This window comes from Gymnogyps californianus, chromosome 2 (assembly GCF_018139145.2).
Source record: "Gymnogyps californianus isolate 813 chromosome 2, ASM1813914v2, whole genome shotgun sequence".
Taxonomy (NCBI): domain Eukaryota; kingdom Metazoa; phylum Chordata; class Aves; order Accipitriformes; family Cathartidae; genus Gymnogyps; species Gymnogyps californianus.
The window spans coordinates 104,892,267-104,963,727 of NC_059472.1; the positions used below are offsets into that span (position 1 = coordinate 104,892,267).

The window sequence follows — 71,461 nt, forward strand, 5'->3', positions numbered from 1 at the left end:
TTTTCAGAAGTATTTTCATAAGTGTGAAAGCTAATTCATCTCTGGCAAAACCAACAGAGATTGCACTGTATTAGAGTGTATTGTTAATTCACAAGTTTCCCATCATTTCCATTCCCTTTTAACACAAGGATCGGCTTCCAAAACATTTATGTTCAGTGGTCTACATGGATGACTCATTACTTACAAGGGCTTGAATAAGGAGGAAAAAACTTGTAAGCACAACTTCATGCAGCCAGTTCAACGTGGTGGAACTGCGTCTATGGCCATTTGAAAAACCTACTAAATGTAGTTTTTCCACAAGTAAAAAAAACAAAGCCAACCAAGCAACGAAACAAAAAACCCATCAAAAAAAAAAAGGGGTAAGAGGAGAAAAAAGGGAGAAAAGTGCTGATATTTTTGCAAAATCCTGCAACTTGAAAACTGTTTGGATATGCTGTGAAGATACCTTGTAAAAACTGAGCACTGCAATAGCCTTGAAATAGACAGAAATAAATCTAGAAAGGAGGGAGTTGAAAGAGAAACAGAGTTTAGGGAGAGGGATGAGATCTCAGCAAACTCTCTGTTAACTGGATACAGTGATTTCAGCTGAGGTACTACTCTTGACATTGGATTAGTATAAAACTTAATACAGACTAAAATGTTACTTTGGATTCTGATCTTAAATATGTCAATCATAGAGGCAGTCCACTAAAATCGTTACTTATCTCCATATGAGAGAGATTTGGTTGCAGTCTCTTAAACTTATATTTGTCTGCCAATTATTTCTTATGTATGTTTCTAGTTAGACAGGATAAAATAGAAACTCATATGGATCTTGAAATTATTGAAAAAGGACACAGGGGAGTCTTGTTCTCTTGATATCATAGCCTAAGTCATAGTCTAAGTCTTTTCCAGTACAAACACTATTGTGAGAAATTTAGCATGTACTATATTATAGTTATTATGTCAGTACGATTTTTTTTTTTCTTTGAGATTAAATTGCTTTCAGTATTCTGATCACTAGTCTAGCAGCTATCCTGGTCTGGGAAGGAAAGCAGTGAAGTCACATTCCTTCTGCCAAACCATTCAACAGAAAAAGAAAGTAAGGTTCTCTGAGTAAATGACAAGAAGAGAAATCTCTATTCCCTAGCTTACAGGATCAGGAAGGAGAGGGGCAGAGGGAAGAATGAATAGTTTGGGCACTTATCCATGAAGGAAATATTCTGGTCCATGCTCCAAAGACTATATATTTATGCAGTAACAGTTTCATATAAAAGACATAAACTAGATCCTTTGCCTAACTGTTTATAAGGATACTTGGAGGGGACAATTGTGATCCTACCTACCTGTGATCAATTCTCGTTATAACTATTGCTAACTGGGGGAGGGAGAAAAGGTGAAAGTTTCTTGAAAGGTGAAAGTTCTCATCTTGTAATTTTGCCTTACAAAAATGGCTGCTGTGTCTCACCATTAGCAGAAAGGCTGCAGCCATCAAGATGGCTTTGCCTAAATGTACCTAAATTCCACCAGCGCATTGACAGAAGTGAAGCTATTCTCAATAAAGTTAGTTGCCACTCACTGATTTTAATGAAACTGAAGGCAAGTTCATGGGAAAACTTTTCCTATTTATGGTTCAAAGAGGTAGATGGGACATAAAGGAAGACCAACAGAGCGCCCAAGAAATTTGAGGTTGAGAGGAATCTTCAATGATGGGAGCTTTTGAGGCATCCAAAGCATCTTCTGATGCTAGGAAATGAAAGTACTCTCCCTGTGGTTTGAAATACTTTTCCCTAAAGCCTTGAAAAATAAAAGGTTCATACACTGATTTAGAACATACTAGAATTTTTAAGCCAACTTCATACTTTTTGGAGGCTTGGCCCCTGATTTTTAAGTTAGTGACAATATCATATATGTGCAATCTGGCAGACAGTCCAACCTTGGGGACAATGGAATAAACATCCAAATTGTAATTGCTTTTGATGGCTTTATCACAGTTTTCTCATCTTGTCAGACAGCAATTTCATAGCTCATGTTTCTAAGAGGCCACAAGATTTCTGTTTGATTTTTGCCAAAGGACATCTTATGTGTCTGGAAAAAATAAAGGGTGACCTTCTCTTTCCCTCAAAAATTGAGATGATGGCTTGTGCTATTTTTAGCTCATAGTATACAGCCTGAGAAATCATAATGTTATGATGAACATAACTTGACTTGTTTCTAAAAACAGGGTAGCTGTAAGGAGGTCTTTTACTACAACTGTAGCTAGTACTCCTTCAGAATAAATCCACTGTTTAAAGGGAAAAAAAAGCCTTCTGTACAAAATCATATACTTCCATCTAATACAGACAGAGCAAAGTGGAGGAGTATAAGGACATGACACAGAATTTCCTTGGGTACTATGTAAGTTCCATTTGGCATCATGTTACATTCAAGGACACAGTGTTAGCAGTGGAAACAAACACGATTTGTAGTCTTCTTGAAAATGATGGATAAATACTATCAATACTGCACTAATTACTATATTCATCATTTAACCTGTTACATACAGGTAGTGGGTTGACATTGGCTGGCTGCCAAGTGCCCATTCAGATGCTCTATCATTCCCCTTCTTCAGCAGGACAGGGGGAGAAAATAAGATTAAAAAGTTCATGGGTCGAGAAAAGAACAGGAAGGTCACCAGCAATTACCATCATGGGCAAAACAGACTCGACTTGGGGAAATTAATTTAATTTATTGCCAATTAAACAGAGTAGGATAATGAGAAATACGAACAAATCAGAAACACCTTCCCCCCACCCCTCTCTTCTTCACAGGTTCAACTTCTCTCCCAAATTCTCTACCTCCTCCCCCCGAGCAGCACAGGGGTTCAGGGAATGGGGGTTGCGTTCAGTTCATAGCGCATTGTCTCTGTTGCTCCTTCCTCCTCACGCTCTTCCCCTACTCCAGCATGGGGTCCCACCCTGAGGAGACAGTCCTTCATGACCTTCTCCAATGTGGGTCCTTCCCAAAGGCTGCAGTTCTTCAAGAACTGCTCCAGCATGGGTCCTTTCCATGGGGTCACCAGTCCTTCAGGAATGGACTGCTCCAGCGTGGGTCCCCCACAGGGTCACAGGTCCTGCCAGAAAACCTCCTCCTGCATGGGCTCCTCTCCATGAGGCCACAGGTCCTGCCAGGAGCCTGCTCCAGTGTGGGCTCTCCATGGGCTGCAGCTTCCTTCAGGGCACATCCACCTGCTGCAGTGTGGGGTCCTTCACAGGCTGCAGGGTGGATATCTGCTCTACTGTGGACCTCCATGGGCTGCAGGGGGACAGCCTGCCTCACCATGGTCTTCACCACGGGCTGCAGGGGAATCTCTGCTCCGGTGCCTGGAGCACCTCCTCTCTCTCCTTCTTCACTGACCTTGGTGTCTGCAGAGTTGTTTCTCTCACATATTCTCACTCCTCTGTCTCACAGCTGCTGTGCAGCATTTTTTCCCCTTCTTAAATATGTTATCATCACAGGGGCATCACCCTGGGCTCAGCTTTGGCCAGCGGTGGGTCCATCTTGGAGCCAGCTGGGAACTGGCTCTGTCAGACATGGGGGCAGCTTCTGGTCTCTTCTCACAAAAGCCATCCCTGCAGCACCCCCTCCCACCAAAACCTTGCCACACAAACCCAAGACACAATGATAGGTATCTGTTGAATGCCAATTGTAAATAATAAGCATTATTATAACTTAGCTATGACAGGACTGAAACAAACCCCAAGTTCTAAGTACAAAACAACTGCAATTCAAAACACTGACTAAATCAATCCACTTTTAATGTTTATTTTCTTGCTATTGCTGAAAAGATTTGTAGCATAGTCAATACATATTCATTGGCATCAGAGCACTGGCTGTGAATACTGAAACAAAACCAAGATTCCAACTATGAAATCAATTATCTTTCAAAACACTTACTAAATAAATAATTTTGCGGCTTACATAACACAGTTTGAATATTTTCTTTTCTATTTTCTTAAAAATATTTATAAAAGAATATGGGCTTCCTTGCCTACTAATGAAAGTATTTAACCCAGGAATAACACGTAACTGAAGCCTTATTGTGGGAAAATTTTCTGTTTGCCAAGAGAATTTGAACTGACTTAGTCTATAAAACCCCGCAATTTGTTGGTTGAAAATATTCTAGTTATTTGAAATGTTCCACTTTTAGAGCTATTCCTCCAGAAAACTACAAAGCAGAAGTGTAACATGCAAGGACCAATACCCACTGAAATAAGCAGGAGTCTTTCATTAACTTCACTTTGATGAAACCCTAAAACTATCTAGGAAGAAGGTATGGGTGACACAGTATATTGAAACAGTTTCTACTTCCTTGCACAGAACCCAAGACAGGAGCAGTCTGGAGTCTGCTGGCCTAATTTAGAATAGAATAATAGAATCATTTAGGTTGGAAAAGACCTTTAAGATCACCGAGTCCAACCATTAACCTAGCAGTGCCAATTCCAACACTAAACCATTTACCTAAGTGCCATGTGTACAGGTCTTTTAAATACCTCCAGGGATGGTGACTCAACCACTTCCCTGGCCAGCCTGTTCCAATGCTTGATAACCCTTTCGGTGAAGAAATTTTTCCTAATATCCAATCTAAACCTCCCCTAGCACAACTTGAGACCATTTCCTCTTGTCCTATTGGTTGTTACTTGGGAAAAGAGACTGACACCCACCTCGCTACAACCTCCTTTCAGGTAGTTGTAGAGAGTGACAAGGTCTCCCCTGAGCCTCCTTTTCTCCAGACTAAACAACCCCAGTTCCCTCAGCCACTCCTCATAGGACTTGTTCTCTAGACCCTTCACCAGCTTCGTTGCCCTTCTTTGGACATGCTCCAGCACCTCAATGTCTTTCTTGTAGGGAGGGGCCCAAAATGGAACACAATATTCGAGGTGCAGTCTCACCAGTGCTGAGTACAAAGGGACGATCACTTCCCTAGTCCTGCTGGCCACACTATTTCTGATACAAGCCAGGATGCTATCAGCCTTCTTGGCCACCTGGGCACACTGCCGGCTCATATTCAGCTGGCTGTTGACCAACACCCCCAGCTCCTTTTCCACCAGGCAGCTTTCCAGCCACTCTTCCCCAAGCCTGTAGCATTGCATGGGGTTGTTGTGACCCAAGTGCAGGACCCGGCACTTAGCCTTATTGAACCTCATACAATTGGCCTCAGCCCATCAATCCAGCCTGTCCAGATCCCTCTGTAGAGCCTTTCTACCCTCAAGCAGATCAACACTCCCACCCAACTTGGTGTCCTCTGCAAACTTACTGAGAGTGCACTCGATCCCCTCATCCAGATCATTGATAAAGATATTAAAAAGAACTGGCCCCAATACTGAGCCCTGGGGAACACCACTCGTGACCGGCCGCCACCTGGATTTAACTCCATTCACCACTACTCTTTGGGCCCAGCCATCCAGTCAGTTTTTTACCCAGCAAAGAGTATGCCTGTCCAAGCCATGAGCAGCCAGTTTCTCCAGGAGAATGCTGTGGGAAACAGTGTCAAAGGCTTTACTAAAGTCCTGGTAAACAACACCCACAGCCTTTCCCTCATCCACTAAGTGGGTCATCTGGTCATAGAAGGAGATCAGGTTAGTCAAGCAGGATCTGCCTTTCATAAACTCGTGCTGACTGGGCCTGATCACCTGGTTGTCCTGTATGTGCCGCCGTGTGATGGCACTCTAGATGATCTGCTCCATAACCTTCCCAGGCTCCTTCCGGCCCTTCTTGTAGATGGGCATCACGTTTGCTAACCTCCAGTCAACTGGGACCTCCCCGGTTAGCCAGGACTGCTGATAAATGATGGAAAGTGGCTTGGTGCACACTTCCACCAGCTCCCTCAGTACCCTTGGGTGGATGTCATCTGGCCCCATAGACTTGTGTGTATCTAAGTGGTGTAGCAGGTCGCTAACCAGTTCCCCTTGGATTATGCGGGCTTCATTCTGCTCCCCATCCCTGTCTTCCAGCTCAGGGGGCTGGGTACTTGGAGAACAATTGGGGTTCCCAAGACTGAAGCAAAGAAGGCATTAAGTACCTCATCCTTCTCCTCATCCTTTGTCACTATGTTTCCCACAAAGGGGAAATGTTATCTATGTTTCCCATAAAGGGAAACATCCAATAAAGGACGGAGATTCTCCTCAGCCTTCCTTTTGTTGCTAATGTATTTATAGAAACATTTTTATTGTCTTTTACCGCAGTAGCCAAATTAAGTTCTAATTTGGCTTTGGCCCTTCTAATTTTCTCCCTGCATAACCTCACGACATCTTTGTAGTCCTCCTGAGTTGCCTGCCCCTTCTTCCAAAGGTTATAAATTCTCTTTTTTTTTCCTGAGTTCCAGCAAAAGCTCTCTGTTCAGCCAGGCCAGTCTTCTTCCCTGCCAGCTTGTCTTTTGGCACATGGGGACGGCCTGCTCCTGTGCCTTTAAGATTTCGTTCTTGAAGAATGTCCAGCCCTCCTGGAGTCCTTTGCCCTTCAGGACTGCCTCCCTCTACAAGGAGCTACCTCCTATCAGTCAAGCACCTTTGAGTCAAAGGTGCTTGAAATCCAACATGCAGATTTTTTGGTTTTGATTTGCTCATAATATGATGTTCTAACCTCTGACTGCTATTTCTGGCTAGCAGCACGTGTTTCTGGCTGCTTCATTCTGCTATTTCATGTCTTGATTTTATGTAAATGGTAGGACTTCTCTACTGCTTTCTTTCAGCACTTACGCATTTTTTTAAATGAAATAGAACTTCATACTCAAGAGTTCTTCACTAATGTAAAAAAAAAAAAAGAAACTGGTATTATTCATGAGTAATGACAGTGACTAATAATTTCTCCAATTAATAAACTAAGGCTGAAAATCAGCCTTAAGTTTGTCCCAACTGGAGACTGCGTTAGGATGCTTCAAACACTAAATCCAATGACATCTCAAACATCATCCAGTCCTTTAAGTCTTTGTTTACGCAAGAGCTCTCTGGGGACTATGTGGAATAAAACTATGGTGTGGATTAATACAAGTTTCTTTCACGCTTACTATAGTTAATAAACTTTTCTGCTATAAAGCTGAGACTGCCAGAGACCATGGTGCTGTCACATTGACAAGCTGTGAAGATAGTTAGGCATCTTCATTTCCTCTGCAGAGCCTCTCTAATTGCACCTATCATCAATATTGCCTTCAGTTACTGGTGGTGAGAGGATGACACTTTTCTGCTATGAATGACCACCTGAGTGTTGTTTGCACAGAGCTTCTTTGGGAACATCAGTGCCTGATTCTTTCTGTTCTTCATTCACGAGAAACAGGAAGGACAGTTTATGTTGTCTCTATGAGCAACAGTAAAGAAATCATGTTTATGTGCTGCTCAGTTCTGCTAAATAAACACAATAACCCTGCAGGCATCGTTTCATTCTTTTTAAATGGCCCCATTCAGCAATGAGGAGATTCACAGCTATCAACAGTAGCCAATTTTCTGTTTTATCCTCAACAAAAGAGACTAAAGTCTCTGTGACTCAGACCTCATGGCACACACATCTTAGCCCTGTATAAGTCTACCGTTGAACTCACAGGGCTTTTTAAATTCCAGATTTGTAACCCTCCCCTTCTAGATTCTGTCTGCCCTTCCTAGTGCCCTCCCATCCCCATGCATCCTCTCTGAACTCTGATGTGCTCATCACTTGAGATATAATGAAGCAGAACTTCGGAACTCCAAGCCCTACTGTCTTTCTTCTTCCTGGCCTAATCAAGTTAAGTGCAACTAAAAAAAAGCATATAGTTTACAGTATTTTTTCATAGTCTTTGTTTTAAATTTTAAAATCTCTTAATTTTTTGCAGGAAATGCTTTTAATAACTAGTTTTTGTAAGCTGTGTTAAAACAGAATTTTAAAATATTTTTTTCTTATCAAGGAATGGGAACTTAACATAAAAAATAAAATGGCAATACTGAATTTTCATAAGTTTACTTGCCTAGTTCTGCATGTATTCAGAGTCTGAAGCATTGAAACTTATGAGCTTTTATAGAAGTATAAACAACTGGAAAATTTGGGCATCTTCAGTGTTAAAACAGAATTTTGAGGATAACATTTTCACTTAAGCATGAATGGTTGCAAGAAACACTGAACTCTTGTGAAAAACATCTTATCTATTCACTTCTTTCTGATAGAGCACGGTTTCTTTATGCAGAACCCTGCCCTTAACTATCTATCTCACGTAATAAAGTGCCTTGTTACCTGACCTAACCATGGCCCCAACCTCTCATATCTAAAATAAGTAGCGCTTAGCTCCATTCCCTAGGAAGGGCACTACACACAGGAAATTTACTCACCCCACGGGGAGTGATTCATTCCAGTGACACCATCGCTTAAACTCTACTCCTACTCTAATGAGTATTTTATTATATTGTTGTAAAGCTCTCAAAGTAGAAAGATTGAGAAAGCCTGAAATATTGTTTGATCAGAGAGCACTTATACAGGAGTTGCAAGTTTCAATGTCTTAATCAAGGTCCAGTTCACCATGCAGCTATATGCACTATTGTTAGGAGAAGGAAGATTTAACATGGCTCTGCAGATCTAGAGATGAATAGTGACTCCCCAGAGGAATGTGTACAAACAACTAGGAAGACAAGAGTGAAAAAGCAATTTGAAATACCTGGATAAACTGTGAGCCAGAGAAAGTTTCAGGTAGACTAAAAGTTGTGTAAGCAGCAGCAACGTTGGAAACAGCATTCAGTAAATAAAGTCCAACAGCATGAACTGAATACAGAAAAACCCACAAAGTGTGGGTTGCACACACTGTGTGCAACCATCTATCCTGTGTACTAGATACTGAATGATTACTACGGAAATAATGCAATGGGACCATACCTCAACAGTAGCACAGTGCGGAACAACACAGTCAGCAGTTACTACCTTCTGTTTCTCTAAGCCATCGAAAGTATGGCCTGCAACGCAGGAAGTCTTCTAGCTCGCTCCCTATATAAGGATGTTGTGTAAGTGGTAGATGCAGGCAGCCATGATAGTAAATGGTGCTAAATACTGCCCTTCAAAATCTCTTTATGTATGCTTGGATGAAATGAAAAGCTTGATCTCTTGCCATGAATAGCAGGCTGCTACAAGACGCTGAGTGAGCTGAACTGGCATGCTGCCATTTTAAGAACTGGTTCTGCATATGGCAGGGAACTGCAACAGCCAAGGATGGCCATGTCTAGGCGGCAGCTCTAGCCCGCCAGCAGCCAGCGGCGCAGCGGAGGGAGGGCAGCAAGGGCGGTTCGGCTCGGCTCACCGGGGACACAGCCCCGGCGATCCCGGCTCCCGCGGAGCTCGGCCCCGCCCCGCCCCGCCCCGCCCCGCTCCGCTCCGCCGCCGCGCTGCCGCTCAGCGGCTACGCCCGCCCCCGCCCCGGACCGCAAGGGGAGAGGGCGGGGCAGCCGAGCGCGCAGGCACCGCCCCCCCGCGCGCCCCGCCCCCTGGACGCCCCGCCCCAGCAGCGGCCCCGTCCAGCCTCTCGCGCCAGGCAAGAAAAGCTACCCTCGCCCGCGCCTGCGCCTGCGCCGGGGCCGCAGCGGCGCCCCTCAGAAGTGCCCGTGCATTAAAAAAAAAAATACTACTCGCACACGCGGGAGCAGTCGTTCCTTTCCGTGGGTCAAGACGGCGTTCAGCGGGCGCTTTCAACGCTCGGCCTCTGCAGAGAGCGCCTTCTGCCGTCTTTTCCGCGGCCGCCAGTCAGGCAGCGGCGGGGTCGCCCTCGAGGAGGCGAAGGCGAGCTGGGTCCTTGCTGAGGCGGTGGCGCGGCGCGTGAGGCAGCTTGGGCCGCGCCCCCGCGCCGCTGTCGGGGCTGGGCGGAGGGGCGCGCGTGGCTGCGCGGGGCGCTGCCGGGCAGCGGGGCCGGCGTGGGGCGCGGCGGTCACCATGATGCCTGGAGAGACACCGCCGCCGCCGGCCGGGACTGCAGCCGCCGCCGCGGCCTGCGCGAACTGCGGTGTTCTCCAGCAGGTAGCAGCGGGCCGCCGTCCCTGTGGGGCTGGAGCGCCTGGGGCGGGGTTTTTGCTTAAGGACGCGACCGTGGGGCTACGCCGGGCGGCTGGCGGGTGGGAAGCGCTGGGTGCCGCAGTCACCGTTCCCGGTGCAGCGGGAGCTCGGGCAGCGAATGTGGCAAGCGGGTTCTGTAGAAGGAGCAGCAGTGGCGAGCCTTAGCCGGGCGAAATGCGGAAAAGTGGCTCGTGTCTCTGCGGCGTGCCTAGCGGGATCTGCTAGTGCGTTTCTAGGCGTATCCTTTTGAGTTCGCTTCGGTGCGGTGGAAGGAGTGTCATCGTTCATCTCCTTTCTTCAGCGCTCTTAAGCGAGCGTGGAGTTCTATAGTATAACGCTTTGGGCAATGTTTGTTTCCCCTTTAAATGAGGGGAAGGCCGTGGTGAGAGTTCAGAGGGCGGAGGAGGTCTTCGGACACGCTTAGAATGAGTAGGGATTGAGAATCTGGGAAATCTGTAGGCTCAAATGAGCTAGATGCCGTTTATTGGTGTTATTCTGCCAAAGCTTAATTTGATTTTGAGAGAAAGCGTTATGGGCATTTTAGTATATAATCTACTGCAAAGGGAAAGTTTGAAGAGCTTTTGTAGTAAAGCCTCATCTAAGTATGCATACTTTCTTATGGAGCCTGCATTCTCTATATGTATTGGTATGAATGTATTTTTGGTGAATTAGTAACTTGTTCACTAAGAGAACTGAAAAAAAGAAGACAGATTATTGTATTGTGTAGAATATTAGCAATCAGTTCAGGGGTTATTTACAGTGTATAGTACTGGTTTTTGGGGTGAAACTTGTTTACCAACTTGAGACTCTTCCTTACAGAATATAAATGAATATGTAGCCGCATTAATTGCACTGAAGCAAAAAATGATTGATGGAGAGTAAGTACAATTGCACAAGTGTTTTTTTTTTTTGGTTTGGTTTTTGTTGTTCTGAAGTTCTTAAAGCAATGCAGCAAATATGTTTTGTGGAATGTAGATATTCGTTAATGCGCAAAACTAAATTCTCCTCAAAATGAAAGTAACTTCTTCACGAACAGATCCTAAATCTAGACTGCATGACTTCTTTAATTTATGCCCTAAAACATCTGTGTGTAACGGTAGTGAAACAGGGCTATTTTGTGTAGCTATAATAGCTTATATATTATTATGAATACTAGCAGAAGGAGGTCTTTGAAGAGATTTATTTCATTTTATCTGTTGTGAAGAACATAGTATGAGAACAAAAGTCGAGCACGGGTGTATACGAACCGTTCCAACAGAATTTAGTCCGAGCATTAAAGTGTGAAATGCTGTTGGGATTAAATATCAGAATATGAAAAGTGAGGCCGAACATACGTCAGAACAGTACGGTTGTAAAATGCTTCTCATAGTTTGCTTTCTCTTCTGTGATTGCTTCCGCTTCTTCTCAATAACCATCAACATATGATTGTATGGAATAATGTATCGAGATAAGTTATGTATACCTCCATACTATGGCCTAATATCCTTGCTATGTCTCCTAATTGTAATGGTTTATTTCTCCTTATTACCCTTTCCCAGATACCTGTCAATCTGGCTTTAGTAAATCTGGATTCCAGTCCTGCATTCAGGTTACCAAAAAGTATTTAAGAGAGCCCTCACTGTCTTAACTGGGACCCGTTTCTTCAAAGTTCCTTTACTTTGTGTCCATAGATTCCTTTTCCTACCTCCAAACTTTGTTTCCCTCTTCTCTCTGCCAGTGCATACAGTTCTTGTGGGAATTACCTCTCCTTTAACTACTTGCAGCTCAGCCCCTTTCTTTTTTGCCTTCCTTGATTACTCTTAACTGTTGCAAGAGAAAGTAATGCGGCCCTCTCTGTATTGGAGTAACTGCCACAGTACTTCTCTTTCTTGTCCTTTCTTCTCTCCATTCTTAAAAACCATAACATTTGAGGAAAGGAGAGAATAGCTTTCCTTGGTGCTGTCCCGTGGCCCACTGTACACCTTGGATCAGAGTAAGTGTTACCCTCTTATGGCTGCTAGGAGAATAGTGTAAAGACTAAAGCCTTTTAGGGCCTTTTGAACTATTTTTCTTACATTTATGTGTTTGGGAACTAGGATATGATTTTGTGACTATACGTATATTTTTTTTATTATATATAGTGTTCTTTACCTAAATAATTTCTTTTTTTTTAAAGCTGCAAATAGTTAATGGCTACAAATTAATGTAATTGCCAGTTGGTGGGTTTTTTTTCTATTTTAAAGCAGCCTGATTTGAGGTTTGAATGGCTTAATGAAACAAAAGGGTTATATTGACTACTATCAGAAAATGTAAACCAATCTTACACTTTCTTTATTTCTATAAAGGAAAGTTATCCTAAGACATGATTGTCAGAATCAGGTGAGAAAATGAGTAATGTCTTTTTTTTTTTCTTGCAGTCGTTTGCTGACAGAGTATCAACAGAAATGCACTGATATCCTTTACTTTTCTATTAGTGTTCTTACAGAATTAGTATATCAACATTTCTTAAAGAGGGCTTGAGGTTTTTTATTTAAGGTTTAAGTTAAGAGATGATGCCTCTAGTAAAGAACAGACTGGATAGGCTTTGTAAAGCAAATAGGGCTTTGGAATTAAAACTATCCATTTAAGATCTGGCTGTGTCTAATATATGGCTTAATATGGACTATTTGAAGTCTGCGTTGCTGAGAATGACTCAAGTTTTTTCAAGTGACAGAAGAAGCTCTGCTTATTCACTTCAAATGTATTGAAATGTTTCAATTAAACACTTAGTTCTGCAAGTCCTATGTTTTTTGGGTGGAAGTCTTTATTGGATGTTTCTTTGCAAGTGGCGATTGGATTGAAATATACTTAAAGATGTTTGATAAACTTTTTAATTTCTACCTTAACAAGAGATTACAGCTTCAATTTGCTGAACGGTAAGTTTGATTTAAACTGTTTACTAAAGATGCTGTGTTCTCTGTGTTTTGGACAGTTTTAGGAGTCTGACACTGTAACAGCAACACCCCTGGGTATAGGCTGAGCTTTTAATATGGTCCTTTCTTTTACCATGCTTCCTAGGCCATAGTTAGCAAAGATACCCTTGATGAGGAGAGAAGTCTGTCCTTCTTCTACAATACCTGTGTGAAATTCTTTCCTGGCCCTGTGTTACATAAGAGTCTAAAGTGACCAAGTGGAGATACAGAGCTCATCTTTTGGTGGTGGTCAAATGTAAGCGTATTTGGGGCGGCCGTATTTGTATGAAGCATTTTTTCTTAGAGTTGTGGCTGTGTGCCCTTGCTTACTTTATTTGATTATAGAGGAAGAGGCAGCATATAATCTTTACGGAGTCCATCCTGCCTGCTGAAAAATCCTGCAGTTGGACTCTGCTCTTATTTCACAGCGCTACCTATGTAGAGACACTTATTCCTGGCAGTTCAGTGTAGGCAGCTGGGCAGTACTCCTGTGTGGCGCATGCCATCTGCTTGCATCTAGCTTTAGGCTCAGTTCAATGTTTTTAAACCAGATCTTGAATTTTCTTTGAATGTAAAATGTTGGATGGAAAAATGAGAACGCTTAGACTCTTAAAAGCCTTTGGGTATCTCTCACAGCATTTTTCCATGGGGGGAAAGCAAAATACTCAGACACTTGCCTGAAGAATCAGAACATTGAGTCTGAAAGCACCCATGGTTTTTGGCAACTTTTTTTTTTTAATTACACTTCCCATTTCAGAGAGATCTCTGCTCTTCGTTGCCAAGTGGAGCAGATGCTACAGAAAATCCTGCCTCTGGAAAAGTGCCAGGAAGAGTTGGGTTCCTTGAAAGCAGAGTTGGAAGAGAAAAAGGTGTGCTTGTAAGGTTTAAATAACTTGCACTTCTTCTGTTGAAGGAAATGTATGTATTTAATGCTCATCTTAAGGAAGCAGGCTTTAATGAGCCCAGTTGTTATTTCCAGCTCATTGGGACAGACAGCTCTGGTTTTAGATGAAATTAATTAAATGGCAGCAGGTTTCAGATAGGCAAAAAGTTCAGGCTTTTGTAGTTCCTATGATTTTTGGTCAGACTATTTGGGTTTTATTTCCTTATTTAGGAAGGAAGGAGATACATTCAAATTCCTTTGGTTTTCTGGTCTGATCTTTTTAGATTACTGAACTCTCTAGAACTTGTACTACTAAAAAAGTGCAAAGAGGATCTGTGCAGAATAGGATTTTGCTTGTGTTACCATTTTGAACATATGCTTTTACATTATTAGCTACTTAAGTTTATTCCTAATTTCTCTCCCATCCCTTAGCTGAGATTTAGTCTACAGAAGAAAAGCTTTTGACTGTTCAAATGGCCTAAATATAATGTATTTTCTAGACATTAACTATTATTTCTGCAAAAAATACCGCATCCTCTTTCTTGTAGTTTTTTCATGCCAGTACAAGGTAGGATATTAACATTTGTCTTGTCACTGTACCTAGTTTTTCTTCTATGTTAGAACTGTTTTTTAAATCCTCTTCCCTCAGCAAGCATTAGTAGCTGATGTTCTGATGGCACTTTTTCAGAAAAAGCAGGATTATGTGTATGGTGTACAATAGTTGTGCTCTTGACTTCAGCTTTGAGTTCCTATCCAGGTAGGTGTTGGAGGCACATACTCAAAAGATAGACAGATATAGATTTATTTGTTTGTGTGTTTGTTACAACTTTTGCCTTTAAAGAAGAATAACAACCTGACTTTTCAACTTGCTTGTTCTCTCATTGAATATATTTTTTTGGCAATGCACTGTTTTCATTAGAATAGGTAAAGTGTCTGCCATCTATTTTTTTTTTTTGCCCTCAGTAAGGACATATTTTAACTGTGCTTTCCTTCTCCACAGAGTTCTCTCAAGATTTATCGGGAGAGTCAACTGGAATATGTTAAAATTAAAGAAGAAATAGTAAACAGTGATGCTGTGTGAGTGATGCTTCTTTTTTTCACAACCTTTCTTTCCACTTCTTACCTCTTCCAGAACTTGGTCTTGTGCCTTACCTTTCCATTTTGCTAAAATTTTTATGCTTATGGGTTCTTAGAACAGCGAGTTGGTGGGAGAATGGTATTAAATTTTGTAGCAAACACTCTGGAAGGTAGTATTAGTTTATTATCCTGTCTTGAAGTGGCTTTTGGTGGTTGTTTAGCGAAGGTTTTTAAGAACAGGATGAGACTGGAGAAGCAGCTGTAGTTTCTCCAGTTTTAAGTGGTTCTTAGTCTTGGCTTTTTGTTATTGCTGTCCATTTCCACTGTGCTGATAAGTCTCTGAGGCCAATATATAAATGATATTGCCAAAGTGATCTGCACTTAAAATCAGTCCTTAAAATAATTCTTTTTAAAGAAACAGCTCAGCAAGCCCTGAACTGTCCACCATGTTTGGAAGAGATGGGCAGGAGGGATTTGGCACCAAAAATGCAGAAGCCATTTTTGCTGGCATAGTACCGAATATTGTGAAGCTGTGCCTTGATAATTCCCAAAGTTTGTTCTTCCAGTAACCAGTCACTCAAAGGCTTCCTTGCCTGGAGCATCATGTCTTACAGTTCTTGATGGACTCTCTCATGAATTTGTCTAATTGTTTTTTAATGCTGTTATCCTCCTAGCCCCTAAATCACCTGTATCAGGGAACTGTGACTTCTCAGTATTGTATGGAAAGGTACTTATGCTCTTAAAAGAGAACCAGCTAATATACAGCTGGGTGTTGTGAATTTGTAGTTGTGGTTATTTTTCTCCATGTGCATCACTTTGCATTTATCAACACCAGTGATTGCTCTCTAGTCACTTGGAATTCTAAGACCCTTCTGCTGTTTTTTGTAGTCAGCTTTTATTTCTGATGTGTTCCAGCACACATCCCAATGGGACTCCCACTGGTGACTCCTTACTTCTTCCTTGTAAACTGGCTATCATTTTTAACTTTGGTGTTCCTAAGCTATTCTGGTGTTACCAGCAGGTTGAGGGAGGTGATCCTTCCCCTCTGCTCAGCACTGGTGAGGCCACCCCTGGAGTACTGTGTCCAGTTCTGGGCTCCTCTGTAGAAGAGAAATATGGGCATACTGGAGAGAGTCCAATGAAGGGCCACAGAGATGATTAAGGGACTGAAGCATCTCTCAAATGAGATATCCTAGTATCTTTACATGGCTTGTGAAACATATGGTACTCAAAGCACAGCAGCAAGCCACTATTATCCAAAAGATTCTACAAACAGACTAGCATTGTTGTCACTTGCTGTTGTCACTTCTTCTGCCAGACTGCACTTATTTCATATATAGGTACTCTATGTCCTGTGAGCTTAAAGGAATCTTTAGCACATCATCCTATCTAAGAGCAGCAGAGAGCAGCTACCCTATTGCTAACTGCATCTTAAGAGGGAACTGACCACCCTAATGTGCTGGCAATATACTGTGTCAATATAGATAGATCGCTTATCTCCTATCTGTCACTGATATCTTCAAGAAGGAGGACACATGGAGCTACAGGCCAGTCAGCCTCACCTTGATCCCTGAGGAAGGTGATGGAGCAGCTCATCCTGGAAACCATTTCCAGGCACATGAAGGACAAGAAACTCCTCAGGAGTAGTCAGCATGGCTTCACCAAGGGGAAGGCATGCTTGACCGACTTGATAAACTTCTACGATGAACTGACGTGTCTGGTAGATGAGGGGAGAGCACTAGCTACTGTCTACCCAGCCTTCAGTAAGGCCTCTGACACTGTCTCCCATAAGAGCCTCATAGCCCCTCAAGCTGTTGCTGTAGGGGCTGGATGAGCAGGCAGTGAGGTGGACTGACAACGGGCTGAATGGCCGGGCCCTGAGGGCAGTGATGAGCAGTGCAAAGTCTAGTTGGAGGCCAGTAACTAGCAGTGTACCCTGGGGGGAGAGGAGGGCCGCATACTCGGCCCAGTCCTGTTTAATGTCTTCATTAGAGATCTGCAAGATGGGGCAGAGCGTACCCTCAGCAAGTCTGCCAATGACACAAAGTTGGGAGGAGTGGCTGATAGGCCAGAGGGGCGTGCTGCCATCCAGCGTGAGCTTGACAGGCTGGAGAAATGGGCTGACAGGAGCCTCAGGGAGTTCAGCCAGGAGAAGTGCAAAGTCCTGCACCTGGCGAGGAGCAACCCCCCACACCAGTATATGCTGGGGGCCACCCAGCTGGAAAGCAGCTCGGCAGAAAAGGACCTGGGCGTCCTGGTGGACACCAAGTTGAACATGAGCCAGTGATGTGCCCTTGTGGCAAAGGCGGCTACTGGTATCCTGGGCTGCATTAGAGAAAGTATTGCCAGCAGGCGGAGGGAGGTGATCCTTCCCCTCTGCTCAGCACTGGTGAGGCCACCCCTGGAGTACTGTGTCCAGTTCTGGGCTCCCCAGTAAAAGAGAGACATGGACATACTGGAGTGAGTCCAGTGAAGGACCACGAAGATGATTAAGGGACTGGAGCATCTCTCCTATGAGGAAAGGCTGAGAGAGCTGGGACTGTTCAGTCTGGAGAAGAGGAGGCTCGGAGGTGATATTATCAATGTCTATAAATACCTGAAGGGAGGGTACAAAGAAGAGGGAGCCAGGCTCTTTTCCATGGTGCCCAGTGACAGGACCAGAGGCAGTGGGCACCAACTGAAACACAGGAGGTTCCCTGTGACCATCAGGAAGCACTCTTTTTGCTGTGAGGATGACTGAGTACTGCCACAGGTTGCCCAGAGAGGTGGTGGAGTCTCCATCCTTGGAGATACTCAGAAGCCATGTGGACATGGTCCTGGGCAGTGAGCTCTAGGTGGCCCTGCTTGAGCAGGGTGGGTTGGACAAGATGACTTCCAGAGGTCCCTTCCAACCTCAACTATTCTGTGATGCTATAGCTATTTTATACCTTCAATGTTGAGGCCATTTTAAGCAGTAGGTCACACGAGCTCAGTAATTTGAGAGCTGAGTTTCTTCAGAAGCAGAATTCTGGTGAATTGTTCATAAAATGAATGTTAATCTACAGTTACTGTAAAATAATTTACATCAAAAATTATCTTTCAAGTCCTTTGGTCCAATCTGCCATTCAGAGCCAGTGTCAAAGTTAGGTTGCTCAGGACCTTGTCTGGTTGAGTTCTGAATATTTACAAGGATGGCAATTCCCCAATTCTGAGCTTATAACAAGCGTGATGACTTGAGACAAATACACATGTCCACTGCGAAGAAGGTTTTAGGTATGAAATCACTCCTACAGACAAGCTTTGAAAGAAGTACTCAAAACATTAGACTGTTCCAGAAGTAAGGTTGCTCACTTAAATTAAAAGATCACATTCTCTCTAAGGATGGATGAAATAAATATGACAGACACAGTTGTTGTTTGTATTTCTATTTTTCAGCTTTTGAGTATTACAAATATAACCACATTATGTTTTTTGTAGTTTGGGTAGGTTATAATACTGTATGTATTCTGTTTCTGAATGCAACTTCTGTTAGCATAGCTTTTTGTCAGCTGCAGTTGTGCATGCATCTTAAAGATCAGATAGGAGCTTGAGTTGCGTAGCATAAGAGGAGTTCTGTCCAAATGCATCATGTACAAACCTTGCTTTTTGTGAATTACCAGATTTTACATCTGCCTATTTTCTTTCTTAATGTAATTCTGTGTTGATGAAATTAGTCAGCATACTACTGCACCTGTAAAAGTAACTGTTTTGTCTGTAAATATCATTGCAATGTTAAATGTTGGCATTTAGTGGCTGTCTGGTTATTCAGATTCATAGTTGTTTGTATCATAGAATTTCTATCTCGAGTTGAAAGGAACCTATAAGGATCATAAAGTCTAACTCCTTGCTCCTGAAAGGACTACCTAAAACTAAACCATATGACTAAGAGCATCATTCAGATGCTCCTTGAACTCTGACAGGCTTGATGCCCCGCTTCCCTGGGGAACCTGTTCCAGGGACCAACCACCCTCTCAGTGAAAAACCTTTTCCTGATGTCCAATCTGAACTTCTGCTGATGCAGCTTGATTTCATTTCCTCGTGTCCTATCACTGGTCACCAGAGAGAGGAGATCAGCACCTCCCCCTCTGCTGCCCCCCTTGAGGAAGTTGTAGACTGCGATGAGGTCACCCCTCAGCCTTTTCTTCTCTAAGCTGAACAAACCAAGTGACCTCAGCTGCTCGTCACAGGTCTTGCCCTCAAGACCTTTCACCATCTTGGTCATCCTCCTCTGGACACACTCTAATAGTTTGGTGTCCTTCTTACATTGAGGCACCCAAAACTGCACACAGTACTTGAGGTGGGGCCACCTCACCAGTGCAGTGTAGAGTGGGACAGTCACCTCCCTCAACCAGCTAGCTATGCTGTGCTTGATGCACTCCAGGACACAGTTGACCCTTTTGGCTGCCAAGTAACACTGTTGACTCATATTCAACTTGCCATTAACCCAAACCCCCAGATCTCTTTCTGCAGGGCTGCTCTCCAGCCTCTCGTCCCCCAATTTGTATGTATAACCAGGATTACGCCATCCCAGGCGGAGAATCCGGCACTTGCTCTTGTTAAATTTCATATGGTTGGTGATTGCCCAGCTCTCTAGTCTATCTGGATCTCTCTGTAAGGCCTCTCTACTCTCAAGGGAGTCTATAGCTCCTCCAAATTTCATATCATCGGCAAACTTACTTAACGTACGCATTCAACTCCTGCATTCAGATCATTTATAAAAGCATTAAAGAGCACTGGCCCTAAAATTGAGCCCTGGGGAACCCCACTGGTGACTGGCCGCCAGCCTGATGTAACCCCATTTACTATAACTCTTTGAGCCTGACCCCTCAGCCAGTTGCTTGCCCAATGTATTCTGGACTTGTCTAGCTGTATGCTGGACATTTTTTCCAGAAGGATACTGTGAGATACAGTATCAAAATTTGCTAAAATCCAAAAAATCCCACATCTACTGGCTTCCCTTAGTCAACTAGATGGGTGACCTTATCATAAAAGGAAATTAAGTTAGTTAAACAGGACTTTCCTGTCGTGAACCCGTGCTGGCCATGACCAATGACCGTGTTGTGTCTGTTTTCAATAACTCCCAGAATAACCTTCTCCATAATTTTACCTGGTACTGGAGTGAGACTGACAGGCCTGTAATACCAAGGTCTTCCTTCTTACCCTTCTTGAAAATTTGAACACCATTAGCCAGCTTCCAGTCTACTGGGACCTCTCCCGACTCCCAAGCCCGTTGAAGAAATTATGGAGAGAGGTCCCATGATAACATTGGCCAGCTCTTTTAGTACCCTGGGATGAATCCCATTCAGGCCCGCTACGCTTATGTGCATCCAGCTAGAGCAGCAAGTCTTGAACAAGATCAGAGTTGGCTGGGAGTTTATCATCCCGCCAGTTACGGTCTTCCAACACAGGGCTCTGGGGGTCCCAGGGCCCACCATCGGTGACAAAGACAAAGAAGGCATTAATTGTCTCTGTGTTGTCTACATCCCTATTTGTTAGGTGACCAACCTGTCCTGGTTTAACCCCAGTCAGCAACTCAGCACCATGCAGCCGTTTCCCCCTCCTCCTCCCCCTCCCAGTGGGGTGAGGAGGAGGAAAGCAAAGGAAAAAAAGTAAAACTCGTGGGTTGAGATAAGAACAGTTTAATAACTAAAGTAAAATATAATACTAACAATAGTAATAATGAAATATAATAATAATAGTAATGAAAAAGGAATGCAACAAAAAAAAAGGAGGGGGGGCAGGAAGGAAAAAAACCCCAGTGATGCACAATGCAATTGCTCACCACCCGCTGACCGATGCTCAGTTAGTTCCCGAACCGCGATCCGCGCCGCCCGGCCAGCTCCCCCCTGTTTATATACTGGGCATGACGTTCAATGGTATGGAATACCCCTTTGGCTAGTTCAGGTCAGGTGCCCCGGCTCTGCTCCCTCCCAGCTTCTTGCACACCTGCTTGCTGGCAGAGCATGGGAAACTGGAAAGTCCTTGGCTTAAGATAAGCGCTACTTAGCAACAACTAAAACCTCAGAGTGTTATCAACATCATTCTCACACTAAATCCAAAACGCAGCACTGTACCAGCTACTAAAAAGAAAGTTAACTCTGTCCCAGCCGAAACCAGGACACCGACCTCATCCAGTAATGGACCAATGTTGTCTCTGATCCTCCTTTTGCTGTTAACATATTTTAAAAAGCCCTTTTTGTTGTCCTTCAGAGTACTGGCCGGCTTGAACTCTAATTGAGCTTTGGCTGCAAAACTCTTCTCCCTACAGTGGCGAACAGCATCTCTGTAGTCCTCTCATGTCTCCTATCCTTGCTTCCAATGCACATACGTTGTAGATGCAGTACTTCTGTGCATTGGTCAGAAGATAATCTACAGAGAAAGAGAAGTTCGGTACCTGCTATTTTTTAAAGGGCACCCCCCCCCCCCCTTTTTTTTTGCTGCAAAGATGTTTTATGCGGATTTTTTTCTGAAATACTCACCTATGGCTTGACTGTCAAAGCCATCATCTGAGTATAGAGAGAGTTAAGTATGAACCTGTTCAGGCTGAGAAGGCCCAAGAGCATCAGTCTACTACTTTTTATATCAGTCTATAAATGCTTTGACTACTGAACATGCCAAAAGTGGTCAGTCATCCTGTTTCTGAGTGGGTTTTCAAATGTATTCCAGTTAATGTCTGAAATGATGATTAAAGCTTGCACATCCAGAAAGGCTTAGGCTGTAAATCTCAATCCATTATACAAGTTTTAATATGGGGAATGGATGAACTGTATTCTTCTTCATGAAAGTGATCAGTGAGCATTGGTAGCTTGTGTTTGTCAGAACAGTGTCCTCTACTTATCACAAGAGTTTAAAAACCATTTCTGGGATACTGGGATTTAACAGAAGGAAATAATAGAAGTGTTTACTTTTTAAAATTTATTTTCCAGTTCTGTGTGTGTTTTACATATAAGGTAGGGTTGGAAATGCTGAAGTCAAAATTGTTCAGGATGCATAATTTTTTTTGTTTTGTTTTGGCTTTAGTAAACACCTGGATATTCTGAACAAAAAGCTATGGGACATAAGTGATCCTGAAGGCTATTCCTGATTATCTCATTGCTTAGGTCTTATTGATTGTAAGCAAGGCTTAATTGTTTTTAAGCAGTAAAACTAACCTGTCTGCATTACGTCATATAATTGCAAAAACCAGAAGCCAGTTTTCTCAGGTTGCATTTGTAACTCCAAGTTGTAGCTGAAGGTATATTTATGTACCTGGATTAGTGGACAGACTCTCTTAAGAGCAAACTCTTATCTCTGTAACAGATACAGCTGTTTGTGTGAGAATATCAGCAATATGCCACTGATTTAAGTTTTCAACTTCAGGGACACATTGGTCTCACAGGTCCTGGGTCTAGGAAGTGTGTTTTCTCTGAAATGGCTAGATTTATTTTTTTTTCCTGGCTTTTCATGCAACATAATTCTATACCAAAATGATGTATTAATGCCTTCTTTTTAACAGGAGAAAGAAACTGGAAACAAAAGTGAAGAAACTTGAAGGTAACTGTCTACATTGTGTTACTGTGCTGTTGTCCTACTCCATCTCTTGATTCCTTTTTATCCAAAGAAGTAATTGGAACTTTCTAACTCTGAGGCCCCAAGGAGCAAGGCAGGGCAGTACTGTGTGTGGTGCTTAGTCTCTGAATTACATCAGCCCTCCTGCAAAATGTTTTCTGTTGAGTATCTTAGGCCCATGGTGTAAATGAAGTTGGAAGGGAACTTTCTGGTCATGAAAACCTCAAAGAATGGAGCCTGCCCAGCCTGTCCAGGCAACTTGATTCACTGCATGACTGTCTTCATGGTGAAAAAGCTTTTCCTTATAGCCAGTTGGAAACTCTCTTGTTTCAACTTATGCCTGATGTCTCTTGTCCTCCCACCATGCACCACTGAACAGTCTTGTTCCATCTTCTTGATACCTCCTTGTAGGTACAGGAAAGCTGCTCTTGGATCCCTTCGAAGTTTTTTTTTGTTGGTTTTTTTCCTCTCAAGCTAATTAAGTCTAGTTCAACGAGCCTGTTTTCATAGGGCATGTGTTCCAGCGTTCTTATAATCTTGGCAGGATTCTTCTAGTCATGTTTATAATCATATTTAAAGATATAGTGATCCTGACATGTTTTCTGATTTTTAAATATTCTGGCAATTGGGTTTTGGTTTGTTTTTTGGTTTTTTGTTTTCTTTTAAACTAGAGATAAAGCACTTGCCTTGTAGCACTGTGTTTTTCTTGTTTTGCTAGTAGAGGGTAGATACACATAAAGCATTCTGATACTTAACTTGCTGTATGTTAGTTGGCAAGGCAAATATTTTCATTTGTGGCACACTTACAGCTGTGCTTACCACAGTTTAAAGTACAATGAACTGAGTGATTTCTATCTTAGTGTTAGAAAGCCCCCAGATCCTACTGTAAAGTACAGGTACGGGGTGTTTATTTTGATGATCATTTTGGAGTCCCATTACGTGGCAGCAAGGTTTTTATACCCTCTTGCCCCCAAAAACTCAAATTCTGGCAGAGCTAGAACAAAATACTGTGAGATAGTTTGCGTTAGGTCCAATTTGAGTGACTGGTTTATCTGTTTTGTTCTTTTCTGTGTTCATGAAATATCCCAGACCCCGTCTTTTAGCCTGGTATCTTTTGTCAATCTGAAATTTTCCCATGATTGTTTTTTGTCAACCTACCACCTGAGCTGCCTTTTTAATGCTCTTTCTTTCTATATGCTGTCTTCTGTGACCTGATCTGATCAGCAGGCAAGTTCCATCTGTCTTTGCTGTCCGTGTATAAGTCACCAAGCTGATCTCTCAGGATCTCAAGTATCTCTCTCGCTTGAGAATTTCCCTGGGAACCTCACATTCAGTCCTCACTTACTTGCCCTGTACTCTTTATTCCCACCCATCTGCACTCTTCCCAGGTGTCTGTTAGACATTAAGAGATAAGGTACTCTTTTCTGTTTATTAGTCTTGAGTGCTATCTACATCTTTCTAATGCAGTTGGCTATGGTGTTTTCATCTTTGAACCAGAGCCCTCTTTTAAATAAGAGAATAAAACCCATGAAAAAAACATTGCATCTCATTCTTAATTTTATTCCCTTTTTTCACTTGGTGTATATTGTTGTATAGTACAGTATCATTACAATATGACTCACTCTTCATTCTTGCATGTGAGAAAAGTAATAAATGTATTTCAGTAGTTCAGAACAGTAATTATGCAGTGGAAGACGACATACTTGTATGCATGAGTTGTTTTCTTAATGAGCCAAAATATAACTTCAATAGATTTGTATTTCACACTATCTATTTTTTTTCCTGGTAATTTGATTTGCAAACTGGTGACCAATATTACTTAAATTAGTTGTCTCATATTGTAGTTTCTAACTTGAATTTTGGTTCTCTTTCTTGAAGAGGCTGCAACAAAGCATACACAGGACTTCAGACAACTGAAAACTGAAAAGAAAAGGCTTGAAAAGGAGCTAAAGAAGGCACAAGTAAGACTTTCCTGGTCTTTTGGATGAAGTTTCTTTTAGTATTTCTGGGAGAAAAAAAGGAAGCTATTAGTAATAGAGATACTGAAATAGTAAAATTACGTTTGTTGGGGATATTGAGTAACTAAACATAGCAATTCACCTTAAGAGATAGAAATTTTCCAACTGAAGCGTGACCTTTCAAATGTTGATTTAGATTTCATGCTAATTAGGAGTAGATGCTCTACAAACTATGTATGGCATGAAAAATAAGTATTATTTAATTTTAACAGGGAAAACTTGATGGTGTACTTAAAGAGAAGTGCAGAAAAGGTAAGTGTTCACCTTTGATTGCCTTCAGATTTGTGTGTGGTATTGTTCCATTTGAACATTTCCTTTCCCCCCCTCTCCTCTTTTTAATAGTTAAGCACGCAGAGACCCAGAGTTCGAGTGAAGATCTTGCAACAGATATAGACAAAGGTAAGATTTTTTGCAAGACCATTCTCTGTGCGGAACCAACCATTATGAATTTATTGCAGCTCTTCCAGAGTTGCATTTTTGGAAACAGAGGATACTGACAGAAGTGCCATAAGAGCAGATGTGGTTGATACAAATATGTTACACTGATGAAGGACTAATGTAATAGATAACTTTTCAGTTTTGCAGTAAGGAAAATACTCGATTCATTAAAATGATTAGTCTACCCCATGCGTGTGTGAAGTCAATTGATGTGCAATTATAAAACAGAATGCAAACACTGAGAAAACTACAAACAATCCCATTGTCTTTGAAGCTCATTGAAATCATAAAGGAAGCATGCAAAGCAAAAGACACAAGATAGGAATGTAATCTGCCACAGTTTCTATGTGAGGCTCTGTAAATCAAGTGGAAATCCAGGATGTATAGTTGTTTCTTATCCTATTGACTTTTTTTTCCCTAATGATCTAAAATATCTGCTACAAATTATCTGAATCTAACTGTGTAATGGAGCAAACTCCTAAACTTCCTCTAAAGTACTGAGGCCAAACTTTAAGCAAATCTAATTTTTGCATTTTTGCAGTCTTTTAAAATACTGGTATTGCTTTTGAATTGTTTAGAAATTCTGAAGGCAATTTTCAGGCAAAAGAACAACTTCCCTGTTCTGTTTCTTGCTTTGCAATATTTGTGTATAAAGTTTGTTGCCAAAATTAAACTTTGCTGAAAAAGGTAGACCTTGTCAGTTCTTCTGTGTCTTGGCATATTTTTACTGCCTTTTGGATTGTACTAAATTGGTACCCAATTTTGTCCTTTAATTTTTGATTAGTGGCAAAATGGGAGAATTAAGATCTAATTTGAACTTCAGATAGCAGCAAGGCTTTATTACTAATGAGAAATTGTTAGTGTTGTTAATAGCTGTCATGCAAAATTTGGCAGATTTTTCTCTTATGTGCTGAGGTTTTCTTAATACGTCTCTTCATAAAATAGTAGCAGTTTGCTGTGGTCTTTGACTTATGGAATTGGCACAAAACCAATAGTCTCAGTTCCTAATTGTTGGATCTGATGATAGTTCTGGTGTAAGTAGGTGAGGTGCTTGTGTATGTAGTTGGGTTTTTGGTCTATTTCTCCCTCTCCACCTGCCCTTCTGGTTCTGGAACTAGGTTGTTTGGCATCACCTAGTAATGGTGCTGTTAGTAGACATTGTCTGGAGTCCTAATGTTGTGGCCTGATAATTAACTCAGATACATTTAATGTGCTGTTACTCCATGGTAAGACTAAGATGAGTTACTACTGAGTGGGCATAAAGAAAGAATGTGATATAAATACTTTCTTCGTAAAAGTTTTCCTCCCCTATTTATGTTCATGTCACCTGAGTTGTTTTAGAAAGCTGTTTAATTTCAGTAGTGCTACATTCAAATCTGCTTTTACGTTTTACTCTGGGGGCTGCTATGACTTTTTGCCACCCTCACTATAGAAAGGAAAAGCTAAAGCATTCTGCAACTGTTCCTTCAGTCTGCTCTGTGGCTATGGCCAATACAGGATCCATTCCCTCAATAGCATCTAGCATTTCTCTTTCTCTGAAGCTAAAATGCCCCTATGTCCCTTGTCTTAATTTTTGTTCTGAGTATTTTATATTTTGTTGTAGGCATGTCTGTGTTCTGAGTAAAAATAAAGAAACATAAATTCTTAGCTGTCTGAGCAATTGAGGTTTTCCTCAATTTATAAAAATATTTATTTTAACAGAAAAAATAAAGCTTTTGTTAGAAGAACTCTGGATGTGCATTGACAGTGCGACAGGAAAAAGAGAGAATCAGGAAAATGATCCTGTCTTGGGTGAGATGGCATGCAAAGTCTTGAAATTTTCTTGAAGCTGTCTCTTTTTCTGACCGAAAATAAATATTGGTACATTTTTTCAGCTTCTATTCAGGATAAGGCATGGCCTGAAAAAAGAAGACTGACTGTTACAGAAGGTAGGTTCCAGTAAATGTGAATTTATTAATATGCAAGTGCATTAATTTAGTCTTACTGGAATATCATCACGTTGGGTACTGTTCGCATAACACTTTTTTGACAGACTTAAATACTTTCCTTGGTGATTGGCTGGTCAACTACATGTGTGATTAGAATATTTGAAAATAATTGCAAATATTAATTTGAACAGCCAAGTAAACTGGAATGCACTTCTAAATAAAAGCTGTTGTAATCTGCTCTTGCAATTGAGAAATCGAATTCTTTTACTATCAGCTGCTTTGACTATTTCTAAGTCAAAACTCACCTCTCATGTTTATCCCTTAATTATTATATCATTATAAACTCTTCAGTATATAATGTGAACTATGGGGTGCAAGTGCTCTTTTTAGTCTGAAACAAACATGGTAACATAGTTGGATTGTAAAATTTAAGAAGCTGTTACCACCATTTTCTTCATTCATACCTGCCTGAATAATAATAGATAACGGTGCATTAATTTTCGTATTCGTGATACAGAGAAACAAAACTTATGATTTGGTGATAGCTTTAATTTTGTAACATGATATTCAGTATAATAATAAAAAATAATCTGAGTAGTTACCCACGTCCACATTCACAGCAAACTTGAACTGCTTTAACTTCACATAACAGATGTCATTTTTCTTCTGCCCTCAAGAGTAATAGGTGCCTTGAATCTGCATTAGTATTTCTGTAGGTTGTCGCTCCAGAGTATGCTTATTAATCTTTCATTTTTCTTTTATTTTCTCTACTACTTTGGATTTCTGTAACTCAGGCTGTAGAGATACTATCTGGGATAAGTACCCTGCCTTATTAAGAGCTTTGAAGGTGAACTGTTATCCTGTCTCCCCGCCCTGTTAAGTCTGAAAATTTGGTACCAGTGTAGATCCCAATGAATCTAGTTTCAGATTGTGTTCCAGTGGAATCCACTTAATAGGTGTGAAAATATAAGGACCAGCTCATAAGCCAGTTTATCAGCCTCACTCCCACCGGTTTAATGCAGCAGATCTGTGACTTCAGCTCCAAAACTGAGCTAGACAGTTGTCCCCTGAGATTCTGAATTTGATTTCTTGATCAAGGGTCAATCAAATGACAAGAACAAGCACAAGAAACTGAAGAGTTTGAAATATGGGTGATTTCAGGGGTATCGGGTTCTAGTGTCATCCCCTTCCCATCCACCACAAGGGAAGCTTTAGATTCCAAGAGTCCTGTCCCATCTTTCCTATTCACATCTTCTCAAGGAAACTACAGTACTTTCACAAAACGAAGCAATGTCCATAACAGCCTCTTCTAGTTAATCCCTCTTTTGCTTTTGTTGGAGTGTCTAGATATCATAGAAATACATCTTACTTTCTGTTGCTTTGGGTTTGGTTTTTTCCCTCTTTAAGCTTAGGACAGCCATCTTGTTGTTCTGCCTCTCATGAAAGTGGCCATTACCTTGGATTCATAATTCAGATTCAAAATGCTTATGTTTACAGATGCAATCTTCTAGCAAAAAAAAGAATCTTAATGAGTTTGCCCTAATTTCTTGTCCCATATTATAATGGTTTCATCTTAGAGATCAAATCAGCTTGATGGTAGTATTGCTGAAGCATCTTTTCCAGAGAATGTCAGTTCATCTGTCTGCCTGGATCTAGCCTTTCAGGAATATACCTCTTTGGCTGATTTCTTAGTACACTCAAGTGTGCTGTAAAATATCCAAAGCTTTGCATTACAGTCAGTGCCTTCTCTGTTCCACCAAGGTTGATACCACTTTGAATGGCTTTCTTGAAGAACATGTTCATGTATGAAAACTGGAGGACTCATCAGGTTTTCCATTCTTTTTCCATGCTTTTTCCAAGAAATGTGCCATTGTGAAAGCCTCATAGGACAATGAGGTTTTGCCATACTTAATTTAAGAGCATTTTTGCTTGATCTTGGTAGTATTGTTACAAGTCTGCCACTAATAAAGTTGACTGTACCTGCAGTTGACCATCAGACCGATAACCTTAGACAATAATCTAAGGTTAATAAGACATTGCTGGTTTTTTAGACTTTGGAAAACTGTTTCCCATGTAATTTGAGCATAAAGTCACCTACATTGTGAATGGGCATGTGAAGAAACATTTGAAGAATCTTGCAGCCCAGTGCTGAAGATTTTGGTAATTTGGATTCTCCAACGTGCACTGTTCATATGCAGGCTTATGGTGAGAGGAGACGAGGGAAGATGGGAAGACCACGTCTGGGAGGAGCTGAGCCTCTTCAAGTAGTATGTATAACGGGGTTCTGAGCTAAATCTGGCCTACTACAGAGCTATACCCATCTTATCTGATCTTTCTTTTCATTTGGGGATCCAGGATAGGCGCGAAGCTGCATGTAGATGTTAAGAGCAGGGATGGAAAGGACCACACTGGAGGTACCTTGGTGTCTGCTTTAATACCAGATAAAAGGAGATACAAGGCAGTGGTATTACATGTAAAATACAGAGAAGACCGAATCCCTAAGGACCTGTGTATGTTTTATGGTCCTGAGATTAACGTCCATAGGATGTGAGTGATCTAAGAAGCAGACCTCTTTTCTGTCTTTAAGACCATATGAAAATCTCTCAAGATAACATCTTTCTAGATAGTGTAGCATTGCACATTTAGTTTCAGGTATGCAATGTTCACCCTAATTATTTGTCTCGTATGATGGGATGTGTGGATTTGCTGTCTTGAAAAACAGAATACTGTCTGAAGCTCTAAAGAATAGCTAGTGTATAAAACATCCTGAAATTCACATAATTGGAAACAGGTTGAAAAATCGAGGGTTGTCGGCCGGGCATTAGAAACTTTCTATGGAGGGATTTTTCCTCAGAGAAATATTGCTGTTTGTCCTTGAGAAGTGTGCAGTTGCTACTGCCAGGCATTTGCAGTCACTGTGCTGATAGTGATGAGTTTTTGCTGTAAACCGGAAGAGATTCTATGGCTAGACGAATTATTTTGATAAAATATCCAGCATCTTAATCTGGTCCTTCTTTTTGATAGAAAAAACCAAGACTTGTTTCAGAAAGTTGCTTTGTTGTTTAGGGTGGGGAGAGAAGAGGACATTGTTTTGCAACAGTGAATTGCCCTGCAATGTGGACAATCAGGAGCAAAGATTTGAGTTGTAAAATTCACTTTGTTTAGTACCAATGCAACCGCTGTTAGCATTGGATTGCTTATTTCATCTCTGCTCTCCTTTCTCCATTCTTCATCAAGGAAGTATTTCACAGTATGTGGTAGATTTTGATGGTGTTTTCAGATCAGAGTAATCTTAACCTTCTCTCAGAAGAGGGAGAAGGCAGCAATGTAAGGGTTTGAAGCTATGTGGACTAGATTCCAGGTTGTAGATTTGAGGACAAAACTTAATCATTTCAGTAAGTGACATAATGAAAAAGAGTGTAATTCCCCGTATAAAGTAAAATTTGTCTGTGAAATACGATCTTTGAGGGGATCCTTCTGATGAGAAGGGCTCGATATCAGTCGGGCTTTTCCTGGACCTGAAGTTCAGGCCAAGGTGCCAAAGAGTTGCTTGTTTCCTGTAGAGAAGTTTACCATATCCTGAACCTTTGAAAATTGCTACGACAACTCTTCCTACAGATAAAGGGGTAACCATGAGAAAAGCATCTCATTCCTAAAGAAATTCAAACGAAGTTATCAGGGACTGGCTTGGAAAGGGATGAGGAGAGAAGGATGGAGAATCTCTTAGTTATTCAGAAATTATTATCACGTCCAGTTCTCAGAGGGAACTTTTCGGTGGATGATGTGTATCAATATTGTTGGGCTCCATATGGGCATATGGGCATGACTGATCTTGAGAGTATAGATAGGATGTAAAGTTCCTGATAACTTAATACTATTTTGTAGTTCACTGTGCAAAGTAAACTTCCCAATTGTCTAATTGAAGTTCTTCTAGGGGCAAAATACGGAACTGTGTGTTTCTACCCACTTCAGTGTAGAGAAATTTCTGAGCTTAGAACTGGTTGGCACAAAGGAGCATGAAAGAAATCTAAGATATAATCTAGGATTATGTCTTAGAGAGATATAATAGAGAGATATTATATCTTAGCGAGAACCACCTTCTGAATTTTCCTTCTTTTCTTTGTTCCTGTTTGTGAAGGATCTCCTTTTCCCTTGGATGGTCTAATGGGACTCGAATTGTAAAAGGTATCTCAGTTTTTCATGACAAGATGTAGAACATCCTGGAAGCTCTATGTGACTGTAGCTTGTAAATAGCTTTATAAACAGTGTGTGATCTTAAAACTTGTAAGATGCTGCTTTGACCAAAGGAGATATCAGAGCTTGCTTACCTTTGGGGAAAATGAGGTGGTAAGGCCCTTTAGGCTGAGCAGTTTCTCCCTCCTCCTACTGTCTGGTGCAGCAATTGAGATTTTAACATGGAGCTGCTATGTGAAGTGACCGAGATGGATCTTGGAAATAGGGTTTTTGATCAGTTTTCCTACTAGCTCTTTTAGTGGCGCCAACATATCAGAATGTGCTTAAAGGTTATTGGGAGACAGATCTCTGGGAGGTCATTTTCACCTATCAAATTAAATTAGTATTTTCGAATCTGATACTACTGTTCATGCTGCTTCAGGAGTATCTCTGCAAGTTCTAGTAGTGGATAAACACCAACAGCAATAGCGAAGCACACTATTCTTTTTTTATTTTTTCCAACGGAATGCAAGTTGTGCCAATTAAATCAATACATCCTCTGTTCAAAACCATTTTGTGCATGTGCTGTTCTTTATACTGTGGGATAGTACTTGGACGTACACAGAATAGGCTTCATCTCTTGCTTGAATACTGCTGATTCTGTCTCCAATAGTGTTTGTGAGCACTGTAAACAAGATCACGCATACAAATGTCATGTAAGAATTGCAAATACTACAGAGTAGGTTCTAGTTCCATGTGGCACGCTGGGGTTTTGGGATTGTTGATTTCTACTGTTTTATTGGAGGTAATCTTTTCTTTTAATAAAATCACAGAATTTAAATTTCAGAAAACTGGCCCATATTTTCACTGTTAAAAGTATCTAAGCACAATTATAATCAATATTTAAATTCTTTGTCTGTACTGTTCAGATTTTCCTGGGGCAATGTGTTTTGTCTGCACGCATAAGAAATGGGTTACTCTGTAATAACAAAAAGTGTGATTTGAAGAGGAACAAAACAAAAGTACAATGCAAAGAATCACACAGAGCCTTTGGACATGCTTTCTTGCTGCTAGAATAACTGTGTAAAACTGGTATAGTTGACATTATCTTGAAAGGGTTGTCAACTGCTCAGTATCTTTCATTGTCTTAGTGGTTCAGACTCCTTTGTGCATAGGTACGTTGCGGGGGGAACCCCACTTCTAAGAAAGTTTTTTTTTAAGGGTTCAGCTTTAACTAAGTCACATCATTCAAAATCTTGTATGATTAGACTCAATATTGAAATTTAAAGAACAAACACTTTAAAAGCATATGCATATTAAATCATAAAACTAGGAATACAGCTAAGAACTCCCTTACTGTGTTTATGGCAGGGTATAATTCTAACTGGCCTGCAAGTGCAGCTGCTGGCTCAGAGCTGCAGGTTGCTTTAAGCTCAGAATTACAGCCTGAGTGGAGAATGTCACTGCATGCTTGTCCTGCTTTTCCTGAACATCAGCTACTGGGCTAAAACTGAAATAAATCATTGAGCTGTATGGACTTTCAGTCCTACCCCGTATGGCCCTTCCTGATAAGAAAAATTGGTAAGAATAGTCTTAATGATCCAAGTTAGAAAGTGGTTTGGGGGGAGCTCTTTGCACATACATATACCTTTTTCATGAAAAAATAATTGTTTGTCAATAACAACATCTGATCTCTGTAAGGAAAATATTTCTGAAAGTGACATTAAGTGCTTTTTATTACTAGTCTATGGGAACATCACTTGAAAAGATGGTAATGCATTCTTATTACTATGATGTATTATCTCTATAAAGAAAAATGGGAGGGGAAAAAATTCTTAACAATATTTTTGTGTCTTAGAAACCGTACAAATCCACCAAAAGATCAGGAAGTGTGATGGCAAAACGCTACCTTGGTATTCGTCACTGGAAGGTGCTGGAAAGCAAAATTCTGTGACAGCCATGCAACTTCAAGCAAGTACTGAGCCTTTTGGAGGTGACTGTGTTGAGAACAGGACTACTGAAGAATGTCTGCACGGTGGTGAGGATAAAAGTGTAGATGTGATAATACAGACAGATGAGGCACACAGCAGTTCGGACTTCTCTGATCAGGAGCAAAAGGGCCCAGGTGGAAATGTGATGGATATATTGAATTGGGCCAGGCCTCTCCCTGCTCTACTTTCTCCAGTACAGCTTTCACCACTAACTACACAGGTGAGTTTCAGGATGTATCTGACTTGGCACTAACTTGGTTTTATAATTACTGCAAAAATAATGATTTGATATTCCTGGTCTCTTTTATTTTTTTGAGTATCAGTATTAGTTACTCATGCACTGAAAGGGTGTCTGTGTGAGTGTTTAGATCCATATGGATACTTTTTTACCTTCTAGCATACTGCCTATGGAAGGGGGCAAAACATAATTTTCAGAAGTATATTTAAAACAAAGTCACCCATGTCTCAACTGCTGTCATAATTTCTTTTCCCAATGTTGCAGACTTACAGTCCCAACTCTTGTTGGGTCTAAGTGTGGCTTTCATAGCAAAATTCCACAGCTTGAAAGTCAATAGGAACCTACTCAAATGTTGTTTTCCAGTAATCTTAGAATGCAGGTAGGTAGGTAAAGAAGTCTCTGACTTTTCACAGAGGCACTTTCCATTTGCTATGAAGAACAATGATGGAGAAGGACGTAACTCTGTTGATCAGCCTTAATCTCTCAAAACCACTGCATGTCAGGGCCACCAGTGTATTTGTTTAGAGAAATAGATCTTAAAACTGATACCAAGCTTTGGAATATTAACTTTGTATTTTTCATTAAAGGATACATTGTTTGGAGAAGTCACAGGTTCCAGCGACGAAGAAGTTGATTGCAGTGCTTCTGCAGTGGAGGATATTTTACAAGACCAAGTTCAGCCTCAGAGTTGCAACGTGTTCAGCCTCAATGAGGAGTGCAACAGACAGAGCAAACCATGTGAGCGTGGTCTTGATGCAGAAATCTCACATAACCTGAGTTGGAATGAAAAGAATGTTCATATCGGTCCAAAGATGTCAAGCAAGGAGGAGAGAGATGCTGAAACAAAGCAAACTGAAGCTGCTACTTTAATTACAAACATGGAAATTAACAAAGATTGTTTGGAGGAGAACTCTGAGAATATGGAAACTGAGAAGAGAGAACTAACTGAAGCAACAGCACATGAATTGGAAGCCATCGAAGAACAGAAAGGAGATAGTGAGGACATGCACAGTGAAGAGGGAGGTTCTTCAGCTGATTTTATGTTACACAGTTTCAAGCCTCAGAATCAGATGGAAAAATGTACTGAGGTAGAGCAAACAGACAAGAATGTAATCTTAATCAGAGCTGTTGATTATGAGGATACACACGAGAAGTATGGTGAATTAATGAAAGCAGAAAGAGATGGATTATCAGAAGAGAGAGAAACTCCCAGGGCAGTATCTGTTCCCCAGAATGTTACTCATTTGCCACCTGAGCAATGCATTGTGCTTCAAAGTGAAGATTCTGAGGAGAAATCTGATGTGTTGATACAGAATGAAGTGGTTGAAAATGAATCAAAAAATGTAATCAAAGTAACTAATATCACAAGTGATGTAGAGGAAGACGTAAAACAAGTGATAAGTGGAGAGAAAATAACAGCTGCAATACAGATGAAAGGACTCTGTGCAGAGGCAAATAATGAGAGAGCACTCTCTGAAAATGTATTGTCTGATTTCAGTAGTTCGAAATCCTTCTGTGAAGCGGAGTGTCCTAAAGACCTAATGATACAGCGTGATGGGGAGGGAATAGTTACGGAGACTGAGGCAGACACTGGAGCTATTGAGATCTCTGCATACTCTCAGTGCTCTGAAATAAAACATGACAGTGAAGAGATACTGGAGAAACAATATGTGCAAACAATAAAAGATGAAGTGGACAGAGAATGCGAACCAGAGACTGTTAAAGTCTCTAGACATTACTTACCTGTATCTGCTATTGAAGGAATCGGAAATTTATTGTCTATGGATGACGTAGACAAAAATGTAGGTATGGAGAGGACTGCTTTGTCAGCCTTTCCAAAAGATGATGAACAGCTCAAAATTGAAGACATGAATATAACCAGACCTGAGACTACTGAACTAGCCATGAAATTTAACAGAGAAAGTGTTCTAGAAATAGCTGAATCGTCAGAGCTACTCCGTAGTACAGAAAATAGAAAATTAGTAGATATAAAGGAGGAGGGATATTTAAAAGGTAAACCACACCAGGAAGAAAATGGTAGTGATTTATTGCAAGGGAAGTCAGACTTGGAAAGTGTACTTGCACTACCAAAGATGGCATGCATTATTGATGCAGAAAGCAGTGTAGCTAAGTGTGAATCCTCTGTGTTAGATTTTACAGAAATAAAAGGTGAAATAAAACAACCTGAAAACCTGTGTAGTACATTAGAATGTGGGTTGTCCAAAAATCAAAACTTTAGAGTGTTTGAATCTCAAGAGACTGAATTCAAAGTTAATCCAGATGATTTTGGAGAGGAAAGCAGTGAGCTGTTAGAAAGAGTGGATACCATTGAATCTGTCATAGTAGAAAGTAATCTTACTTCTCAGGCACAGTTTGCAAAACCTCTGAATCAGTTTTTGGTAACTGAAAATGTTAAATGTGATGAAATAAAAGGGGAATTAAATAAACAAAGCAAGGAATTGGCAACTGAGAGTTGTTCCAGTTCATTTAACTGGGAAGAGAATGTTGTGAAGAAAAATAATATTTCAGAGATCATCTGCCAGCCTACTTCAGAAATGGATTTTAATAGTGGCTTGGCTTTTTCTACTCAAGGGGACTTGGAGATGGGCTGTATAAATACTGAAGAAACAGATTCCCCTGTGCAAGTGGGAATTGGCTTGGAATCCACAATGCTTCCTGATCCAAATTTCCGTCTTCAGAAAGTTGTCAGTTTTGTTGAAACTAATTTCACAGAAAAGGCTGCTTTTTCCTGTACATGGGAAAACAAAGGAGATAAAAATTGTGTTACGGGCAGTGCATTTAGCTGTTCTTCAGAAAGCTTGGAAGAGGGTGCTGAGATCCTGTCTGCTGAAAAAGACAACATGTGCAAAGAATTGGACTGCCCTGAGAGGGAAAACGTACACAAAAATGAAGTGAAGATTCCAGATGAGAAGGAGCAGCCAGTAGATAAAGAACCTCAGGCATCTGTTAAATCACAGGTGCTGGATGCAAACTCTTATAATAAGAATACTTTTCTTCTCCAAAAGTTTGATTGTCAAGAATCGGGATGCAAGACTTCTGTGTGGGAGGTTAGACCAGATCCTTCTAGAACTGGTTCACTGACAGCTGGGGGAGAAAGCAAAGAATTGAATAGTTTTGAGGCATCTGGGAAAAATGCCATAAAAAGGTCTAAAAATGATGGTGATATGCCAGAGCAGAGCAATGAATCTGAAGAGAAAGACTGTTCTATACAAAAAGTTAGATATGTGAAATGTTCTGAATGTGTTCCCATGTTCAGAAAGGAACTGAGAGCTTCCAGGAGAATTGTAGTGGGTCCTCTGGAAACTGGTGCAATTGTTGATGCTGATTACCAAATATGTGAACTTCATTCAACAATGCACCCAGGAAATACTTTGACAGTTAGTCATCCAAAAACAGACACTATGGTGGATATGGATACACACTGTGAAACAAACAGCTCTGCAGATACTGCAAATGAGTTGTCAGGTGTGGTTGGGGACAGTTATCGTAAAGACTTAGCCTCTTGGAAAAGAGAGTGTATATTAGTAACCTCTGAAAATACTGAGGGTGCTAATGAATGCATGGTAGATTCTAACAGAGTTGGATGCATCAATGACAGTGAGGAAAGTCTGTTAAAAACTGGGACATCAAAAGAAAGCCCTGTGATGCCAAATGCTTCAAAAAATAGATTACCACTATGCCACATGTTAACCAGATTCTCAGAAACTTGCAGACTGGCTGAAAAAGACAGCAAATTAAATACAAGAAAGTTAGCACTTGGCAATTTCTTAGAAGAAAACGATTCTGAAAAACTTCAGTCAAATGTGGAGCAAAGTCTGCTACATGGTGTTGATATAGGGGTCTCAGTGTTTGAAGAATATAATCATAATCAAACTTGCACTGCTTGCAACATAGGAGAAAACAACACCGATGTTAGCCTAGATGATAGCAGTAGAAAAAAAATTTTTGTCAAGTGTCTTCCAAATCCAGCCCTATCTGATGTCGAGTGCAATTGTCAGACAGTTAGGCAGCCTTCTGAGCCACAAAAACCAGTATTTGAGAAGCTATGTATGTTGGAGTCAGAGTCTTGTGTGGATGTTGCTCTCAAAAAGAGCAATAAATTAAAGTGCAAAGAGCAAAAACCATCTGAAATGTTGACTGTTTCAACCAAGACAGCTGCCCAAGTAATGCATGCCAAGCTATCAAAGAGGCTGTTTCAAGGTAAAAGAAAAACAAAGACTCTCAAAGTTAAACCAGCTCAGCCAGTTCTTGCAAATGCTGATACATCTGTGCCAACAAAATGCTCATCTGAGACTATAAATAAAATTAGGCAAGAGATGGGTCCTCCTCTGCCCCCCTTGCTACTGCCTTTGATTGCTACTCCTCCAAAAGCTGCAAGTACCATGTCCCCAGTAATGTCTTCTACTGGTCGATCCTCTTTGCTTTCCCCTCTTGATGACCTGATATCCCCACTACGTGAAACTCCTGTTCCTCCTCTCATGTCTCCATTAACAGACACTCCAACAGTAAAATCTGCTCTTTTATTTTCTCCTCCCTCGCCCTCAGAAATGGCAGTAGGTAGAAGGATTCGCTCCTCACCTTTGAAATTTTGTACTTCCATTCCAAAGCATGCACTTCCTGTCCCAGGAAGATTTCCTCTGTTTGCAGCTGACAGTGCTGCTCCAGGTGCTCCTCAGGAGAACTCTGTGAAAATATTGGACACTATGTATCCAGAGCTGTCTGCAAGGGCAAGGACACTAAACATTCTGAAAGGCAATATTCAGCTTAATAGATGTGCTTTTTCAGACAGCCAAAGTTTGCCAGGACCTGTGGCTCAAATAGGTGGGTTCAAAGCAATTGCATCTACATCAACTGCTTTTGTTAAAACTGGGAGCAATTTGAAATCTGATAGCAGCAAAGATCAAGACAAAGATGTGCAAAATCAGCAATTGTTTTCAAGCTCATCAAATCATCTTGAAAAACAGACACTATTGCCAGTATCTATGCCAAGAAGTGCAAAGAGACTGAGGTTGGACAGTGAGCCACCAAAGCTGGAGCCCAATGATATTGGTGCTATCAGAAACACTAAAAATACAATCTCTGAAATGCAGGAGGCTTTCCATGACAAAAGCTGTGAAATCAGTGATTCAGCACACAGTTCCAGTTTAGAAGCGTCATTACCAGTAAAGAAGGTTATTGATCCTGACTGCCAGAAAGTTTCTTTGGCATTGAAGAAAATTGCTGAATCCTGTTTTGACTTGTTACCAGTTATTAAAGGTCACGTGTATGTCGGCAATATCTCAAAGATTCCAATAATGAGAGATGAAGAGAAAGAAATTGTCTATGAATTTGGTATAAAAAACAAGGTAAGTAGCATAATTTTGGATTTTGTGTTTTAATAATGACTTCTGTGCAGACGAAAAGAGTATAAGTACGTAGTATTTGAATTCTCATTGTTCAGGCAATCTGCAGTGCCAAAGTGTAGTCTTGAAAGGTTATCAGACATCTAAACTCGTATAACTTAAGAACATATAGAACTTCTCAAGAAATTACTGTTCAGTGGTGTCCAAGATGCAAAACTGCATTTGTAAATTTGTTTGCTTTCCTGATGTATGCATAAACCACTTTATTTTTGCAGCATTTTTTTGTAGTGGATAGCATTAACAATTGTAGAAGGAGTTCCTCTATAAGTGTAAGGTTCAATTACCTTTTTTTATTTTTTCAATTAAATAAGATAAACTGCATTGTATATACAATAGTGACATACCCTTTCATTCCATGTTTACCTTCATTATTCTACATCAGGTTGTTCAAATGAAGTTTATTGGAAAAATCTTTCATTAGTTTGTTTCTCAGAACTTGCTTAGCATCAGTGTTGAAAAAATTCACTTTAGTTGCCATCTTTCTCATAGATAATTTGTAGTCTGCAGCAGACTGATGCAATTCACCAACTGATGCATGGCAGCATTTTGCCCTGTTTCAATTCTTGAATGTAATTAAGTTCTCCACAGAAGTCGCTACCAAGTTCTCGGGTCATCTTTGTTAGGAGTTGCCAAATCTGGTTACTTCATAGAAGCAAGGCTGCGGCAGCTTCATGTTTCCAGGTCCAGCCAGTAGCAAGGCCCAGTACGTACTCCTAATATGCACGCATGCACACAATATGCGCCTCATCTTGTTCCCTTCTCTGGCTGATCAGGGTGAAAACCTGGTAGTGGAAAATACATACATATATATACAGACAGTATGCATCCCTCCAGTAGCTAACATTAGACACTCAGTATATCCAGTAGGTGACTCCTGTTCTCCCCACTTGTCTCATGCACTGACAGACTTACAGACACAGAAGCGCACACACATCCCTCCAGTAGCTGGTCCAGACCTATGGCCTTACCCGCATCTGACTCTCAGACCCCCGGTCTTTTAGGTACCTGGCTTGGACCTTCTGGTTCCTCACGAAGCCAACACAGACTCCCTGGTGTCTGCAGGTACCCAGTCTAAACCTGTGGCCTCTCCAGCACCTGGCTCCTAAGCCTCTCATTCTACTCCCCACTTTTAGCCCTCCCTCTAAACATCCTATAGTAAGTCTTGCACAATCCCAATATTCTCCTTCCTTGCACCTCATATTGAGTCTCTCAGATTACTGTAGACAGTAACACCTCCTCCCCTCCTCCTGCAGTGTGTAAGGTGATCTGGGGAGAGACTCTGCTGTTGACTAATCTAGTAAGTCTCATACCTGGACAATGGGCTGTTTGTCCTCCTGTGACAGCTCTGGGAGTAGCCAAGTCAGGGTGTTCCATTTGCTCTGATTAGGTTATTGGGGTTCCTCTACCTGTCATTATTCCTCTCCTCACTTTTTGTTTAAGGAAGATGGTTTTTAATCACGTAACTAAACAATTTATGTTTTAAGAATAGTAGTCCTAGTCTGCATCTGTTTAAGGCATGTTTATTCTGGGAAGTTGCTCCTCACTCTTTTTTCTTTCGCTGGTTGCCTCTGATTTACTTTTCTGCATTTTTATATGTATGCAAACAGTATTCTTGCAAATAAGATAGTAGTTCTTTTTACTTGTCATGCTACTATAATGTTATCAAATATTCTCAAGTATATAATAGTCTAACAGTATTTTTTGTGCCTTATAGCATTTAGCAGAGTCCTTGCTGCATGCTATTCTCAATAAACTCAAGGCTCAGAAGAATGCCACAAATTACAATTTCAATCAGGCTCTATGTCGAGTCTATACAGGAATTTGTCGACAGTTGGGAGATTTGGAAAGAGCCCGCCTTTTCTGCTATAGCCTACTTAAAGAAGGTATAGTATGGCTTAGTGGTCTTGTATCTTAAATATGTTGTGTGTCTTGGCTGTAGTGTTCCAGAATGATTATGTTTGTAAAAACAAACAAACAAACAAAAATCCTGTGAAAGGGACATTTTCCTTAGAACTTTTTTCTATAGTGCAGAAGTGTAGACTGTTCTAGAAGAAATTTCCCTTCTCACAGTTCCTCCATATCTGTGTCTCAGTTTGGTGATGACCTGGGCTCTTAGCAGTCTACTCATTTTTCCAAAGAAATATTTTATTTAGGATCCTCTGTGCTTTCATTTTTGCCCCACCATCTCCAAAATGATAATGCAATTCCAGGGAATTCTGTACTTTTTGCTTATTAGTATTTTCTTATTTTAACTGAGTAAGCACTGATTCATAAAGCAAGTGTGATTTTAAAAACGTGTATTGGCTTAAAATAGTGTCAGGAGTTGGACAATACCTTGATCAAAACCAGTGCATTTGTACAACATGTCCTCCTTAAAGTTTTATTACTTCCCGTTATCCAAAGTCTTGGTTGAAAGGTTTTTTCATTTTGGTTCCCTTCCTCTTTTGTTCCTGGTAACAAAGGTAATACATACATACTAAATTAAGAGTCTGTCTTAGTTCTGGAAGGACTTCACTTAGTTTGAAAATACCAAGCCATCCAGGGCTCAAAACAGTATACTGGTATCTGTGTTTCAAATTAAAATAAAATAAAATTTGAGAGCACTGAGGAGCAAAATGCTACAACTTTTGATTGCTTCAGTTAATGGTTATCTTCCATCCCTGTCTTTTTTCTTTTTTTTATCTTATTAAGGATTGTGATTTTATTTTGTTCTTAATTATCTTTTTTTTGTTGGGTTGGGATATTTTTGTTTGGGATTTTTTGCTTGGGTTCTTTTGGGAATTCCTGTTTTCTTATCTGGTTTTCTGTCCTTCATGCAGTCCATCATAACTCTCCTTTCACTTTTTTCATGGTAATAGTTTTAATACTGCACCATGTCAGAAACTGTTACTTGTCAGATGTCTTTTCTTAGTCTAAATTAACAATTGAACCTTTTGTTTTGCAGTACCTTGGTACTTTGTCTTTTTGTGGGCTCTTGCAAATATTAAACATTCTCCTTTTTTTCCTTTCTTTTTCTGTGTAAGATCCAAACTTCAGTAGCTAAATGCAGATTTTTGTTGAATGATTTTCTATTCTATACTTTGAATTGCATAAATTCCTGTTGTGGTTGTTCTGTGGTTTTGTTGTTATCTTTTGAGCGTGAACAGCTGTAAACACATCTTAAGGGTTGTTTGATTTTTTTAAAATTTGTTTATTTTGATTTGATTACAATGCATTCATTTTAGAGTTTTCTCTTTCAGGTAGTTTCACATATTAATTCCCATCAGAATTACAGCAACACAAGTGTGAGCTATGTGCCAGCTACACAATTGCCAAATTGACTATAAACTGTCAGTACTACCTCATTAGACTTGCATTATCTGTTTTCTTGACTTCTTGTCCATCCTTTTTTGCTCTGTTCTCCTTTCAGGTATTCTGCCTTAAATGACTATAAATTAAATGTTACCTTTCTTTGGTTATTTTTCCTTTTACCTCTCCTCTGTTCCCCTCCTCTGTTCCCCTCCTTTTTTCTTTTTTTCTTTTCTTCTTTTGATGCCCCTTTAACTCTTACTCATCACTGAGTGAGTCTTTTAAGTGTTCCAGATTCATGGGCAGGCAATTCAAGTTGCAGCATGTAGATAATTCTAGTTTAGCAACAGTCCTTGTTCTGACAAAAAAAAGTTCATTCTTATGTGATGAAGGGTTTCAGAGTAGAGAAGGTCCATCCAAGACACTGGCTGGAACTGTAAATTCTTTATGCACAGTGAATCCATTAAAGCTTCTTGATTTGATGTATTTTCATATGCTCTCTAGTTCTTAAGAACTTTCTAAAAATGTAGAAGTTCTGCTGAAGTGAAGAGGGAAGACACATTCAGCTTTTCAGTTTTCATTGTTTTTTGTAGCTTTTTATAGTGACAATAGTGTTTCAGGCATATGTATTGCAGTATTGCATTTCATGCATGAAAGTAATATCTACTTTTTGCTTATTCCAGTGTACTTTTTATTGCTTGCAGTCTACACACTCATGTTTTATCTTAATATTTTGCCTTGAAGATCTCTGCTTTGGTGTTCAGAAGGGTCTATTAGCTTCCCATTGATGGCCTGGAACTCCGTCCTCTCTTACTTACATAGTTCTGGATATATAGTTGTCAGATACTTGCTCTGAATTAATTTAATGAATGAGGTTTCTTCAATTATGTCAGTAGCACACTTTTTTATGTCTATGGAAATACAAATTTTGACATGCATCATTCATATACGCTCACTTACAACTTGTATAATTTCCCTGACGGAGTCTGGGAAAACTGCTGAGCAATATCAGATTTCATATTTGACGTATATGAAAGTTCTTTGCAAAGTTGTTTTTTTTTTTTTTTATGTGGATTTCATAGGTGTATAGGTGCAAGGTGTTAGCAAGTACTGTGGATTTGTACTGAAGACCTGATTTTCACTTTATTACACATCTCAGGTTTATTTTTTTCTTTTGGACTAGCTCTAGTTTGATCCAGTGATCAGAGTGCTCATTTGTGACTGGAGTGTATTAGGTAGGCTTCTGGAGTGCATCTTCCAGTTTAATTTCATCCTAAAAGAATCCAGTTTCAATACTCCAAGACCACTCTCCTTAGTGAACTAAAGTGCAGTAAGAAGGAGGAAGGCAGACTAACTTCAAAATGCAAAAGGAAACGTTCTTTTGCACTGTCGTTACACAGCGAAGTCCAGTGAAGCCTTCCCCCCCCCCCTTAAAAAAAGAGTGAAATTACAATGGGGGAGGTGGCTTAAGGGAGGATGGGTTTTTTTCTTGGGTCTTTTCTTCTTATTTAATCTCAGGACTGAGACGTGCTAGTATGGCCCCCCTTCCCTGGGCTGCTGTTGTTACGTGACTTCTATGCCTTCTTTCCTAGTTACCTTGCTGAAGAGTGTACTAGCTTTTAATGCCTGAGTATATGGTTTTTTGTTTTTAAATGTTAAAAACTTACTTTTTTCTCTCTTTTTTTCCTTAGACTTTCCAGACTCAGAAAAATTGATTTTATTTATCACAAATGTATGGTCTGACATATTTGTCTTCCAAGGTGCAATTAACAAAGCTATGCAATTAGTTGTCAGGCAGAGTGCAAGCAGTGAGATGCTGGCCTGTTTGAGTGCTTATCTCAACTGGGAACAGGTAACGTCTGCTTTCATTGTCAGTATCAGCTTTTGTCCGCTTTGCTGGCTGAATCAAATCAAGCAGCGTACTTCTGATGAAGGGTGTGAATCTCCCAGGGAGTCTGTACTATTGCACAACTAATGCCACTTCAGGCCTTTTTCCTGTGGTTGTCTAGACCCGACTAGAACACAACACTTTTCTTGTTTTCCCTATTAAATACTAATCCCTCTATTAAACATTAAAAGTAAACATTGTTTATAAACTTTGACTGCAGTGTTCTTGGACTAGAGAATTCTGTCCCTCTATGGAGCTGTGACTTTGATGTTCTTTGAGCTGTTTGTTTTGTTTTGTTTTGTTGGGGTTTTTTAATATGTATTGGGCTTGTCCGTCTTTCATAGTTCTCTGTGTAATAGGTAATTATTTATCACTGTTAATTTCAAGATAAGCCTGTCTCTTTTTACTCATGGTCTTTCTGTGAGGTAGACCGTAAATACCCATTTATCATCAAAAAAATATCAGCCAATTAATTTCACAAGCAGTTGGCATGATCAGTACACAACTGCAGTGATGGCAGAAGAAGGATGACCATAAGGACCTAAGGACTTCTGAGATTTGACTTCAAGTCTTTGAGCCCTTGGGCGAGTCATTTAATTTCTGTCAGTTTTCAGCAGGCACATATTACCATCCTGAAAGGGATGTTGCAAAGAGGAAAAATTGGGACACGCCAATTGGAGCAAATTTATATCATGCAGGTGGAAAGCTGGAGGTACTTTGCTTCTGGAGGATTTTGTGTAACAGGCTTGTGTGTTTGCTTGAAGGCTAGGGCCCCGGCAGTTTTGAAAACCCCATATTAATGCCAGGCTTGCTTGGTGGAAGTGCTATAGTTCTGTAAATATCACATGAACAAAATCATCTTGATTTATCCTGTCTGTAAGATGTTTTTTACTTAGGTGGAAATACAGGGAAAAATTTCAAGTGGATTGTGGTTGACAGTCTGTTATATGTATAATTTTATGAGAAGATTATTCTACTTATGAAAGTAAAGCTCATGTAGAATGGGTATTTAGTTCTTGGTCAAAGTATGCCATTTTAGTGACTTGCACTGTTGCAGAACTTGCATGAGCTTTTGTACCAAGAAGGTATGCTGAACACCCACTGCGTTTATGTGATAAGCCTAGACTTTTTTCTTAATACTTCGGATATTCAAAGGATGTTTGTTTTTTAATTTCCTTGCTTGCCCTAGCTATTTAATGAGCAGAATTGTTTCACATGACATGCTTTCAGTTATTACTACCTCAACTATTGAAAGTACTTGGTTGGAAATTAGCCCCTAATGAACAATAAACAGTAACAAATTTCGGCATCAGAAAATAATTAAAAAAAAAACCAACTTAGCGAGCAAGATTAGTCTAATCTTCTTGCATTGGAAAACACTCTTCTGACCTTAAAGCTTCATTGAGAGAAACAAAAATCCCCAAACTGTAGGAGGAGAGAAGAGAGTGGGTGTAGGGTTTGTGGGGTTTGTTGGTCCCCCCCCCCCCCCCCCCCCAACTCTCCTTTTAGTAAAAGCATCAAGAAAAATACCGAGTACTTGAAGATTTTAGCTTATGTACTAATGTACTACTTATGTACTTATGTACTACTTTTTGTTTGTGTTAAGTCAAATCTAAAGTTGAATTATGGTGTAAGATGCTGTGGACAGTCAGAATCAAATATATGTAAAGAGTTTGTTTCTGGGTTGGTAACTTTTCATGCATTAAGATAATCACCTTCTAAAATTCCAGAGTTCCTCTTTAGATGCTGGTATTATGGTCTCAAACCTGCTTTTAGAAATGCAGTCATGTCCAAAAGTAGAATTTCAGCTGAGTGAGCAATATGGAGAAGATCTGAGTGAAGATGCTTGGCAATACATATTTGCTGTTGATCTACTCTGCTCTTACCTGAAGTGGGATTGGACACATGACAATGTTATAAGGTATTGTGGCAAGCAGTTTTCAAATGTTTTCCTGTGTGGTTTTTTTGTGGTTTGTTTTGGTGTTGGGGTTTTTGTTATATAAATGTTTATGTTTAAAATATTTATAAATATTTATGTTGTATAAGTATTGTACCACCCCTTCATGCAGTATCAGATTTTCAAATTCATTTGTCTTTCACAGCAAAGTGCTTTGGCCTTCTATGGATAAATGGGTAAAGAAGAGAAAGGGGCATGAAACTGCTCAATTCATTCCTGATAGTGTTATAGCATTGACACTCAGGCTAATTGGTAAGTAATCAAAATTCTTCATTGAACTTCTGCTTTGTGTAAGTATGTCCTTTGAAAGTGTCAGCCTGCCTGGTAAGTGAATTGAAGTATTTTTGCCTTTTTTTGGATCTTGTTTTTTTTCCCCCACTTTCTTCAAAAATTTCCACCTTAAAAGCCAAACTTTTACAATCCTATGCAGATATTTTCTGTTTGTCAGCCTGTGGAAAGCATGTACTTAAGTTTTGAGAGACGTTACTCTGATTTCACAATAACAAATACCAACATGTTTTATGTATTTAAAATGAAATAATCTGTGGCTACATATGCTTTATAGCAAAGTGTATAAAATAAGGTTTTATATACAACATAATACCTCTTCCTGCAATTTTAAGTTAGATTCATTTATTTGGGATCTAGATGGCATTCAAGGTAAACAGATAAACTTCGGGTTTCAATAGATATTTTCAGTATGTAGGCTATATAATATTGTTTGTTAAACAGAAATTGCATTCTTTGAGAGTTTTACACTTACCAATTGTAAATCTGCGGGAGGTTGGATCAATCTGATGAAAAATGCCTTGGGGTCTTTTGTCACAAAAGGAATAGGACAACTGTTGTTCCCAAGACAACGTGGTAACAAGAATGACTAATTTTTGTAATTGAAATTTGCATTTTTTGTTGATACTTCAGCAGACAATCATTAAGTCTAAAAATTAGGAAGTTGACTGTCTAAATGTCAGACACATAGTAACCTTTTTTCCTTTCAGGTCGATTGGGCCAAATAGGTTTGAAGGAAGGGTATCTTGCTGCAGTGAAGAATATTAGTTCTGTAATTGGACTGTTTGTACAGCATGCAAAAGAGGAAGGTAATGTTTATTTAGAGGAACGTTAGTGTAACATCTGCAATGTGAAGTTTTGCCAGTGTAAACAGAACACACACAAATTGAGACACATGCCAAAACAGCCTGCTTGTGCAGTTTTATGTTAGTGCATAACAGTACAAACAGTTTTCAGTTTCAGTACCTTTCTCTTCTGAAGTTAATGAAGCATGTGTATTACCTTCTGTTTGAGACAGAGAACAATTCTGAGATAGTGTCAGCCACCTTGGAATTACACTGCTTCATGTAACTGCATATCAGCTGCCTTAGAGAACTTAAAGGGTGATCTTGAGCAGTAATAGCTAATTTGTTACTTAAGCAGCTCATGCTGAAGCTTGCTACTAGCAAGATTATTGTATTGGGAGAGGGTTGCAAGACAGTCCAAATTCCTAACCCAGACAAAGCAGGTTGCAAGACAGTCCAAATTCCTAACTGAGACAAAGCAAGGCAGTTAGGGCAGCAGAGATATGTGTTGCTAAGTTATTCTGGATGTTACGTACATTTTGCAGTGAAACATTGGTTGATGTTAGGGAGCTGTTTTGAACCACTTGTATAGCTTCTCTTCCTTGCAGTCTCAAGTTCTTCCAAGTAAGTGGTATATGTCTGTGTCTGTTTCAGACACTGTGTAAACCTGACTGTTTTCATAAAAGTCTGATCACCCTTAACTAGAGTAAAATCACTAGATGCTCAGATCTTTTATGCCCTTTGAATACTGAAAACCTGCTGAATTCAGAAAACTGGAAAGTGCTAGTATAAAATGAGATGTTATGGAATCTGTGTGCAGGTTGTCATCTTGCTACTTTCTGGTTTTAGGCATCCCAATTGTTGATGTGTTTTAATTCCAATTCTTGAACTAGTAGTTTCTTTAGATTCAGGTTTCCCAAAAACATTATTGCATATCAAAGTTTCTATAAGCTGATTTGTGTTAACTTTTTGCAGGTGTTCCCTGGGGTGTGCAGCTGGCAGCCGTATATTCACTGTGTGACTTGGGTTCAAGCAATCCAGAAGGTATTCTTGAGGCCATCCATGCTTGGAGAGCAACAGTTCTTAACAACATCCCTTTTGCTGTCACAAGTGGCATAGCTGAAATCACTTCTCTGTGTAAAATGGAGCTAAACTAAAATCTAGGGAAGTGGACTGATCTAAAGGAAGAAGTGCCTTATTTTACTAAGCAGTAGTTGGTTCCAGTTAAAAACAATACAAAGCGGCATGTCCTCTTTTATTATTTTTTTTTAACAGAATGTCTGATCACACAAAGCAAGCTCAAGTATTCTATTTGGCTTTTCTGTTTGAGGGAAGAGTTTTAAAAAAATAAATAAAAATACTTGCTTTTCCTAATAACTGATCAGTGATCTGAAGACCAGTGTGTCTTTGACTCCTGAGGTATTTCTGGTTTGATGTCAATAAAAATCAGTAATAGTTTCCATTATTTTACTTCCATCAATTTGGAGCATGGGCTGTTTGACACAACAGAAGATTGAGCCTGGCTGAAAACCTGGCTCTATTATTTTGTACTATATTTATAAAGTAACCATTCGGATAGCAGAACTTTGCCCAGATTCTGCTTTATTTTGCTTGAGTAGTCTCATAAGCTTAATTTAAAATACTTGTGTAAGACAGGTAGGAATTGACTTTTTGTGTAACAATCATGTATAGAGTAACAGAGATATTAAATCTCTGAACTTGTATATATGGTATATTCTGATAATGTGTCTCACATTTGATATTGTTCCACTTGGGGAATTTTGTGTATGTAAATAGAAAGTTGGTTCCAAAAAAGTTCACATTTCTAATGATAGCTTCACTACACTCTGTGTTTTTGTATCTTTCATAATAAAAGAAGCAAACACCATTGTGTTCTTGTTGGTCTTTTTAAATAACACAGAATGAACTGTTGTTTCTAGCTTATATAAATACTACTTTTGGGGGCAGGAGAAAATTACCTGTGAGGTCATTTCACTGAATGAACTGCCCCTAACACTGCAGTTCTGGCCACTGGAAAGAGGGTATATTGCATCTCTCCAGAATTTTCTGGTATGCCTTGGGGGCTGGGGATGTAGTTTTAAAAATCCATTGAAAACTTCTATTTTCACTCCCTGATTATAACCATATGAAGGGGTGAGCTTTGCTAATGCTGATTCTCATTGTAGTGGGACCTAGACTCTGCCAGAGCTTTGATGTCGTGTCTTTTTTCCTTTTTCTTTTGATCATAAGAAGGTCAAAAGGCTTTTAGTCCGCTGAAGCCAGCTGTGAACTTGGATAACAAAATCTTTAACTCAGAGTGAGTCGGACAACATACAGTTTACGCCTAATTCTTTCTCCTACACATTGTGTCCTTGCAGGCACATCTATGCTTTCAGGCTTGTCTTCAGTCAGTTCAGTATCTTTCAGTTGCAGCAAGCACTTGACAATTTCTTCTGGTTCTTCTAAACTTTTTTGGCACCGGAGGACAAAGTTGTGTTTCTTGGTCCTCTCAACAGTTTCTGAGTTGCTGCATGAGCTGCAGGCTCTCAGCTCTTGTTGACAGATCTTGTGTTTCCTGGAGGTTCTGCTCTGCAGCATGCTGAGTTGCTCATTAAAGAATGGAAAGTCATCCCCTTCCTGCAGTTCTGCTTGATGAGGCGCTGCTGTCTTCAACAGACAGGATGCACACTGCTTTTGGTATTGCCTGTTGTATTGATGCCTGTAGCATCATACTTTAAATTTAATTTAGACACAAGCTTTAGCTTGTGTTATTCTGCCTTGCCAGTTTGTTTTTACATCTACTTCAGATTAATGTCTTAAAACCTACTGGCTGTTTTTGGTCTGAATGCAATTTTATAAGAACCTCCCTTATGTCTCCTATTCTAGACTCCCTGATAAAGACACTTAAGAAGTAAAATCAATTCACTAGTGTTTCTAAATATTCACTGGAAATGTAAAATTCTGGGTTGGAATAGCTGGTACTGACAGTTCAAAATTTATAGCAAAATCATGTATTTTATAAAATATAAATTGTGTATTTTGTGTATTTATAAAATTTATACAAAATATTGTATGAATATTTTGTTTCTGATAAAATTACTTTACACTCTATTGCTTACCTATAGAAACAAGTTCTTAGTTCACATATCCATTCTTCAGTTCTGCCACCAGAGTTAGTCTGTCTGCGCTATCTGTAGTTGGCATGTTCTTTATGCTGTGTGTGTGACATAAGGGGTAACACATATGCTGAACCTTCAGTTCTCATTTCCTCACTGAACCGCAATACTTTGTGTCTGACTCCTTTTGATTATATTTTGATTTCAAAAGCATCTTTCTGTACCATTTGTGATAGTCATGTTTCATGCTATGACTTTCATTCCAGACATATTTGTGTTGTCACAGCTTAGAACAACATGCCTGAAAAATTCCTCTGCTCTTCTATATCACAGATGAAGCATAGTAGCTTCCAAGTTGTGGGGCTTCATGCCAGAAGAATTAAGTCTTCAGATCCAGGAGGCTGGGTCATTTTATCTGTGCTGGATCATTCTGCCTTGTCCTTGGTATCTATGAAAGCTACTAGCTTAAGAAAGACCAAATGAGAAGTGCCTTACAAGCCATCTAGCCTTCTTACCTGCTTTTTCTGGATTCCAGCACACTGCATCTCTGGAGGCCTTGGTGATTGCTACAGACTAATGCCTAGCTATTCAGGCCATCCTTCAGCACCAAGAAAATCATTGCTGACAACTGTTCCTTCCAGCCACACGTGAGGCAAAACCTGATGCGACTGATTTCTGCCAGCACCAGTGATGTGATGCCTTTGGTTGCATTAGTGTTGATTTTTCTTTGGTGCTGCCTTGGCCCTTAGCCATTTTCCAGCTTTGTGCTAGTACTGTAGCCTGGGGCATTCAACTCTGCCTGCGTTTCTGCTGCCAGTGCTGCTGGCATGGTCAGCTCTGGTGCAAAGAGCTGGTGTTGATATGCATTGTGAGTTTTGTGCCTCTTCAGAGCCTGACTACCAATGCAGTCTCCTAGCCCTCTTGAGAGGTTCTTTCCTCTGAAGTGAAACCACGCAGAGCAAAGTGTCCATTGATTTCAGTTGCAGATAGAGCTGCTAGCATTCTGGACATCAAATTGACCTAAGTGAGTTTAACGCAGCCAACTAGGTCAATGAAAAATCTCTAGTAGTATTGGTAATACCTGTGCACAACAGGCACTGCTATGAGATGTCTGTCATGAAGGCTTCCAATAAGGATCCGTAGAAATTGATTTGCCTCAGGTTGAAGCTGTGTGATGTCTGGGACACTGGGCATTTTGGTGATTGTGAGGGCTGTGGGGATTTTATGTATAGACTTTACTTATCTTTCTTGCATTAAAATGAGCACAGAATATCTGGAGTGGAAGAAGGACAAAAGTAAGCACAAGTTGACAATAAAAGTATTGATAATAAATCTGGTAAAGAAAATGAATGGGAAATAGATCAAATAAAAGAAAACAAAGAAAGGAACAATGTGAGAAAAGGATCCTAGATGTTTCAATGCAAAAACATTCCAACCCAAAAATCTTCACAGCAAACAGAAAATCCCGTTGCCTTTAGAATTTTTATAAAACTCTGACATTTGAAGTATATGAAATTCACAGGGGAAATGTCAGAGCTTTCCAAGACCAGAAATTACCAAAAAAATTAAAAGCCACAAAGCCATTTACATGAAACATCTTCTGTTCTGCTAATATGACTGTAAGAATAATTTTTTCATGTGCCAGAATGTGAGCCTGATTTTAATTCTGTTGTTACTCTCTACTGTCCAATCAAACTGCATTTGAATAAGCAAAATCAGAATCATTAATACCTGAAGGTGATTGCTTCTGTTAAATACTAATCACTTGTATAAAAATAATACTTGTACCTCCCACACACAGTGTCAAATTTACAGTATTTAAAAAGCTGTAAAATGTCAATGTCCATAAATAGGTGAAGAAAGTATAGCGATTTTCATCATATGGAAAACTTTATCTGTATAATTCTCATTAATCAGAAATCGTGTAAGTAAATTTCTCATCCAGATATGTGTTCCAAATACTAAAATCCTATTTTGTGTAAAATACTTAGTCCATTAAAACAGGGATTTTCAGGTTTCTATCATCATTTGCAGATTTTTGCTTTCTTGTGTTCTCACATGAACATTGACCTGTCCCAAACTATGTGTATCAGAGAACGTTGAAGTTTTCACTTCCTCCATGCCTTCTCATATTCCTAAACTAAGACATGAAAAGCCGGTTCAGCTGCTAAGAAATAAATGTCAGCAATCTGGGGCCCTTTGAGACAAAATGCTAGCCATCAAAACTGATTTCGGGTTAAAATACTCAGCTCTAGCACTTCTCCCTGCCCAAATATAGGAGACAGTAAACATGTGCAGTTGTTTATTTATTAGGACAATTCTGTACTACAGGCTTCTGACCTCATAGCTCTGTTATCAGGTATGTGAAAAATCCCTGACAGACATGTATTTACTCCAGGAAAAGAAACCTGTCATAAATACTGGGGGGCAGTTTAACTTTACATCTGTTTGTGTGTAGATGAACAGGATGCTGGAATAAGTTATTCTAGCAAAAATTATATTTATTTATTTTACTTGTATAGCTGCCTGTATACTAAAAGTTCTTTTCTGAGTGTCTCTATCCTAGCATGCTGTATTGGCAAAAGTATTCCGCTGTACGCTCAGTCATACAGTCATCCCTTGCTGGAATATTAATTTTGGACATAAGTACCTTTTTTTAAACTATCTTTCTACAAAAAGCAGCATCTTTGAGCTATGCTACCATTTTTTGTTGGCCTGTTATACCATTAGGGTATTTTCCAGGATGATTCTGCCTATCTAGGTATAGTAGCAAATGTTTTCCGTTGTGAATTAGTTCTTGGTTTGTCTTCATAAAAGAGAAAGGTCTGGACTCTAGATTGCTTAAAATTAAGCTCTAGGTTTTTTATCAAACCCTCTAAAAATGATGTATTGTCTTTCCTAGCTTCTGCTTTCACCTGCCTGTTTTGAACAAAAAGGATTGCTGAAACAGACACTTTAAAAAGGCCAAAGCAGTTACAAGTTTTCCAGTTTGAAATGACTAATGAAATTACATGCTCTACCCTCAGTTTTAACTGATGAAATTGAACATATGAATGGAAACCAATCAGAGAACCTGAAGATTTGTTTCCAAGGAGCTGAAATTAGGTGGTTAAATCAGTTTGGAATATCACCATACAGCTTCACATTCTTCCCATCCTACGCAACTTTTCAAGAAAAGTCAGAGACTACTATCAAAAGACTGTCAAATTAGAGAGAAAGGATTTCTTCAGAGACAGGCTTTGTAATGACACTGTTATTGGACCAAGTAGTCTCAGGTCTTCAGCTGCAAAAATCTGAGCCTTGTTTAAGTGTTCAAGGTTTTATAGATCCATGAAATGTTAATGCTTTTGCGTGTTCTGAGCCCATCTATTGCACTCAACTTAATGCAACTCACTTTATGAAATTACTTTTTGCACTTTATTTAAATTTAATTTTTTTAAAAACCATTCTGGAGCTTAATGCAGCAAATAGGTACTTAATGGGAGTTAGAAAGAAAATAAGGGAGATATTTACGCAAATGGACTGGTTTTTGATTATTCTGAATTCTAGTCTTAGATGGTTCAAATTCCTTGAGCTGCCACATCACCCTGGAGATGTCTAAATGTTTGCTGCTGAAAATGGCCTGGGCTTTCTCAATAAAACCTGCATTTTGTTGGCATGCTTTGGCTAGGACAGAATGAATTCTGTCATGGTTTAAGCATCAAGTAGGAGACAGCTCAGTACTTGGTGCAACCCGTCTCCTTGTGCTTCACGTACAGCCATGAGCCTGGCTCCAGAGAGCTGTTGATGATGGTGGATTCCTTATTGATTGCACAGGCAACGCCCTATTTGTTTTGGTTTTGTTTTTTAAATCTCAGCATGCTAGTGACAAACGTATAGTGTTCATTTAGGGCTCTTCTGAGATTTTTTTAATTGCTCACTGCTTCAACAGTAGTGTGATATTAGTAGGCAGCTTCATAACACTGCTGGAATATTGGCCCAACAGCAGATGTCTGCCTGAAGACAAGATCCCTACATATGTTAATAAAGTTCTGAGTCTCTTTGGACCTCCATATACCCCTTCTTTATAACAAATGTGAGCACAAATATGGAGAGAGATGCCTCTTAGGCTATCAGCCTGTCTGTAGATCTGGCATATTATTTTCTGATTTGGTAGGTTTTCTCTGCAAGCTGGTAGGATTTCCTACCAGAGGTTTTATGTGATTCACTTGATCTTAAAGCCCAAAAGTAAAACAGCATGTAGGCAGCATATAGACAAGGTCCATGAATTGAAAATGAACGGGAATGGCTTAGTCATGAAGGTACAAAGAGGAGCAAGCACTGCCTCCCTGAGGATTCTGAAGGTAATGTTATTTTAATAAAATACAACTTGTTTTAGGTAAAATTATTTCATTTAACTCAAAACAGTTTCTTGTGATTGTCCATATATTCAAAACTACTTCAATTTCAGTTTTGTGTAGAAGATGACAGAAAATAAAGCTTGAAGTTCTCTTACTTCATCAATAAGAAACTTCAGGTTGTGTTTTATTCTTCATTTCTTTTTCACTTTTTATGTTTTTCCATATTTAAATTACTATCCTTTTTTTATTTGCGATGCATCACAATGGATCCATTAACTGTATAATAAAAAATGTGTTAAAGACTGTATTGGGAATCAGCATTGGTTTGTGGCCTGTGAAGGCTTATGTTGTACTTATTAATTTCTTGCTCAAAGCACCACTTAACATAGGGATTTTCACTAATAACTTTGAAACAAAGTGTATGAGAAAGGTGTGTTTCATTCAGTGTCCGATTTCAAATTTGAAACACTGGTTAACCTTAACATCTAGATAAAAACAGTGGTCAGTTTCAACTCATTTATGTAAAAAATACTGAAGTTTTCCATAACAGCCAAAAAAAGCTTAAAGCTATCTTACCGCCTCCTCAGTCCAGTGATATAGACATGTTCAGAGCTGAGCTTCAGCAGACTGGCATCAGATCTCACAGACTTTTAAAGCCAATCGATTGCCTGTTTATGAGAGCTGCAAAGGGAATGCCTGGTAAATTAAAGCTCTCTGTTCTCTTTTCTGTTACACTCAAACTCTTGTTGGGACAAAGGGGAGGTATATGCAACTACCTGTATGGGCATGTATACGGAACCAAGAATGTGCTGTTAGTTTAGTCTAGTTAGTGTTTTAGATCAGTTACAATAATACCCACTCATAGTTCAAATTAATGTGGAAAGGCCTCAACAGTACAGTTCAAATTGTTACACAGAGAAAGAGCCCTTCCTAGTATCTATCCCTTTTCCGTGGTGTTACGCTCATCCTTCCAGTGTCCCTCTGGTTCTCAGGGTTGACATTCTCAGATTTTTCTTTCACTTTCTTTGTCTCTCCATCAAGCAACCTAAGTCAGATTCCCACAGTTAAGCAGTGTGAATGCCTTCTTCCCTGAATGAGTACACTTTAAGTTATTTAGATGGGCAGAAAAACATAGAACTCATGACTTCATGTGCATGTATAATTCATTTATTATGTCAATAAATAATAGAAAAATTGGAAAAAATACATTAACGAAGTAAACACTGCGGGAGAAGTTGTTTTCAATCACAACAGGTAACTGTGTGGCAGCAGGACTCACTAGGCCTAAAAGCTGGCCAAGGACACAGCAGTGTCACAAGTGAGAGGGGGACGGGCTGAGGAGATGCACGGACGGCGCTGCAGGTTGAGTTATCAGGAGCAGAGGGGTACATGCGCTGTGACAAAGCTTCCTGCTGCGCAGACGCTGCTCTGCCATATCAGGCTCCTTCACAAAGCTGTTTATATCTGCTGTAAATGTGTATATGCCCTACTACTTTTGTTTTAAGCCAGTATGGATGGAGAGCTGAACCTCTGTTGCTCTGCCTTCTCTCCTACAGCTATAGCAATAAACTGCTCCTGCCTGGCCTTAACCCCCGAAACAGAGCATGTGTTTATTCTGCAACACCTGTTAGTCAGTTCTGATGAGAGCACAGAGCAATACAAAGCCATTTTTTGCAGGCTTTTAGGTGTATATATAGCATATAATAATTTATTTCTGATACCTAAGTTGGGTATTAATTGTCTGTTCTTTATTATTTAGGGCAAATGATGGAAATTGCCTCAATATGTAAAGTTTGTCCTCTCATTGTGGCTTAACCTTCAGAGGTAGTAAAGCATTATTAACAAACAGTCCATGTCTAGAAAACAAGCTAGAGAACAAATTTGTGTTCAGTTTTCTCAGGAGACCATATGATAAATAGTCAAAGGCAGAAAAGGCAAGCAGTGTGGTTCTGTTAAGCCTTTTGCGATCCACACATATCAGGATGTCACAAATTTAAAGGGATTAGATCAACCTTCCTTCCACAAATCCCACTTAACCTTCATATAGCAAGCATTTCACTAAAAGCAGTCTGCAACTATGCGTGTGAAAGACGGAAAGTGTGTTGAACTGCACAGTGTGATCAAAGTATGAAAGATGGAGTGAATCTACCTGGATGTGTGGGATTTCAGACCCTCAGGGTTGTATATTCTGCAGCCACATTTGTTTTACAAAACAAAAGGCTAATGGAGCAGTATTTAATGAAAAAAATAGAGGTCTGTCTTTCAAAGAACCACACATACAGGCTTTATTCTATTCACACTCAGTATTTTTGCCACATCTAATACATTTGAAAAAAATCTCAAGCCATTTTGTGATACAGATAGAAACATGGCATTGACAGACTAGGTGCCATCTCTGCATAAGTCAGAGTTGTACCACTAGAGCTGCAGGAAAAAATATAAATTTCTAAGAGTATTATCAAATATTTGTAATCACACTGATCAAGTGTTGTGGTTTAACCCCAGCCAGCAACTAAGCACCACACAGCTGCTCACTCACTCCCCCCGGTGGGATGGGGGGAGACTCGGAAGGGTAAAAGTGAGAAAACTCATGGGTTGAGATAAAGACAGTTTAATAGGTAGAGCAAAAGCCATGCACGCAAGCAAAGCAACACAAGGAATTCATTCACCACTTCCCATCGGCAGGCAGGTGTTCAGCCATCTCCAGGAAAGCAGGGTGCCATCACGTGTAATGGTTACTTGGGAAAACAAAAGCCATCCCTCTGAACATCCCCCCACCTCCTCCTTCTTCCCCCAGCTTTATATGCTGAGCATGGTGTCATATGGTCTGGGATATCCCTTTGGTCAGTTCGGGTCAGCTGTCCCAGCTGTGTCACCTCCCAACTTCTTGTGCACCCCCAGCCTACTCACTGGTGGGGTGGTGTGAGAAGCAGAAAAGGCTTTGGCTCTGTGTAAGCACTGCTCAGCAGTAACGAAAACATCCCTGTGTTATCAACACTGTTTTCAGCACAAATCCAAAACATAGCCCCATAGTAGCTACTATGAAGAAAATTAACTCTATCCCAGCCCAAACCAGCACACCAAGTTATATCAGTACATTTTCCAGACAAGTCATCTAATGTTCATCCTACCTACCCTTGGCCTTTATGCCCATTTCTTTCATTACAAAGCCAATCAAAACAAGGCTGTTGACTTGTTGACTTGTCTGTGGTGGGCTCAATAACTTGAGTGGCAGGTGAGTGTCATGAATACCATCTTGAGATGATACAGGATCTGAATATCTAACAAAAATCAAGCAACCTATGTCTACATTTTTTATATCCTGAAGGGTAATCAAAGTAATAAAAATTAAATAGCCTGTGATTTTAAAGAAAGAAATCTTTCAGCATTTGTAAACAGTTTAATTTCTTTAGGTCTTATGACAGATTTTTCCTCTATCATATTATGTAGCAGCTAGCATGAGTTAAGCCTAGTTAGCAAACCTGTTAGCATAAGCTTATGAACTTTAATGACTCTCTGTTTTACTTTAATGACTCTCTGTTTTAGAAGAAGTAGGTAAAATGTAACCAATCTCTTGTCCCGGACAACAAGAAATGTGTTCAAGAAAATAGACAGCCAAACTATGCAAACAACCATTTAGTCATCAACAGCTGTGAACATGTCCAGAAGAGTTTGGAACAAGCAGATTGTGACTGCCAAAAACAGTCACAGAAAATAACAGCACAATTTGAGCAGACTAATCACCAATGAAGCATTCTCGGTACCGAGTCCTAAAACTAAGGACACTTAGGGCACATTGTGCGTAATGCAGTATACTTGAAACACTCATTCAGGAAGAAACTCCACTACTATGCATCTGGACCCAAGACCACCTCTCCAACCCCAACGGAGAGAGTTGGTAGAGTATTTTCTAAGATGAACTTAAATCTTTCCAGGAAAAACAGATGTTTTTATTTTCTTTAGATGTAGAAAGAAAGTCTGATTCACCAATTCTCTTCAAACACTTAATAAATTTTGCAGATAAACTGTAAGTATTTTAGTATTCAACAGAATATTCTGAGATTCATGACCTTAAGTTTTTCCCAGGTCATTTTGAACTCTGTAGCAGAAGAGCGTGCTCCTCTGACATGGCCCTTTGGCACAGTCCTCCAGCACTGTCCTGATGCCTCACATCAGGCGTCCTCAGCCAGAGAACTTGGTGCCACTCTTAGAAGAATTCTAACCTTCCTGGACAGGCACACAGCAACCAGCTACATCACAAGTGTCTCTCCAGCCACTTAGAGTTGGGGTAATGAGATTTCAGAGGGAATCAGCCATTTGAATACATTTGTAGAAAAGGTGGAGTCCTGGCAGTACGGCTCCTTGCACAGTGCCCTAGTGGTGGCCTTCTACAGACAGAGAAGTTCTGCACCCTCTGCCAATCATCCCCTTTTTTTCCATCCGTACGAAGTGGTCTTCCAAATCTTCTCCATGATGAGGGGTGTGGGAAGGCCAAGGACCAGATCTCAGCCCTAACCACTTCCATCAGCCTGGAGTGAGAACTTTCCTCTCTGCCTAAGCTGCTGAGTCCCAAATCAGGTACCTGACCCATTCACTGTGGAGCTTTCAGGAAGCACAGCTCTGCTTGCCCCCTAGGAAGAAAGCAGCCACCACTTAGGCCTTAGGTAGCTTCAAAGGCTGCTAGGGCATGATCAAAACCAGCAAAAGTAAGAGTAGCAGGAGCAGCAAGGTAAGCTTCTTGTTAGGCACCAGCAGCATAGACAAGAGTCCTGAGACATCAAGTTCTCAGAAGAGGCTGCCCATCTAAGAGTACAGGGCACAGGGCAGTCAAGAGAGGAGCAGAGTGCCTACATGGTGCTAGCGAGGTAATGTAGTCCATTAGGTGCAAAGGTGTTACAGGTGAGACAGAGTAAATGACAACTTATTGTGGATCAGGACATTGGTGTTCATTTAAGAAAAAACAAGATCAGAGCTCTTACCCTACTTCATTGCTTCACACACTCTCTCTCATGTCCCTCTCCCCTTTCCCCCCAAGTTATATTCACTACGTCCTGACTTCCGTTTGTAGTAGGGAGACTGCTGCTGGTCTGGGAAAGTCAGGCAGGAAGCTATGCTGGTTTCATGCTGTGCAACTGCTTGTAGTCACTGGCATTACCAGCCCAGGACCCTGGGCATCCTCCAGCATTTGCCTATGTGAATCTCCCCCATTTCCAGGAACTTCCCCTCATTTCCAGGATCTTCCTCTCTCTTCCAGGATCTTTCCTCCAGCCAGGATCTTCACCTTCTTCTTTGCAAGCCCCCAGCCCCTGGTTTCCTAATCTAAATCTACGTGCAGAAACAATCCGTGATGAGTTTCCTAGTAGGTGGTTCTGCTTCTCATTTCTTTATTAATCAGATGATTCAGAACTTGCCACTTTCGTTTAGTTCAGGTTTCATCAAAATTTACAACCAGCCTGTACTGGCTGTAGCTAGCAAAGAGTGGGCTTGTGCCCAGTTCAGAAGTTCAATTTCAGAAATTCACACACAAACATACATACACCCAATTATCTGCCACCTGTCAGCATCCACAATTTTAACTACTTTTCACATACCACAGAAAAGCAATAGGATATTTTTTTGTGCAAGGATTTATTTCATTCTGCTTCAGGGACAGTAAGTTTACTAGAGATGCTGTAGTCCCAGCTTGTGTAGCCTAGTAAATATGATTTTTGCCATGACTAATTAAAGGCCACAGATTTTGTACTGACCTAACAGTGCATGGTCTCAGGACTGGCCTGGCCTGTGCTGGTTTTAGTTTGTCAATTTGTCAAGTGATTACAGTCTCATCTGTTTTAGCTTTAGGTCTGGGAATATCCCATATGGTAAAACTCTGACACATCTAGATAGTCAGTGCGTAACAAAGCCCTTTGTGTTAAGTAGGTTGGGAGAGGTCAAATTGCAACTTTCAAACTTTAGCTGGAAATGAACGAGAAGGGAGCAGGTTGAGGTGAGAAAACATACAAATATAGCCCATTTCAGGTGGCCTAGAAATACGTGGGGGGGGTTTCTCAGCTTTTAAGCACAAGAGCCAGACAAGAATGAAAGTACTGCATTAAATTGAGTGTGTTGAGGATAATTTCTTAATCCAGGTGATACACAGCCCAATCAGAGAAGCGTTACTAGACCTGTTGCTCACAGAAGAACTCACACAGAAGAACTAATTACAGATGTCAAAATTGGTGGCAGCCTGGGCTGCAGTGATCACGCCCTGGTGGAATTCACAATCTTGAGGGATATGGGCCAGGTGAAGAGTAGAGTCACAACCCTGAATTTTAGGAGAGCAAACTTTCAGTTGTTTAAGGAATGAGTGGATGGGACCCCCAGGAAACTGCCTTCAGGGACAAAGGAGCTGAACAGAGCTGGCACTTTTTAAGGACGTTTTTCTTAAGAGCTCTCGATTCCCACATGTAAGAAATTGGGCAAGGAAAGCAGGAGACCAGCATGGCTGAGTAAGGACCCCCTGGTCAAACAAAAGTGTAAGAAGGAAATGCACAGGCAGTGGAACAGGGACGTGTATCCTGGGGAGAATACAGGGATGCTGCCTGGATGTGTAGGGATAGGATCAGGAAAGCTAAGGCACAGTTGGAGCTGAATTTGGCAAGGGATGTGAAGAATAATAAGGGCTTTTACAGGTATGTTGGCCAGAAAAGGAAGATTAAAGAAAATGTACCCATCCTGGTAAATAAGACAGGAGAGCCGGTGACAACCAACATGGAGAAGGCTTAGGTACTCAACAATTTTTTTGCCTCAGTTTTCAGTGGTAATCTCTCTTCCTACATCTCTCAAGCCCCTGAACTTCAAGACAGGGACTGGGGTAATGAAGTCCTTACCATCATAGGAGAAGGTCAGGTTCGAGACTACCTGAGGAACCTGAACATAAATAAGTCCGTGGGACCTGATGAGATACATCCCATGGTCCTGAGGGAATCGGCTGATGTAGTTGCCAAGCCACTCTCCATCATATTTGAGAAGTTATGGCAGTCAGGCCAGTCCCCAGTGACTGGAAACAGGGAAACATCACACCCATTACTAAAAAGGGTGAAAAGGACTACCCTGGGAACTACTGACCAGTCAGCCTCACTTCTGTGCCTGGTAAAATCATGGAGCAGATCCTCCTGGAAGACATGTTGAAACATATGGAAGACAGGGAGGTGATTAGAGACAGCCAACATGGCTTCACCAAGGGCAAATTGTGCATCAGTGGAGAAGGGAAGAACTACAGATGTCATCTACCTTGACTTCTGTAAAGCCTTTGATACAGCCCCCCCCAACATTCTTGCCGCTAAATTGGAGAGATATGGGTTTGACAGATGGACTGTTAGATGAATAAGGAACTGGCTGGATGACCACGTCCAAAGAGTTATAGTAAAAGGCTCAATGTCCAAGTGGTAACGAGTAACGAGTGGTGTCCCACAAGGGTCTGTACTGGGATCAATACTATTTAGTATCTTCATCAATGACATAGACAGTGGCATTGAGTGCACACTCAGCAAATTTGCAGACAACATCAAGCTGAGTGGTGCAATTGATTCACTAGAGGGAAGGGATGCCATTCAGAGGGACCTTGATAGGCTTGAGGAGTGGGCCCGTGTGAACCTTATGAAGTTCAACAAGGCCAAGTGCAAGGGCCTGCACCTGGGTGTGGGCAATCCCCAACATCAATACAGACTGGAGGATGAATGGATTGAGAGCAGCCCTGTGGAAAAGGACGCAGGGATACTGGTGGGTGACAAACTGGATACGAGCTGGCAATGTGCGCTTGCAGCCCAGAAAGCCAATCACATCCTGGGCTGCATAAAGAGAAGCATGGCCAGCAGGTCAAGGGAGGTGATTCTCCCCCTCTACTCCGCTCTGGTGAGACCCCACCTGGAGTACTGCATCCAGCGCTGGGGTCCCCAGTACAAGAAATACATGGACCTGTTAGAGCAGGTCCAGAGGAGGGCCACAAAAATGATCAGAGGGCTGGAATACCTCTCCTATGAAGAAAGGCTGAGAGAGTTGGGGCTGTTCAGCCTGGAGAAGAGAAGGCTCCGGAGAGACCTTATTGCGGCCTTTCAGTACTTAAAGGGGGCTTATAAGAAAGACGAAGAGAGACTTTTTGCTAGGACCTGTAGTGACAAGTCAAGGGGCAATGGTTTTAAACTGAGAGTAGATTTAGATTGGATATAAGGATTAAATTCTTCATGATAAGGGTGGTGAGACACTGGAACAGGTTGCCCAAAGAAGTTGTGGATGCCCCACAATTGGAAGTTTTCAAGGTCAGCTTGGATGAGGCTTTGAGCAACCTTACTGGTGAAACATGTCCCTGCCCATGGCAGGGCGTTTGGACTAGATGATCTTTAAAGGTAAACCATTCTATGATTCTATGATTCTCTTCTATGGTTTGAGTTTGGGTTAGGGGTTAGGGTTAGAAGGGTTAGGGTTTGGCTGAGGAATAGGGGTTAGGGTTAGTGTTAGTGTTAAGGTTAGGGGAAAACATAAAATCACTGCTTTTGAAACACAGAAACACAGGTTGTGGTTATTTGACCTCATTGGGAATTGCCCCGTTCGGGGCGGGGGGTGTGTGTGTGTAGAATAATTCAGAGAGGAAATGACTGATCAGAGTTTGTGATACCAGTCTAGAAAGGAGCTATATAAGTAACAGCAAATATATAAAACTCTCAGTAATGAGAAGTCTGAGAAGAGGGGCTAACCTAGAATATTCAAATGGAAATGAAACATTTGAAAATTCACTAGAAATGCTACATCACTGAGGTACCTTCCATTTATTTTCTTATCTGGTTTTAATGTTATAGCAAGTTCATAATGTGTAGCTTGACTTATTTCTTATTTTGTAATTGTATGCATATAAATCACTCACTGGAATATGAAGCATGAACAGAGTGTAGATATTACCTGAACATACATGTTCTTTTGCCTGCTTCCAATACATTGCCTAAGTAAATATTTAAAAGTACATTTATACAAATTCTTGTACTGTGTCTCTTCCCTGATTACCTAGTCCTATTTAATTAGGTATGTAGAGTATGTATGCTCTACCACAGTGCTTACGTATCAAATAGCTGATTCTAAATGGATGACAAATATAGATAATATGATTCAGCAGATTAATTTCTTAGAAGCTCTAAGAAATTCTAAAGAAGTTCCATTGTCAATTACAATGAAGATCTACAGCATAACTAAATAGGCAACTCTAAAACAAAGTTTTGCAGTATTAACTTCTACCCATCTGACTTGAACAGAGTTGGAAACACATCTCATTCTAGTCTCCTTTTTGTGAAGCCATCGGTACTTTAGGCTTGGCTGCTTTAAAAATATTTCTAAGCTTGATGGCTAAGGACTAAGATGGTAGAGTTAGGCAAACAGCTTGCATCTTCTTCCCACTCTAAGTACTCCAGAAAGGAAATGCTCACCATCCCAAAAGAAGTGCTCTGTTGACATCCATCCGGTAGAACACAGAGGAGGCAGACAGGATTGACAGGCAGGCAAGCCTAAATCATGACTGTTTTGTGGGTATTTGTGACACATTTCTGTTAAAAATGAATTCATCTAAAAAGGTGGGGAAAAAAACACATGCACTTGTAGTACTGTAGAAAAGTCTAGGCCTTTTAATTCCATCTCAGTGTGCCCTGTTAAGAAGTTGCCCTGATCTCAAGCAACAGCTTTGAGAACTGGAGTGCCATGGTTGGGTTCTGAAAATAAAAAGTAGAAGGTTTTGTAGAGTGTTTATAAAAAAGGGGAGAAGTAGTATCTGCAGATACTATTTAGTTCCCAAAGTTATGTGTGCTCTTGTACAAGCTGACATAACAAAGAAACATCAGCAAAGGTCATGGAGTTGCTTTCACTGGCTTTCAGGTGGTGGGGACTGCTGTGTGAAATGTTGGGATACACTACTCACAGAAACGATAGTGGAGCGTGGAGTAGAAATAATTGTCAGGCAAGGAAAGGAGAGAAAGGAACAGTCAGCTTTGAACACCTCAACTTGGCTTAAATTGGAACGTGAGACCCTGAAAGAAATCAAGATGTTAAATGTGAATGAAGGTTAATGCAGGAAGAGGTTAACCTAGTAGGTGACCTACCAGTTATCTCTCAAGATGAAGACTATAAAATTGTTGCTGTTATAGTTCTTCCTAGGTATTCGTGCAATCTGGGCAAGTAAAACTCCAGTGGGCTGACCATCTAGTTCCTCTTTATTCACCCCTGACTTACCAAGAATTTCCAAATCACCCCTCTAGGAATAATTTTTTTCCACCTTTGCAGTTGCTACTTTCCCAGTTTACCTCCCCTTTTCTTGCTACACCTATCAGTGATCTCCCATGTTCCAGTGTAGCCATACATTCACCCAGGGGTCTACCGATTAAAGTAGAGCCTGGAGTGATAAAGAACCATTTCTGCGGTCCTGGGGGCCAATGGGCCCCATGATGCCTCTCAGACCAATTTGACAACAGCAGCCAACAGAAACGGGAACTCAAAAAAGATGAGGGTGTAATATATTCACAGACATTGTGTACCAGATTTGACAGTGAACTATCATCTTGTTAGAATGACTTTTATCAGGGAAATACTACTCTAAAAAATACAGTGTATATCAAACCACAGTGCTAAGTTCATTGGTTGAATATTTGAATCGGGATTGATTCTGCCGAACCCTGCTGCGCTGGAGTGGTTTCTCTAGGAAAATCTTCAGCTGATTTCTGCGAAGTGCACAGGGCCTGGGAGCAACACAGCCAGAGAATAACCTCTCCAGAAACTATTTTCTGCAAGTATGTAGACCCAAGGTTGTTTCTTTTGTTCTTTAATTTTCTTCATAATGACTGTATCGAAAGACAGCATCAAGCCACTGTGAGCAGCATCCCAAGAATATTTCAAAATCAAATGAAAGAAAGGTAATTTAGCTGACCTGGGAAACTTGCAGTGTGACAAAAGCACACCAGACAATCCTGAGGAACCTATGAGGACAGCACTAGAAAACTGTCTCTGCAAACGCTGCAGTTTTCAAGGACTGCAAGGAACCAACACCACCATAGAGGCAAAGGACCAAGTCTCCTGTAGGAAACAGGCATGCTGCATACGGACATGGACAGATAAAGCAACGTTTTTCCTCACTTTGTACTTCCTTGAACTATTCCAGTCTCTGCATAAACCCCTGCACACCATGCACTAAGCTGAAATAGCCCTGGGCAAAGGGAGCCTGTGTGCATGAGGTGCCTGGTCTGACAGAGAGCTCCTTTCTCAAAACACTTTTGGTTGCCCAGCCCTTTCTGGGTGGCCTGGCTAGGGATGGGGAAGAGGAAAGGCCCATTGGAGAGCTCTGTTCTCTCTACTTTCTTACATGACTGCTGCTTTCCTCCCTCGCCATCGCTTCATGTTGGGCATAGTACTCCGCCTGTGCAGAGTCTGGGCCTGGCCCCTGCCGGGGGCTGACGGTTTCTGCTGCAAGGGGCCCCTTGGATTTGAAGAAGAAAATTCCTCGAGACATCGGGATGGGGACCCATACAGATGTGTGGATTTATACATATGTCCTGGGGGCGCCCAGAGGTTTCGCTTTAATTTGAGCTCTTCGGCCCCGGCGGAAGGAAGCCAGCCAGGGCCCGCCGGTGCGAGGCCGCGGCGCCCGCCTCCGCCGCGGCGCCCGCCTCCGCCGCGGCGCCCGCCTCCGCCGCGGCGCCCGCCTCCGCCGCGGCGCCCGCCTCCGCCGCGGCGCCCGCCTCCGCCGCGGCGCCCGCCTCCGCCGCGGCGCCCGCCTCCGCCGCGGCGCCCGCCTCCGCCGCGGCGCCCGCCTCCGCCGCGGCGCCCGCCTCCGCCGCGGCGCCCGCCTCCGCCGCGGCGCCCGCCTCCGCCGCGGCGCCCGCCTCCGCCGCGGCGCCCGCCTCCGCCGCGGCGCCCGCCTCCGCCGCGGCGCCCGCCTCCGCCGCGGCGCCCGCCTCCGCCGCGGCGCCCGCCTCCGCCGCGGCGCCCGCCTCCGCCGCGGCGCCCGCCTCCGCCCCCCCCCCCCCGCCGCGCGCCCGCCTCCGCGCAGCAGGAGAGCAGCTGCAATGGCCGCTCCCCGCGTGGAGCCCTTCGGCCAGAGCCCGCTCTTTCCCTGACTGACTCCTGCCCGGGCCCGCCCTCGGCCGTACCGCTAGCGGCGGGCGGTGCTGCGGCAGCGGGCGGGGCCGGCGGCGGGCCGGGCGCCGCCATGCGATTTCGGGCTAAGATCGTGGATCTCGCCTGCCTCAACCACTTCAGCCGTGAGTTTGCCAGGGCGGCGGGGGCCGGGCCGGAGGATGGCTGTGCCTCGGCGAGCGGCCGGGGCCGCCTTTCCCGGGGAAAGGGAAGAGGAAGGGCCGTGCGCGCCGGCGGCCCCCGGCCCGTGGAAGGCGCCGTGAGGCCCAGGCCGCGGGCCCAGAGGTCTTTCCCGGGGGGAGGCAGCGTGAGGCGCTTTCCTTCGCCCCGAGGTGTTTGGGAGTTGCCACAGCAGCACGAGCTGCGTTTTTGGAGACTGAGCGTTTCTCCCCTGTCCCCCTGGGACGAGGTGTGTGAAGCGGCTACCGCTGTAACGTCCTCCTCCCGCCGCCAGGTGTAATTAACACAATCGCCAAGTTAGCCAAGACCTGCACCCTGCGCCTTACTGTCAGCAAGCTGTATTTCATCCTCTCCGATAAAGTAGCAAATGGAGGCGTCAGTATGTGGTGTGAGCTGTGCCAGGTAAGGCTGGGGAAGTTCAATAACCACGTATTGTTGAAAACCAGAGCATGCAGTTGGGTCTGGTGTATGAGGTATTTCTTGTACACGTAGCCCTCACCTAAGATGTGCCAGGTCTCTCAAGGCCTGTCTGGCCACTGAAGGCACTCTGTGTTGCAGGACTGCCTTTTAGTTGCATAGGCCTGGTGTTTCTGGCTAGACATCCCCTTTACCTTAGTTGTCACTTCAGTGTAAAGCTTCAGCGTGTGCTGGCCCACAAGGGCCTGCCCAAAACTGGAAACAGGGAAGCATAACTCACCCGTCATACCCCTTGTTTTCAGGACTGCTAGGTGTTAGGGGAGGATCTGAAATTAATAGGTTTAGCCTGAAGCAATGGGCCTTCATGCTTATGCAGCCTGTCTTGATTCCTGCAGGTGATGTCAGGCAGAGGAAAGCTTCCCGTAGTACACATGCAGTTCTAAGCTTAAGGTCTGATAGGTAAAACTTACCCCTCTGTCTTTTTTTTTTTTTGTTTTCATTTGCGTTATTTTATTTCCCAACTTTCAAAAATTGCAGGGGAATTTCTTCGATGAATTTCAAATGGAAGGAGTAGCTGCAGAGCACAATGAAATCTATTTAGAGTTGGTGCCTGAGAACCTGTCTAGAGCATTAAAAACTGCCCAGAGTGCTAAGACAGTGAAGATCAAGTTGACTAACAAACACTGTCCCTGTCTCAGAGTTGCTGTGGAGCTAGTAAGTGCAACCATGCTTTTATCTTCATTGTTAAGAAAAAGCTCTTAAAAATTAAGTGCTTTTCCTAAGATCAAATAGAAGCTTTGGTAGTCTTTGGTGTAATTCTAGAAAACTGAATAAAGGCAAATCATGCCATTTTCCATTTCACTAGCCTTTCCTGCCATCGTAGTTGGTAGCACACAGAACCAGCTTTATATTTTCCAAAAGGCAAGGAAGAGGTGGAGGAAGAATGAAAGCTATGTGATTGAAACACCTTCTTCTAATGTCAGCTTTTCTCCGTTTCTTCGTTTCAGTGTAGTGTTTGGCTCTTTGTTTTGCTTTTGATTGTTCTGGCATTCCATTTCAAACTGCTGTCTTCCAAATTTTTTTTTGTTGTTAACACCTCTTCACTGATTCACCTCTTCAGCTCTAAGGATAGCTTATAGATACTAATGACTGATACCTCACAACCTCTTCCTTATTCAGAAGGGAAGTCCGCTTAATAGCGGACCGATAGGAACCTATGGAAAACTGGAACCAAGTGACTAGGGCACTCAGTTATAGTATTTCCCAGAGTGGGTCTGAAAAATTTGAATTTGGAATTCAAGTCCTGTTTTTAACTGCAAGAGCATCCTCTCTCTCCCTCAAGCCATCCTTATCAAGCAGCAGTAGGATGGTGACACATGACATTCCTGTGGGGGTTATTCCCAGAAGATTATGGAATGACTTCAGAGAGCCCAGTGTGCCGGACTTTGATGTAAGCCTCTGTTTTTACATTCCCTATGGAAAGGGGAGGTTGCAAGTGGAGTGCTATTGCTGTGGAGTATACTACCGGTGGGTTTTGGAGAGGAGGTGAAAGGAAAGGGGGAGGCTGGAGGCTAGAGGTTTGGAGAGGGGTGGACATGGCTTCCATCTTGACAAGAGGGTCCAGAACCTGTAAAAACAGCAGGTGGTTACCAGTTATTGCTGTGATACTCAGGGTGGAGGAAGGGAGGAGCAAAGGACTTGCACGGCTTTAGGCAGGAGCGCCTCCAAACCACACAGGTTTAGACTGTTTCAGCTGTTTAGGTACCAAGTGGCCCAAATAATCTGTTCTTTCTGAAATTCATGGCCTACCTGGCAGAGTTAGATATATATGTGTTTCCTCCTGATTTTTATATATCCTCTCTATATCCTTTTTGACTTTTAGCAGAGTTGCAAGGGAAGGTCTTTGGGCGAATGTGCTCCTATTTGAGGTTATGGATGTCTGTTACCTCTATAGCTAAGAGTATTTAAATTCTGAAGACATATGACAGTAGAAACTTGATGTATTTTGTTCTGTTATTTCAGATTTACACTGATGCAATTCCAGAAATGGTTACAGTACCATGGGACTCATGTTCTTTCCTTTTTGGCTATAGTAACTATTAACCGCTCAGTATCACAGATGAGGGTTCATGTGAGAATCTGATCTGCAAAAACCTGTCTCTATTTTGAACACAGACTTGGGATAGTATGTCTGAAGCAATTGCTAAAGTGATGGCCTATTGGTATAATGGGAAAGAGCTCCTCTGTTCCTGAGTCATTTGCTGATTTCAGTTAAATATTGTGCTCCCTGCACTCAACAGATAACTGAGTCCAAAATAAGATAGAATTGAAGGGAGAAATAAATGCATCACATCCCAGTCACACATGAAATATTTGTGCAAATGTAGTTCTTATGTCTTTCTAGGTCAGTATTTACCTACCAGTGCTGAAAACAATGAAGAGTGTTGTGGAGAGAATGAAGAATCTTAGCAATTCCATTGTAAGTTAAGGCACTTCAGGCATGTGTCCTACAGACCTTATTTTATCTTGCACATAGCATGTTTCCCTGTTGCCCAAACTGGTGCTCCTGTATTATATCGTATTTTGGGATGGGTCAGACATTGAACTAAAGGCACCTGAAGACTGTCTAAGGGCTGAAGAGAATGGTGGGATTTATTTTAGGATTTATACTGAAGAGCTCATCCTGGGCTTCTCAGAAAGTGGTGCTCTTTGTACTGAATCCTTGAAAGAACATGGCATTGTGTTGCTACAAGCCACTTTATAGCTGGTAAGAAATTGCGGTCCTTCAGGAAGCTAGCTGGAGACTTTCTGGGTGATTTCATTAAAGAAATGCCTATTAAGTGAGTCTTGTGTTAGGTGTCTGTGTGAATGAACTTTAGGTAAACTTGAGGTAGGATTTAAAGGAAATCCTACTAATAGCTCCTGGATGTCAGCCTGTGCTTTAGACTCTGACATGGTGGGTTTCCAGTCCACCCTGGGTTTCTGGAGTGCTGGTGGGCCTTCCATTGAAAGAAGACCTCTGCAGTTGGCCAGAAAAGGGTTTGATTTTTTTTTTTAGTTGTTGTCACCAGAACTGACTGACATGAAAGTTAGTAAGTAAGCATAGAGCTTTGGAATAGTTTGGTTTTGGGGCTGTTCATACCAATTTTGATAAATGGGAAATTTTCTGTAAACTGAGAATCCTGAAATTGGGACAGTCTCCGTCTTCCAAGGCTTGGAAGAGTTGAGAGATTACCCTGGGTTTCTGGCAATTTTGCAAATGGCAGTCATCCTGCAAACACAAAAGTAAGCACTTCAGACTCTTCTCCTTTGTCAGTCTTTTGGGGATTTTATTTTTTCTCTCTCCTTCCTTCCCCCATGTCTTCAGTGGAAGTGCTTACACACAACTAAGCACAGTGTATAACTGCTTTGTTTCCAGAGTTGAGGATCTCTTCTCACACAGGATAGCTGTATGATGGGATTGAACTTTGGTGTTCAGCAACACTCAGAAGAGGTAGCATGTCAACACTGGGCATACCCACCTTCCTAAGTTCCTTACCTCTTGCTCCAAAGCAGGGACATAAATAACTCTCTGTGGAATAGCTTTGATAGCTCTAAGGAGGAGGCAGACTACATGCATCCTCTGTGTGCTTTCCTGTTATTAAGAACAAAAACATCAAGTGTCACAATTAAATATTTGTGCTAGATGCATCCTGGTAGTAAAACTGGTCAAGATCAGTGCTGCAAAAAGGGCTTAGAAGCTCTTTCAAATAGTACTTGGCCACTCTTTGGGAGCATTCATCTGTGGGCATCGCCCGTTCTGTAGGAGATTCTGGTTGTGATATGAGCGTGTCTTATTGAGAATTCTTCTAATCACAGAAATGAAGTGCTTAGATGTGCTTTAGGAATCTTCTGATCTGCTTGGGATTTGTGTAAGATCATATATAGTCTCCTGGTTGGACACTTTGTCAGGATGGAATTTGAAAGCTTTCAGCACTTTTCCAGGATTTCTAGCAGTTCAAAGTCCTGCTTGGAGTTACTGCTCTGGTGCAGCTGTTGTCTTTTTTTAAGTCTTGGAAAGCAACACTGCAACTGCAGGTCAGCTTTTGGTGCATCCCATTTTCTGTGAGTGTCATATGGACTGTGTAGGTGCCTTTCTGTTTGTTGAAAAGCTGGATGGAAATGCAGGAAACCTTGCATTTCTCCAGCTTCAGTCTCTTATTTCTAAAGCCTTTTCCTCAGCACATGAACTTCCCAAAGCCAGTACTTTTTCTAAAAGTACTGGAGAGCAATTGAATTTCTTTCTTTTCATAATTTCAGGGAGGTTGGTCTGGGATAATTCACATAGGAATGATGAGAAATGCATTTTGTAGCTGAACATTCAAATGTTCAAACCATGTTCA

The 71,461-nt window shown here is 41.2% G+C and overlaps 2 protein-coding genes across 2 annotated transcripts in view; both read left to right on the forward strand.

Annotated features, from left to right (window-relative positions):
• The first annotated feature begins 9,891 nt into the window (after window positions 1-9,891).
• Window positions 9,892-48,760, forward strand: ICE1 (interactor of little elongation complex ELL subunit 1). Its single transcript, XM_050890902.1, has 20 exons — window positions 9,892-9,975; window positions 10,831-10,889; window positions 12,408-12,442; window positions 12,887-12,905; window positions 13,699-13,810; window positions 14,825-14,901; window positions 22,415-22,452; window positions 24,346-24,428; window positions 24,698-24,737; window positions 24,828-24,884; window positions 26,625-26,714; window positions 26,798-26,851; window positions 32,883-33,235; window positions 33,841-38,619; window positions 40,391-40,559; window positions 43,656-43,816; window positions 45,583-45,773; window positions 45,955-46,061; window positions 46,808-46,906; window positions 47,858-48,760. Exons 1-20 carry the CDS (start codon window positions 9,892-9,894, stop codon window positions 48,037-48,039), a joined length of 6,789 nt encoding a protein of 2,262 aa, XP_050746859.1. The 3' UTR covers window positions 48,040-48,760.
• Window positions 48,761-66,535: 17,775 nt separating this feature from the next.
• HUS1 (HUS1 checkpoint clamp component) overlaps window positions 66,536-71,461 on the forward strand; it is an 8,408-nt gene continuing 3,482 nt past the window's right edge. Inside the window, exons 1-5 of the mRNA XM_050891164.1 lie at window positions 66,536-66,607; window positions 66,937-67,064; window positions 67,617-67,793; window positions 68,422-68,529; window positions 69,484-69,558. Coding sequence (XP_050747121.1) covers window positions 66,556-66,607; window positions 66,937-67,064; window positions 67,617-67,793; window positions 68,422-68,529; window positions 69,484-69,558 — 540 coding nt within the window. The 5' untranslated portion in view covers window positions 66,536-66,555. The remainder of the gene's footprint in view (window positions 66,608-66,936; window positions 67,065-67,616; window positions 67,794-68,421; window positions 68,530-69,483; window positions 69,559-71,461) is intronic.

What these genes read in the sequence shown, in the direction of transcription:
- ICE1 (XM_050890902.1), top strand. Translation starts at nt 9,892, where the DNA reads ATGATGCCTGGAGAGACACCGCCGCCGCCGGCCGGGACTGCAGCCGCC. An exon ending in ACTGCGGTGTTCTCCAGCAG is followed by an intron (nt 9,976 to 10,830) that starts GTAGCAGCGGGC and finishes TCTTCCTTACAG; the next exon opens with AATATAAATGAATATGTAGC. An exon ending in ACACATGACAATGTTATAAG is followed by an intron (nt 45,774 to 45,954) that starts GTATTGTGGCAA and finishes TGTCTTTCACAG; the next exon opens with CAAAGTGCTTTGGCCTTCTA.